Source organism: Psammomys obesus, unplaced genomic scaffold (assembly GCF_907164565.1).
Source record: "Psammomys obesus unplaced genomic scaffold, mPsaObe1.curated_primary_1811, whole genome shotgun sequence".
In the NCBI taxonomy this organism is placed as follows: Eukaryota; Metazoa; Chordata; class Mammalia; order Rodentia; family Muridae; genus Psammomys; species Psammomys obesus.
Genome location: NW_026590663.1, coordinates 8,281,819 through 8,344,937, shown reverse-complemented (window position 1 = coordinate 8,344,937; position 63,119 = coordinate 8,281,819). Strand labels below are relative to the sequence as shown.

Here is a 63,119-nt window from a genome sequence, read left to right as displayed (position 1 = left end):
CCGATGGACACGAGCTTGATGTGCTCGCGCTCCAGGAACTCCAGGGCCACCGACACGTTCTCCAGCTTCATCTGGCGGAAGTTGGGGCGCGGGTGGAACTTGCGGTACATGCGCTTCTGGCTGAGCACCTCGAGCAGCGCGATGAGGCGCAGCCCGTCGCTCAGGTCGCGCTGCAGGTCGCCCAGGCGCTTGCCCACGCACTTGAGGTGCTCGTTGCACCACCGCGTGAACGTGTTCTGCTGGATCTTCTTCCACGGCGCGTCCTCCGCCAGGTCCTTCTCGGTGGACGGCATGTCGTCCGCCTCGTCCGCCAGGCCGAAGCCGGCGGCGTCGGGGTAGCTGCCGTTGTTCATCATGCCGGGGCGGCGGGGTCGGGGCGGCGGGGTCGGCGCTGGCGGGGCGGGGCGGGCACCGCGCTCGCTCTCGGAACCGTCTCTAGGCTCCGGCTGGCGGGGCCGGCGGCTCGGGCTCCGTCCCGGGGCGGAGCGGGGCTCGGGAAGTGCCGGCCCGGCCCGGGCAGGGGGTTTAAGAAGCCCCCGGGCCCCCCCGCCGCCCGCGGCCCGGGTCCACGTCAGAGCGCCGGCCTCCCAGGAATGCCGCCGCCCGCGCCCACGGCCCCGCCCCCGCCCGCCCCTCCCCCACGCGCAGGCCGCGCGAGCGGGACGGGGTGGGGGCGCGGCCCGCGCCGCCCCTCGCACACCGCGCCCCAGGTCCCGTCCCAGGCGCTGAGGGGTGGAGGACACACCTCCCGCACCCAGACCGGATTAAAGAAATTAATGGGGAAACTGAGGCAGGGGTTAGGGCTTAAACATACTGATCTGGTGCTGACAGAATTTTCTGGAGTTGGTGACCAGGCTGTTGACACAGCCTAGGAGTTCTGAGTTCTGGCGTCTAGCCTGGTGTATTGTCCACCTGTGAGCTCAGGAAGTGTGTGTGTGTGCGCGCGCAGAGACAACCCCAGGGGAAGCAGGAACGCTGACCAGGAGACAGTGGGTTCAAGGGGGCTCCCCTAATTTTGCCACTTTACAAGTTGAAAACCCTTAAGGCCTTATTTGGAACCCAAACCCAGGGCCACAGGGGTGGGAGTGGGGTGGAAGGTTCGAGACCCTGACTCAGTGATCCTGTCACTAGCCCGTTTAGACTCACTGGCTCAGAATGAAGCTGAGCTCAGGAACAGGGTACCGAGTGAGTCACTGTGCGCCCCCCCCAGTCTGACTCAACAAGTTGGTGAGGGGAGGGAAGGCTGCCCAGGTAGTGCTTGGGAGCCCCCTGGGCAGTCTGCCCGTATGGACCACGGGGCAGATCCTCCCAGGGAAAGCAGGAGCGTGCCAGGCAGCAGGAAGAGCCCTAGCAGAGCAGCCAAGGGAAATGTGACAGGGGCAAGTGGGCCGGGCCAGGGGCAAGTGGGCAGGAAGGGAGAGGTGGCCAGGAGCCTAGGCACCATTGGGCTGAGTGTGAGGCCCAGTAAGACGAGGTGTGGGGAATGCTGACAGGAGAAACTGAGGCACCCACAGGAACCAGGGCGACAAGGTGCACTCGTGTGTCAGGGAGAGGACACGACCTGAACTCTTCCTGGGTGTGTGTGCTCTGCTCTCCCACCCCGAACCGAGTTTGGCTGTGAATTCAAAGCATGTGGCAGCCGAGGCTTGGGATGGCTCTCTGACAGTATTCCTGCCCTCCCAGTCAGAGTGAAGAGGAAGGGGGTAGTAGATGTCTTTCCCCAAGGGCAGAGTGAAAGCAGTGCCCATTATGGACTTAAAAGGAGTTTCGGGGCTTTGAGGGAGGCGGGGCTTGCGGTGACATTTCTGTCAATCACTTCTTTTTCTTCTCACCTATTGAGAAGGCCTGGTCCTTAGACAGGAAGAGGGAAGGAGAGAAGGGGCCAGGAACAGCACACGGTGTGTGTAGCACGGGTGCCTCCAGGGGCCCTGACAGTGACAGGAGAGGTATAAATAGCTCGGGCCCTGCAGCTCCTGTTCTGTCGGCTGCCTGTGACGAGGTGCTCAGGAATTCCACTCTCCTGCGGCAACCCCCATCCTTCTCCCAAACTGCCATTCTCCCCACGCCACCTTCATCCCCCAGCACTGTCAACTGAAAAACCGAGATCTCCTGTGGGGGATGCCTAGCCCTCACAAGGGCAGCTGTGTGTGTTTGTGTGTGTGTGTGTGTGCGCGCGCGCGCGCCAACCTGACAGACAACCTGATTAGGCTTTGCAGTGTTGTCTTTGTTGAAGAAACCAAAATGTAGATCTGAAAAAGAACAGACTACTCTCTGAGCTACTGGAGAGGGGGAAGGGGGGCCCGGTAGAGTGGCGGGATCCGAGGCCAGGCCAGGGACTCTGGGGTGGGAATGTGCAGAGGGAAGCTTGCTCGGGGAGAGAGACCTCCCAGGGACAGCTTTCCTTACAGTCTCTTCAACTCATGACCTCACTCTGGGAGATCAGTGTGCAGGCCCCACAGGAGGGTGGGACGGTCAGCAGAGCAGGGCCCCGAGTGCCAATAAATGGTTCCCGTCACCCTCCTCCCCAGAAACCTGAGCCTGTTGCTCTCCAGGATAAATCGGGGCCTGACTCAGGCCCCAGCAGCCTGCCACAGTCTGCCTCCCCGGGCGCAGGCTGGTGACTCAGCCCTCAATATAGCCCATGAGTGCAGGCCCTAGCCTCAGCCATGCCGGCAGAACAGACCGTGCGCAATGCTGTCCCAGGGCCTGCCAGGAGGGCCCCCACCCCGACAGGAGGAGTATGTTCCTCCCTCCAGCCAGGCAGAGGTCCCAAGAGGGGCTTTACAAGTGCTTTCATCAGCTGAGGAAGCTTGAGAAGTGTTGGCCGGGGCCACAGGCTGTTTATAGCCCCCTGACTCTCTGCAGACCTGTCTCAGGAGACCAAGTTGCCTGGCTTGCCTCTCACTTGGGCCTGCCTTTCCATCCAGGGACACTGCCTATAAGCCACCATCAGCAGCCATTTAGGACTGCAGCTGAATGGACCGTGGTTGAATTGTTTTGGTTTTGGAAGCAGGGACATTCCAACAGTCACCTGTGTTCTAGGACCCCAGAACAGGGATTCTAACTGGCAGCAGACTGTGGCCTGCTCTCGGTGTCAGGCAGGGTGGCAGAGGGGAGATAGGTGCTGAGTCCCAGTCTCTCCTCTTCTAGCTCTGTAAACTTCAGTAGGTTATACAACTCTTTTGAGCCTCTCTTTTCTCATCTGTAAAATGGAGTCAATAGCATCCTGAAAGAATGTGAAATACGAGAAGCAAAACAAAACACAGATGATCACTAGCATGGTACCTGGCACTTATCAGGGGACTGACAGGTCTCATCTGCTGCTAAGACAACAGATTCCTTCTGGGGAGCAGAGCCCTTCCTCACAGCTGAGCACCCACAGTCCAGGTCTCCACGCTGTTCCATCACCTCTTCCTTCCATCCTATTACTTAACCTGCCAAAACCAACAGCATTGCACTCTTTAAAGACATCTGTGTCCGCAGCAGCAGCTGGTCCTTGGCAGGAGCTGCAAGGCTACTCTGCATGGGCACTGCAGGGGAGCCGGCCGCAGGGCAGAGGGTGGACAGCAAGCAGCCATGCGGAGGACAGGGTTCCACTCCACCTGGACCCGATGGGCACCTGCCTGCGGACTGTGGTGTTAAAGACACACTCCTCTAGACTTAGAAAGTCAGCGCTTCTCTCTTTTTAAGCTAAGTCCGTGAATGTTTCACACCTAACAAAAAGAGACCTGTTTCGTGTGCTCTGGGACACGGGGTCAACAAGGCCCCAAAGTACAAGCCCAAGCCAAATGAAGAAAGTGTTCTGTTTTGTTTTGAATCTGTGTGTGTGTGTGTGTGTGTGTGTGCGCGCGCGCTGAGGTGGCTAAAGAGACTGGAAGGAGGAGTTGGACCTCCTGGAGCTGGAGTTACAGGCAGTTGTGAGTGCCGGGAACTAAACTCAGGTTTAGTTCCTGAAGGAGCAAGAAGCACTCTTAAATGCTGAGCCATCTCTAGGGCAAGGTTCCATGTTGGAGGTCAGTTTAATGCTAAATACACCCATCCTTGTATGTGCCTCAAACATTCTACCTGATTGGTTCAGTAAAGGCCTATACCTGGGCAGCGCAGAATGGGGTAGGCGTGGCTAAGGCTCCCAGGCTTTCTAGGACTGAATCACTGGCAGACAGATGGGAGAGAGGAAGGAGGATGACACGTGAGTTAGTGTGGAGAAAAAAAAACACATGGGACTGGAGAAAGGACTCCAATAATGGCGTGGAAAGGCCCAGATAAAAAATATAAGCAGGGGCTGGAGAGGTGGCTCAGAGCTTAAGAGCACTGGCTGCTCCTCCAAAGGTTCTGAGTTTAGTTCCCAGCAACCACATGGTGGCTCACAACCGCCTATAATGAGATCTGGTGCCCCCTTCTGGTGTGCAGGTGCACATTCAGACAGAAGATTGTGTACATAATGAATACATCTTTAAAAATACATATACAAGCAAGTACCATGGGCTTATGGATGGAAGGTAGTCCAGTTGGGAGGGGGGGATTAAGGTGGGTGGCATTGGATGGGGGCTGGGAGATGGATGGCGAGGATACTGAGCCAGAGTAGGTGAAATATGTGCCCGGCCCAAGGTAAATAAGGCAATGATAAATCCAACAGGTGTCTGTGTCTTGTCATTTGTGACAGTGGGTTAGATACCGCCGTGATAACCTCAGGGCTAATAATAAACATTATATAGCCCTACGGCCATTGAAATCACAGTTCTACACTGAGGAGCGGGCCGGGCGCCCTAAAGGGAACAACTGTTTGTGGGAAAGGCAGGACGCATTCTGCCATTATTCCTGCTTCTGGTCAGGTCTCCTGAGCGGATGGGCCGGCTTCAGTTCCAAACGGTATGGGCAGGGCCGCCTGAGCGGCCATCTGCTGCGGCTGCAGGGTGAAGCCAGGCTGTGAGGAGGGGGAGTGGAGCTTCCGGGAAGACCCCAGCCAAGCTGCCTGGAAGAGGCTTAGAGCAACCCTGGAAAGGAGCTCTCCACCCTGTGGGGCGGCCTGCACCTGCGCAGTGCTCCGGGTCCCCAGCCTAGCAGGCCGTCACCGTGCTGGTGGGCTTCGGTGATCAGCAGCTGTCGTTTCCGCTCCTGTAAGGGCCCCATTACGCTCACTGGAGTATGTGCTCGGTCTGCTGAGGGGCCCACACCTGACCTGTGTGGTGAGTACAGGTGTGTTGCGCCCCCCAGGAACTCTGTCACACAGCAGAGGCAGAGGAGAGGGCCTCTCAAGGTTGGAGGGCCATTTTGTTCACTGTGACTTAAGGGAACAGTTGGGGGTCTTGCATGCGAAGGGTAATCTTGAGAACCAGCCATAAAGGTCGCCTCGGAGGGGTGGAAGGAAAGGAAGCTGCCTGAGTTATCCTCCCGCCTCCTTTAGGGCACCCTTACTCTTCTACCCCACATTAAGGTTCAGGAGGATGACCTTAAAAGACTGCATCACGTTGGCCTATCTGCTTTTGGTTCGCTCATCGTTTCAGCCATGAGATGCTCTGGGATACAGGCTGAAGGGGAACTAAACTCCCCACATCCTCACAGGTCTGGTATAGCACTCCTGTCAGGGCTCCAGCCTTTTAAAGGACTCAATGTGTGTCAGGTGAGTGAAGGAACACCCCACGGTGCACACGTGGAGGTGAGAGGGGTCCGTTCATTCCACTGCGGATTGCTTCAGAGAACTGGCCTCAGCTCATCAGGCTGGCTCCGTATCCCAGTTAACGCCACTGTCAACTTGACAGCCTGAAGCCATCCGAACCAGGATTTCCCCAGGTTCCAGGAGGCCTCTGACCATGCCTGTGAGGTATCGTCTTGACCGCTGATTGATGTGAGAGGGCCCAGGCCACTTGGGTGGCACCATGCCCGGACAGTTGGGTCTGGCTGCATAAGAAGCTAGTTGAGTGAGTCGGGGAAGCCAGTCAGCAACATGGGTTCTGATTTCCCTCGTGCCCTGCCTCCCTTCGATTGTGACCTCAAGTGCTAAGTGCCCTCTTCCTCCTCCATCCTAGGGTGGTATCCACTTTGCTGTTAGTTTCCCCTTGGTTCTCCTGTCTTCCATGAATAACCATCCCATGAGATTCTCTTCAGTCCAGCATCAAGTGTCTTGTTGCCAGGTTCCTGACTGATTAAAATGTCTCCAAACATGAATCTCGAGTTGTAAGGCCAAGCCATGGAGGTCCCCCTGCAGATCTTCTCAGGGCACAGAAACTAGGTCTCTTGTTTGCCCACTGCCACCTGCCCCATGCAGGGTCCCCGTTCAGGCCACTTTTCTGTGTTCCTAACAGGTCCTCGAGAAAGGGTAAGTAGGTACAGACCAGTCTCTGTGGCTCAGCTGGCAGCAGAGGGAGCCAACCTCGTCTCCGAAGAATCACACAGAGGAGGCAGACGCTCAGTAGACTGCTTGGTTGAAGGGGAGCTGCTCTGTTGAGCGTTATGTGGAATGTTTATCGAAGACAAAGCCACACAATACCTCATGTAATTAGGCTGACATTTAATTACAAGGAACCCAGGTTCTTACACAAGGCAGGAGGTTGAGAGCCAGCAACTCCCATAAGCCTTGCCAGTCTGAGTGGCTGAGGCAAAGGAGAAGGGGACACATGGGCGGGGTAGGGACTCTGGTACCGTGTGTTCTGCCCACAGGTGAGGGTGGAGCCTCCGGGGACCTGCCCTCTGGGCTGGCCCGTGTCTGCCTTCACTTCATGTCATGTACTCTGTCTCCTGTGGTCGTATGTTGGGCAGCACATACAGCGCCACTGCTGCGATAGCCAAGAATACCATAGGCTTCCACATCCCAAACATGTTCTGTAGGGACCAAGAAACACAGTGAGTTCCCAGCCTTCTGCGCCCTTCCTTACGCCAGAGACCACCTGCCTGCTGGAGGGCCTGCCTCGGGGACATTGTTGCGACTTGGCCTCCCTCGCCTCCTGGGCCATCATGGAGACAGCCTGCTCTTCTTCATTTTGGCACCACTAGGTTTATGGCAGGATGCTGCATGCATCACTTGGGCTATTCCTCAATCTGTACTTGATTTGTCCCCATGGGATGAGGACACTGGTGTTCCTGGATGTCCAGGCCAGTCTTCAGAGCCTCTCCGTGTAGGTGTGTGAGAAGAGGTGGGGTGATCTGGGCCTTTGGAGAAGGCACACACCTCTTTATGGAGAGTGAGAGCTCAGTTAAGATGGAGAGGGCAAGGTGCCAGAGAGGAAGTAGCCAGAATGCACAGTAGGATGAACTAAGTAGGATGCTCATTGGTCGCCAAAGACTGTGTGTCAGAGGGTGTTATTTCAAAGAAACTCAGGGAACCTGCTGCTGCTCCTGAGAGCCAGTGTCAAAAGCTGACAAACATGCTCCTGTCCCCAGCTGACCTCCCGAGGCCTCTAAACACTGTGACTGCTGGTGAGCCCTCTGACCAAGGCTCAGCTAATGACACCCTAAGAAAACATGCAGGAAACACCAAGACTTAGATACAAAAATGAGGAATAGTTCGTAGTTTTACTACTCTTTTTACTGTATTGCTTGAAGTTTAGAATTAGACTTTTTGAATCATAAGTTATGGCATAAGAGGAAAGAAAGATGGCTTGAGGAAAAAAATGGAGCCCATTAAAGCTAACAATATATTTGCTTAGAGAGTAACTGATCTAAAAGAAAAAATTAAGCTAATCACAAGGAGCAAAGATAACCCCCCAATTTTATAGAAATTGTTGCTATTTCTATAAAAAAGTTGCTAAGAACAGAATAGGTAAAACTAAAAATTAATGTTAGACATGGATATACAGACTAATCCCCAACAGAAACTCAGGAGAGAACCAGGAGGACATGCGGATGCTGCTGCCTGGCCTACATGTCGGGCCCTCGCAAGACAATCCAGAGAATATTTACTCTAGCTGTGGTAACACATACGTGATCCCAGCACTTAGCTCTATGGCCGGTGTGAAGCCAGTGTGGGCTACCAGAGAGCCTACCCCTGCCCTCTCCCCAAAGCCCCCAGATGCCAGCTCCAGCGGAGGGGAACTAGCGATGCTGATGGATTCTGGGAGAGGGGAGCCGCTACTGTTGCTGCTGGAGATAAAGCCACTGGGAAAGGCTCCACATGCGGCCATGCTCACCCACACTGGGCTGAGTTACTCGGGGCCCAAAGAGCCTCTGGGGCCTCGGGAGGTCGAAGGCGTCCAGACGTGTCAGCCAAGAGACTAAGGGAGTCATGGGTGGGCTTAGGCAAAGTCTGTCCAGACTGCCTTCAAGTTCCTGCAGACAACAGCTAGAGAGAAGTGCAGGAATCGGTGTCATCTGTCGTGTGACATTTAAGTAGCCAAACTGCTGAACAAGGAGAACCCGGAAGATAAGCCCCCGGAGGCCTTGCCTTCCTTGCAATCTGGCTCAACAGAAGGGTGAGGTGGCCTTGTCACCCCTGATGATGGGAATGAAACTAGCAGGAGAAAAGAATATCGTGGTGCTGGGTGTGGTGGCACGCCTGTAATCCCAGCACTCGGAGGCAGAGGCAGGCGGATCTCTGTGAGTTTGAGGCCAGCCTGGTCTACAGAGAGTGTCCTGGACAGTCAAGGCTACACAGAGAAACCCTGTCTCAAAAAACAAACAAAAAAGAGGAATATTGTGAAAACACAGGGTCAAGATAAACGATCAAACAAACAAAACCCCACAAAAATGCATAGGCTACAACAGTGAACTACAGTTAATAGAGAAGAATGGACTTTGAACTCTAAAAAAACCACGTGTTAGCACAGAATAGGGAAAGGACACTTACTGTGCACAGTATACAAGAGTTTTAGAAACAAGACATGAATAAATAAATGCTACTAGTTACCAAGAGAGCTACTGAGGTTGGCGGTCCCAAAGCAGAACAAAATAACAGTCTACCCTGCTGTACGGTGTCTCCCCAGTTACCTGGGGCCAACCGAGGAAGGGGCTAAGAACGAGAAGAGGCAGTAAATAATGGCTGGGGAGAGAGTCCAGTGGAAGAACACTTGCCTGGCTAGCAGGTGGGAAGCCCTGGACTTGACCGCCAGAACCCCCGACACTCAGTGTTGTGACACATACATACGGTCCCAGTGACCAAGAGCTGGCAGCAGGAGGACCAGGAGTTTAAGGCCTCCTCCCCACAGCACTAGAGGGAAGCGTGGGCTACAGGGAGGAACACAGGGGACGTGGTTTTACTTTCTCTCTGAGACAGGAGTCAGCCCAGGCTGGTGCTAACGTCCCATCGCCCTGCCGCCCTGACCGAAGGGACACATTACAGGCATATGTCATCCAGCTCTGCCCACGGTTGACAGTTTTTCACGTGTAAACTGGCACATTAGCGCTTCCTCAGAGGCCTGCTGCAGGGACTAAATTTGTGCATATATGTAGTGTGACTAGAGACGCATCTGGCGCGCAGCCCACGCTATTTAAGAGAGAGAGAGTGTGTGTTTGTGTGTGTGAGTTTAGTACTCACATGGCTTTCCGAAATCTGTTTTTTAACTTTTTAAGATTTTACTGAACCCTTTGTTTCTTTACAGGAGGGGGTTGTGCATGTAGGGGTCAGAGGACTTGTAGAAACAGGCTCTCTGTGTCTACCACGTGGGCGCAGGGAACTAGCTGGGTCAAGCACTCTTGCTGACATGCTGCCTGGTGCTAACCTCTGTTAACCTGCCTGACCTCACCAAACACTGAGAAAGGCGGGGCGCGGTCGCGCTCTGTTCACCCTCGAAGGCGCTGAGGTTGGAACATTTTGCTCCCTGGGACAGAGCTAAAAGGAAGAGACAGACTCGGGCAAGCGCTTTTCACCTGTCGGTGCCTCGAGATGCGGGCAGAGCGCAGGGGACAGAAGGCCCCAAGAGAGCCCGGACCCACATCCCTGCATCTCACGGCACGGCAGAGCCTGGCAAAGGCTGTGGCTGCCTCCCTGGGTCATTTCACAGGGACTCAAGCAACTTCTGGAAGCTCAGGTAGATGCAGGCACAAGGAGAGGCCCCATCATGAAAGGAGCTAAAGACTGTCAGGGAAGTAATGGAAAGGCCCAGAAGAAAGAAAAGCTGAAGGTTTCGAGAAGATTAGAGAGAAAGAGGAAGCTGGGAGGAGGCAGGGTGCTCAGCAGCTGCCGTCCCTTGCTGCTAAGCTGGGTGACCTGAGTTCTATCCCTGGGACAGACAAGATGGAAGGAAAGAAGACAACAAAACAGAAAACAGACTCCCGAGAGTTGTCCTCTCGCCTTCATACACCAGCTCCCCAAATAAATGCAAGATCAAAAAAAAGGAAATGGCGAGCAGAGCCAGCAACAAAAACTACACTCTGAAATGTGAATTCAGCCACTAAACCTCACTGAAAGAGCAAGGAAGAGGGAGGACACCTGGCAGAGAGGGTCTGCGGAGGAAATCAAGACAGAAGAACTTACAGGCTTCCGGAGGCAGGAGGCGCCTCAGGTTCCTACCTTAGACCATCAGACACCCTTCATCCTGAAGCAGCAATTCTGTCAACAGACCAGATTACGTGAACTGGGCCAACAGAGAAGGGCCCAGAACACATCACTCGACTCCCTGTGAACATTCCCTCTAACGTTTGGGAATGTTTCATCACCGTAGCATCCTCTCCAGAAGCCTGGCTGGAGAAGCCAATTACAATGGAATCTGGTCCCCAAGGAGCAAACACAACTGTACATGACTCCCTGGGATTTTGTTGTCATTTGCCTGGTAACCAGAAGTTCCAAACGTCTGAGAACTGTTAAGGTGAGCATACATAGTACCGCAGGGATTCAGTTCTGCCTCCATCGAGGTGGAAGAAAAATTTAGGGAGCCCTCAACCAAACGCCCCTGAGAACGAGAAGGGCCACAGCTCTTTGGGCCTCCCCTCTCACCCTTGCACACACAGTAATTCCTTCTGGGTTGGAACGTGGCAAAAGCTTGGCTCTGGGGTTATGCACAGACCAGGCTCAGGTCTGCCTTGCAAACGTCAGCTCAGCACACGGAGCTGGGCAGCTTGGTCAGCAGCAACAAAGACTTGCTTGTCCAAGTTACCCGGCCAACCACAGAAACGCAGACTCTCCACGCACTCCTACTGCCTGTCCCTTGCACACGTCACTCAGACCTGAGTCTCTAACGGAGAAGCAAGGAGCCGAGGGAGGAGAGGGCGGGGCCAGTACCTGGTTAGGACGAAGTCTCGGCCCACCAGCACCAGAGCAGAGCTGATATGACCACCAGGCCTACAAGAGGCAAGGAGAATATGGGGGGGTCGGGGGCAGGGGATGGCTGCACATGTCAAATGAGAAGCACAGGAGACCGGGAGACGCGTGGTTGGATGAAGACACAAACACACAATCCAACAGATAATGAGGGTGAGAAAACAAAGGGGAGAGAGAAAAGAATCAAGGTTAAAACAACGCAGGCCGGAGCAGAAGCATCTCTTCTCTGCACCAGAGCCTTGAGAAGCCAGGAGTCCTCACGAGGCCTGCAAGTCACAAAACTGAGTTAGGCAGATAGGTCAGGTTAGGTATGCAGACCGGCTCTCTCTGGTCGCGTACAGCTCGTGTCCTGCCAAGCACAATGGCCCGCACCTGGACCCTCGAGTCAGACACCCTGGAGCAGGGAAGCTTCCGGAGCCCTCTAGGGCTTCCCAGCAGGCGCTGAGCTGATGCTTCCCCTGGACCGCTCCAGGAAGAGCCAGAGCTCAGCCGGGCCGCCTACCAGCCTCACTCCCGCCAGTGTGAGTGGTGTGCGGAGCTCTGGTTCCTGTGATCCCCTAGGAATCTAGCATTCTGTGAGGCAAAACTACTACAGTAAGCTAACAATGGAGAAGGTTAGTTCTTTGGCTACAACAACTTACAGAGAAAAACTGAGTTTGTGTGCAGTAACACAATGTAACAGTTGAGCTGTTTCAAGATTGGAGACCCACGGAGGCAAAGGGCTCCCACATTCGTGGATGACCACGAAAGTCGAGCTTAGATTTAGAACAGTGGCCTCTGAAGGCACTATGAGCTGAGCCAGCATGACAGAATGAACTCAAACGAAACACTGGCCTGAGAAAGGGCTGCGGTCCCTCCTGTTGACACCCCAAGCAACAATCTTCCACCTCACCTTTACCAGGGAAGTGTACATGGGACCGAGAACCAGCAGTGCAGACGAGCTGCTGGAAAATTCCAGACGTCGATAAAGTGAGTGGGGTCAGCCACCGCATGATACTCTTTTCTGTACTGTAAACTGGGGACTCAGAGCAGCAATCGGCTGATACACACTAATGGAAACGCATCAGTTGTTAAAAGATGAGAACACTCCTGGACGCAGCTAGCGTACCCGTCGTCCGCGTCCGCCCTCAGTCTCTCCGAGACCCAGGAACTGCAGGGCTAGAGCAGTGACTGCTCGTGGCAGACTGGCCAGTGTCCCTGCAACTCTGAACATCACCCTGCTCACGCCCTCCTCCTCCGACGTGAGGTGCAAAACAAGCCCACAGCGCCCACAGGAAGGGTCACCTCTCACGGGCTATCCTGGGAAAACAAGGTGAAGTGACCTGCGAGGCTGGCAGGCGCGCACTGAGTAAGGGCTCTGTGTCGGGGGCAGGATGAGGGACCCTGCTAATACGGGAGGTGCCTACGTGCTGTGTAAGAAGACGCGCGACCCCCACCTGGGTTCTGAGAAAGACAGTACGATGGCTCCATAGCAGTTAGTCCAAGACTGACATTTTCCTCAGAAAGACTGCCCTCTCCAGCCCTTTCCCCTCCCCATGCCCTGAGACACTCACTGGCCTCTACTCTGGTAGAAGCGCACCTTGTAGGGCCACTCCTGAACCCCAGGGCGCCCTAGCCCCAGGCTTCTTCCCACTTGATCCAGCCTTTGGCTGTGGTTACCTTTTTGCTCTCAGAAAGCGTTAGGGGGTTACTTTCCTCGGCAGTCTCGGCAGTCTCCTCATCTTCACATTCTTTCTTAGCCTCCGCTTCTTTGTACTCTTCATAGCCTCCCTCCTCATCGTCTGGTGACTTAGTCTCTTTCCTAGAACATGCTGCCTCAGCAGCTAGTTTGTTTGATTCTTCCTTGGCTTGTTTCTCTTTTTCTTTCTTTTCTGTCTCTTCCATCTCTTTCTCCTTTTTCTCTAGCTGATCTAACTCCCTCTGGCTGGCCTTGTAGTACAGCATCACCTCCAGGCTCTGTGGAGCAGGGCAGGGCAGGGCAGGGCAGGGCTGCTGTCACCTCAGGGCAGGGCTGTGCTGCCACCAGAGAGCTTGCACTGCCCAGCAGTCCACTGAAAAACTGTATTCTGGAACTACAAGCTAAGCTTTCATATGGAGGACAGTCACATTTAGTTTGCTGAGCCAACACTTGACCATTAGGCCATTTCAGCAGACAACCGTAACTCAAGATTCTTGGGCTCTGCTCAGCTGTTGCTTCCTCCCCTCCCAGTAAGTCCTGCCCCAGCCAACCCTCTTGAATAAATTCCTTTCTGTCCATCTAGTTGGTCCTTCTCTTGATCATGTAACCCAGAAACAAGAGGAGTCCCAGAGATGGGCATAGGCTAGTGAAAGGAATTGTTCACATTCCCCCCCCTCCCCCCCCGTGACAGTTTGGACACCCAGGCAAGTTCCAAACTCTTAGAAAGACGGAACTCATGGAGACATTAACGATGCCAAAAGCAAACTTCCTCAGAGTACCTTACTGGCAGGACTTGTTGGTGAGAGCGGCATTTCCTCCCAGGGCCTTCTCACCCACCTGCCTCTCTGGCTACTAAGGCCACAGCTCACCTTCTCATTCTCAAAGCTGCTTTCCGAACTCTCTGAGCACGCCTTGTTGGCCTTCTTAGTGTTAGCTCCATTGGCGTTCTTGTTCATGTTCTTATTGCCATTCTTGCCCCTGACTTCTGCGCTAACGGAAGGCCTGTGCTCTCTGAGCTCTCTGAGCTCTCTGAGCTGGCGGAGCTCTTCCTGGCAGCACTGCAGCTGGCCCTCCAGCTGCTCCTGCACGGCCAGAAGCCGCCCCTGCTCATCCATGCTAGCCTGGTACTGCAGCTGCAGCTCCCGCAGCTTCGTCTGCAGCTCTTTGATCTGTCGGCAGTGGACTCCGGTTACCCAAGGCGGTCCACCCAGGCAGCCCAGGCCCTGCTGAAGTCGCTGCCTCACCAATGTCCCCGCTAAAGCTCATGAGGAAGCGGACTATAAGAAGTTCAAGCAGGCAATGAAGCCTAACTGGTTCTCAGATAGCTTTCCCCTAAGTCAAGCAATCTGAAGATCTGCATCTAGCATGATAAAAAACATGAAATCAATAAATATTATTACTTTGGTTTTGATCATGACCTGTGTGGGGACAACTAGGAAACTGCCACCACTCTGAACCTCAGGCATTTGTTAGCATCCAGTTCTCTTTCGAGGAACTCCGGCTGCACCCAGTCCCTTCCCCTGACACCTAGGGAACGGCTGCATATGCCTGACACCAGACGGGCACCGAGTTAGAGCCCTGGCCCTAATCTCAGGATGGCAGCACATGCTCTGCTCAGTAGGTCCTAACCATCAGGCCATGTGGCCATCACTCCCTGGGTCTGTCCCATCTCTCCAGGCACAGAGGCAGTGACTCTCCCACTGGGCAGGGAACCATGACTGCTCAGAGCCCTGTCCTCAAAGTGCATATAATCTAGCTGGGGGAGGAATAAAAAGACAATGCTCTCAAAATGATAAAAAAATATTGGCAAGTCAAAAAACAAACAACACAACCTGAACCATTCAAGTGCCCATGAGGCACAGAGCAGAAGAGGGAAAAGCAGCAGCAGAGGGGAGAAAGTAATGCCGAGAATGTAGACTGGTTGGCCAGAAGGTCACAGCGCAATGAACACTGGAGCGGCCTTCACCTGAGCAATGCCCGCCAGGTGCAGCGGACTGCCTGGCCTCCTGGCCCGCACCCCACTCCCTGCCTCAGTCCCTAACTCCGCCCTGGCTGCAGTTACCTCACACCTGTCGCTCTGGGGGCCCGCAGGCTTCCCCAGGCTCTCCATGCACTCTCTTAGCTCCTTCTCACAGCACTCCAGCTCGCACTTCAGCTCTCTCTGCTTGGCCAGCAGCTTGTTCATCCGCTCCTGCAGGTGGCCGTGCTCCTCCTGGCTCACCTGGTACAGGGCCTTCACTGCCTGCAACTTGGTCAGCACCTTGGCCACTGTTTCCTCAAAGCGCTGCAGAGAGTTGGGGGGCAATGACGGAACTCCAAGAAACCCGTGATGGCTGTCCTACCTACACTGAGCGGGGCCCTTTCCTGGAACTGCTAGGGAGGCTGTGCTTCTTCCCAGAAAGAACAGCCTGACTCTTCAGAGTCCTGAGCCGCCTCTGTCAGGAGGGTGGGGAGGCAGGGGGGTCTTCCGGCCAGCTTTGACCCCACCCCTGTCTCCTAGTATGCCCTTCCCCTGGCGATGCTTCTCTCAGAGACAGCAGCCCATCCTCCCTGTCTGGCCAATCATCTGGCAATGGTTACCTCCAAGTCTTGAGGCTCGGCTGGCTCCTCGTCAGCATTGCTGCTGACGTAACTCTTGTGGAGTGTTTCAGAACTGGCCGCACTGCCGTAGCTCGTCTTATAGACAACACTCGTGTTGCTGGACCGGTAGCTCTGCTGATAGGGCTCGTTAAAAGTGCTGTTGCTCTCGTAGCTCCTGAGGAAGACTTCGTCGCTGGGCCGGGAGCTGACGTAACTCCTCTCGTAGCCTCCGCTGTTGTCCTCCAGGGTGCTGTCATAGCTCCTGTGGAAGCTCTCGTTGCTCTGGGCCGTGCTGCCCGAGTTCTTCCTGTACGCCTCAAGACTCATTTTTATGGTGGGGGACTGAACTTGGAGCAGCTGTATCTCCTCCATGCAGAGCTGCAGCTCAGCCTGCAGCCTCTTCCGCTCCTCCAGGAGCCGCCCGTGCTCCCGCTGCAGTAGCTCCTGCTGCCTCTGACTGGTGTCATAGAGCACCTGCAGAGCCTGCAGCTGTTCCATGAGCACCTTGAACTAGGGGGGAGGCGGGGGAGTAGGAGACATCACTGTTACTCTGAGACACTCCGGTCCTTTCAGCTGCCCCTCCCCCAGGGCAGACACTCGTGCTCACCTGAGGAAGCGTGCACACACCTGAACCTCACAAGGCCTGTGTCTCTGGTCTAACCCACAGTGACGCCTATGCCAGCTTTCTGCTCCTTTGGAAAAATGTCCTCAGAGCAGATACTAGGTGGTTTGGGGGTTTCTGCTTCTGCTGGTTGTTGTACCCCGGCGTAGCTTCCTCCTCGAAGCTGCGGAGGTGGGTCTGAGGACACCCTGGCTCCCTACCACAGCGTCCTCTTCAATCACGCACACTCACTAACCGGATCTTTAGGTTCGTCCTCTCCCCACCCCTCACGGTAAAGCTAGCCCAGCTGCTAACATGTGATGTGAAGTCTTGCCTTGGAAGATGCAGCAGGCTTTGAATCAGGGTCCCTGTGCCTTCCGCCTGACTCTGTATCTGGCCTTGAGGTTTTCGCAGTCTCTATGTTAACCAGGTTTCAGCCTGGAGATCTGACATCCCTGGACTGACCAGGAAGTCCAACAGCTTAGATTCCTGCTATTTCCTTATTCTCCTTGTTCATGGTAATCCTGGTAGTCTCAGCCTGAACTAAGATGGTCTATGTGCTCTTGCTGACACTGGGGCCTCGGGTCAAACTTACTCTCCAGCTCTGAACAGAGTTGTATAGAAATTTCTGCCTATCTTACCTCATGGGCATGAGCGCATGGCAGTGCTGGTGAATCCAGGATTGTCTGTTCAGCGCTTGTGACCTGGCCCTGACAGCAGCACCAAGGTTCAATAAAATAGTGCGGTCAGGGCCACACAGCTGCCTGCTGCTGCTGCCTTCTTCAGAGATGACTGGGGCCAGATTTGTTCATGGGGACTCAAAAGGTTATAAACACTGAAAAGGGAGAAGTAAACTTTCCAGCTCACACAGAGAAAAGTGACGCACGCAGGGCCAGTCCAAAGGGATCAAACCCTGGATTAGCCGCGTGCCTGGAGAACGCCATGTTGACAGGACAGGACAGAGTCCCGAGGTCAGACAGACTTCTGCGTCACCTGCACTGTGTCAGCTCTTACAACTCAACCATCCGTAATTCCAAACAGCACCTGAAGCGTGGGCCTGAGGTCCTCGGGGCTCCCTGGGGCCCATGGAGGACCCTGATTAGCGCAGGGCAGGGCTTCAGCCTCTCCTCCTGCTTCCTATCTCGCAGGCCTTCCTCACTCTCTCTCACAGAGCCCCCATTCCCGGCCACACAGCTGGATTCATGAGAACCACATCCCTTCCTTCTGCTGCGGTTACCTTAGACTCACAACCAGAGGACTTAGGCCCTTTGGCATCATGAGGTTTTGCCAACACTTCCTGGAAATTGTTCTCTTTGAAACCTCGAAGTTCTCTGTGCGCCTCTAACTGTTCCTTTAGCATGCTCTCTTGGTTCTGTATCAGTTTCCTCTGTTCTTCCTGCATGCTTTGGTAGAGCAGCTGCATTTCACAGAGGTCTTGCAACTTTGAGAGCAGCTCCTGACTCTGAGTAGAGCAGAGGAAGGAAAGTGACGATTACTAGGAAAACGTCCCTCCTGTGCCCCAGGGGTCCGGCTCTTTCTTGCTTCACAGCCCTTCTGGGAAAGGGGCTCTTTCTATGGAGCTTTGCTAACTAAATGAAAGAGATTCTTATGTATGGATATATTTTACAGTTCACAAAGTGATTTCAGGTGCCCTTCCTCCAGATGGTCCAAACATCTAAATACGTAACGTTGCACAGATTTCAGAATATAGTGTATTTTAAGGTTTAAAGCCCTCATGAAGAAAAAACCCAAATCAGCTCTGTGGGGAAAAGAGAGAAAGGAAGAGGCGGCTGGCCAAGAAGGGAAAATGCTCACTTCCTCCCTTTTACTTTCCTCACGGGCAGCTGTACCCGGAAGCTTGTCAGAGCAGCTAGCCCTGACCAATGGCCTCGCCCTGGCAACAAGTACCTTCTGCAGGAGGCCACACTTGGGCTGCGGGAACGTGAGCCTGTGCAGCTCTTCCTGCAGCTGGCTCTGCTCCTCCTGCAGCCTCCTCTGGTCTTCCAGGAGCTCACACTGCTCCATCTGCAAGTGCCCCATCTCCTGCTGGCTGGCTTTGAACTTGTCCTGCAACTCTGTCAGCCTGGACAGCAGAGCATCACACTGTGGGGGAGGGTGTGGGCACGGTTATTGTGGAGGGTGTGTTCCGGGGCCTCCCGTGTCTTAGCAGGGTCTTTGGCTTCCCCGTTCAGTCGGCCTGACCTCCCCGCTAAGGGGTGACCCCGTCGGCACTCTTGAGCAGTCTGTTGTGAACTCTCAATGCCCATGTTCTAAGTCTCATGTGCCAGTCCCCTCAGAAGGTGGTCTGGGAACCCATGATCTCTCCACCCTTCCCTGCGGACAGCAGCTCCATCTCCCCGCACTGCAGGGAGCTCCAGATCAAGCCTCTCTGTCAACTATGTTTTAACTGTCCATTGTTTTAGGCTCAATTTTTTATCCCCACTCATACTGGAGGCTGAACCTCGGGCCTAATGAATCCTAGGTCAGTGCTCTATCACTGAGCTGCATCCCTGGTCTTTTTTTTAATGATTTTACATTTTTACATGCTTTGGCATTTTGCCTGTGTATATGTCTGTCTGAGGGTGTCAGATCCGCTGGAACTGGAGTTGCAGACAGTTGGGAGCTGCCAATTCCCAGTGGGTGCTGGGAATTGAACCCAGGTCCTCTGGAAGAGAAGCCAAGTGCTCTTAACCGCTGAGTCATCTCTCCAGCCCTACATTCCTAGTCTTAATAATACTGTGAAACCTTTAGAAAAATCTGAGTTACTGCTGAACTTGGATTAAAACTATATTATCCTATGACTCTCAAAACCAGGTCTTTAAAACCATGGAAGATTTCAAAGGCTTTTCCAGCACTGTGCCCTTCACTTCTCACAAGCTTTCCCACTGAAAGAGGTACTGAGCAAATCGAGGGTCCAGGCATCTCTCTACTGAGTGAGGAAAGCAGGCAAAGGGCAAGCCCTGGGAGCACCACAGCAACCAGACTGTGGCCTTCCCAATCCTCTCAGGCATGAGCCTGACCCTAGGGACACAGTCTGCTGTTGGGAAAGGCAGGAGCCAGAGCGGCCCAGGTGCATGGGGGACCAGCCTCACCATCTCCAGGACTCTTCTGCCTTTTCTCCCAGGGGCCACGCCCTTCCAGTTCCTATCAGAAATCGGGAGCTGACAGTGCTCTGCAAGGTGCCTGACAATGGCTGGCTGACATTTTATACATCACAGATAAAGTAATTAAACCCACAGTTATCACTGCCACCATTTATTTGTTTTTTTAAAGTGAGACAAAAATATCGCTCTGTACCAAGCCCAGTACATGGCTGTAACCTGAGCAATAGCGGTGGAAGCAGGAGGCCGCCCCAAGTTCAGGGGTAACCTAGTCCACACAATGAGCTGTCTCGGCGCCTCTCTCCACAGCCTCCCCCCACATTTTGTTCAGTTTGAAGAAAGTAAAATTCAAGATTTGAGAATCTACTCCAAGTCTGATTACATCACAAAGGAGCACTGGTTCTTCGAATACTCAATCCATGCTCTGGGTGCAGACCCCACCCCTAAGGAGCTCGAGTGCAGTCTGCTTCTGAAATCTGGCCCCACCCTTTCACATTAGTTGGGCACAGAGGGGCCTATGTGTGTGCTCCTCCCTGCAAATGCTGAGACATCAGCACAGTTACAATCCAGGGTGGAAATGCATGTGTGCACGGGTCACGTGGAAAACGGGTGCTCTTACCCATGAGCGCTCCGGCTCTTACTCAGGTCAAGCTCAAGATCAAGTGTTTTAAAGACACCGGACACGGTCTGCCTGTCTTCTGCCGTCTGCTGGGTGGCCTCCTCCCTTGCCTGTGTGCACCCTCTGTCCCCAGCTGGTGCAGCAGCACTCAGCTCTCTGCATTCAAGTACCTTGCTTCCCTCGTCTTCACAGGAGGACTGGCTGCACTTGAGGTCGCTCAGCTCCTGCTGGCAGAGCAGCAGGTCCTGCTCCAGCTGGTCATACATGTGCTTCTGCCGCTCCAGCTCCTCCTTGCTGCACTGATACAGCCCCTTCATCTCCTGGAGCTGGGCGTGCATCCCTGTGTTCTGGAGGGAGGCTGGCGTCACCCCACGTACCCTCCTATGCCTACTGCCTCACTCTGCACCTGTCTGCCCTGAGCTTCCCAACCCTGACTCCGTCCCAGCCAGGGAGACCTGGACAGGCTTGACACCCTGTCTCACGCTGTGAGACTTCCTCAGGAAGGAAGGAGGCTACAGGACTCCTTTCTGCAGACCGACTTCCAGTTTAAAACAAGAGGAAGTGTGGAGAGCTCGAAAGCAGCAGCCTACACTGTTTGGTCCACCTCAGCACTTCCTGCACACAGCTCCTGCAGCCCCATGCTGAGCTCACCCTCACGGAAGGCCCTGCCCAGCTGCCGGCTCCTGGCCCGGCCCTCCTTTTACCTTCTCGTTTTTTTCTCGCAAGCAGTCCACCAAGCCTCGGAGGTGCTGCAGCTCTGACTCATGGCAACGGAGCTTGTCCTGCAGGTGATGCTGCGCCTCCAGCAGCTTCTCCTTCTCACAAATGCTGCTCTGGTGTTGGGCCTGCAGCTTCTGGAGCCGGCACATTAACTCCTGCATGCAGGAGGCTCTGGGTAGTGGCACTGGGTTTCAGGACCTTGCTCTTCTCCTGACTCAGCCACTGACCACCTGAGAATCTACTTCCTCCTCTCGCCTGCCAGTCATCCTCCACCTATGCAGTACTTGAAGGAGCCAGCTTCCCACTGGCTTGTTTGTTTACAAGCACATGTAAGCCAGGCTATGTAGCTGGCACTGGCCTTGAACCCCTGAGTCTCCCTTCTTGGTTCTGTCATTACAGATATGTTCCACCACAGTAGGCTCCAAAACAAAAATAAATAAATAATAATAATAAAAAATCTCTTTTTGTTTTGTTCCAGTGGTAGGGGTTAACTCTAGGAGCCCACGGACAGAAGAGTCAGTCTACCAAAAGCCATCTCCCCAGCTCTGGAGCTACTGTTATTTACATTGCCCCCAAAACCTCAGCCCGCTGCTCTTGGCCCCTTCGCTGCCCCTTCGCCTTTGGCGCTGCTACCTTCTCGCTCTGGCTTTCTACGGCGCAGGCTCTGGTGACTTTGAGCTCCCGGAGCTCATTCTGAAGCTGCAGCTGCACCTTCAGAAGCTCACAGTGTTCATCCTGGCTAGCATCATACTTTTGCTGCAGGGCACAGAGCCTGCTCTTCAGCTCCTCGTTCTGCAGTGGGGAGGCGGGTAGAGCGGTTACTCTCTGGCAGCAGCATGCCCTGTCCAGGCCTCTGGGGCACTTTCTGGTACAGAGACCTTGGATCTACGGCTGGATTTCTTCCACGATGAAGACAATAGCGACACCTTTCTACATGCTATGTGGCTGCTATAAGCAGGGGCTTGGGACCTCGGTTGGGTTCTGGTCACAGGACAGGCGTCAGTGGAGGCCGGCCTCACTCCTAACGGCCAGCCTTCCCAGAGGCGGTGACTCTGGGCCTGCGGCCCTTCCCTAGCAGGCTTACCTGGGCTACGCTGTGGGAGGTCTGGCACCGAAGCACCTCGTTCTGGGCACACTTGAGCTCCCGCTGTAGCCGCTTGTGCTCCTCCTCGCTGACCCGGCGGTGGTGCTGCAGCTCCTCCAGCTCAGAGCACAGGCTTTTACACTGTGGGAAACAGAACAGGCTGACTTCTGCTCCACGACACACACACACTAGGAGCAGGGAAATACGGCACTCCTTCACTAGACATAGTCAGGTCTCCCTAACAACAGACTCACGCCCAGAACCTTGTCGTTCGGCTGCTGGATCACCGTGTGGCCACAACAGAGTACACTTACACAAATTTACTTAAGTGTGCCATGTGTGTCTGTGAGCATGCTGCATTGCTCCTACGGTGCTAACATACACCCTGAGAATGAACCACGCATGAAAGGAGATGATGCCATTAATAGAGGTGATGCATAGGAGGTATTTGAAGATGCTGTCACCATAATATGGCATCCTGGTTTGTTTGTTTTTCGAGACAGGGTTTCTCTGTGTAGCCTTAGCTGTCCTGGACTTGTTTTGTAGACCAGGCTGGACTCGAACTCAGAGATCTGCCTGCCTCTGCCTCCCGAGTGCTGGGATAACAGCTATGTGCCAACCACACCTGGCATCCTGTTTTTTTGTTTTGTTTTGTTTCTAAAGATTTATTGATTTATACAGTATTCTGCCTGCATGGACACTGCGTGGACACCTGCAAGCCAGAAGAGGGCACCGGATCTCATTACAGATGGTCATGAGCCACCATGTGGGTGCTGGGAACTGAACTCAGGACCTCTGGAAGAGCAGCCAGTACTCTTAACCTCTGAGCCGTCTCTGCAGCCCGTACATCCTGTTTTATAATGCACATTTTTTTTGCTTTTGTTTTTCTGGAGAAATACTTCTTAAATAAAAATAAAAGTACAGTGCAGTAGAAACACAAAATCTTAGCAGCCACTTTTCACCAACTCGTTGTGCTGTGTAACTATAGGCGGTACACCTTCGCACAGCTGGCCGCTTCTCACTCAGAAGGCTTCTTTGCACGAGCACCACCACACACATTCAGTGACATGCCACAACACTGGCAGGGGGAGAACTTTTCAGCATCCATACAACTGCATGGGCCACTGCCAAACAGCTGGCCATTGTTCTGATGGAAATGCCATCTCATGCTACATAGCTAGCAGTCAGGCAAGACCTCAGGACAGCAGCCCCGCCACAGTGCGCGGCTCCTTTGCTTGCCGGGACCCTCCTGCAGGCCAGGAGAGAGTGGATGACGTGGTGGCAGAAGCCTGCCCCCCAGCCTCTGCGGCCTACCTTGTTCTGCATGTCCTGCATTTGTTCCTCAGCTCCCAGCAGTTGCTGGCGCAAAAGCTGCATGTGCGGGTCAGGCTCTGGGAAATCCAGCTCTGACGTCTGCGACTCTGCTGACACCACATTCCTTAGAATCTGGGATTCCAACCATCGTTCTGTTGCTCTCCGTGTCCTGTAAGCCAGAGCCCAGGCTATATTGGGAGCAGCTCTGCCCAGTGTTTCCAGGCTAGACCAAAGTCACTAGAGAGCCTCTGCTGTGCGTTGCCTCTCAGACAACGCGTCAGAAGAGCATACAAACCTCACTGCGGGCATTCTAGCTTTGGGACATCTGAGGATGACTGACCTCGCTGGTTTCAAGGCTGGTTCAGGTGTCACGACACCTCCAACCTGGTGCCTATGCCAGTGGTTCTCAACCTGCAGGTCTCGAACCCTTGGGGGTCACATTCCAGACAGCCTGCAATGTCATGTGTTTCCATGCGGTTCACGGCAGCAGCAGAGCCGCGGTTATGAGGCGTCGCCACACTGTGAGGAGCCGTGCTAATGGCCGCAGCGTAGGAAGGCTGAGAACCAGTGCCCTTGCCAGCAGACTGAATCCAGCTGGGCTAGCGTTATCACTGTAACACAAAGCCGAGCTGGGGCTGCAGAGATGGCCCAGTGGGTGAGAGCACTGGCTGCCCTTCCAGAGCTCCTGAGTTCAGTTCCCAGCACCCACACGAAGTGTGACCACCTACAATTCGATCTGATGCCGGCTTCTGGAATGGCGGTGTGCATGCAGATTCAGCAGTCTTATACGTAAAATAAAGAAATCAATACTACTTTTTTAAAAAGCGAGCCAGCTGGACTCTAAGAACGGAGGAGAACTGCACTGTAGAGCTCACGTAACTAGCTGACACTGCTTGCTGGCGCTGTGCGCCTGCTCCTGGGAGGGCCGCACACCGGGCGCGCCTCTGCCTCTGGAAGGGCTCTGCACGGTTACCTGTCACTCTCCAGCTCGGCAAGCTGCCCCGTCAGGCTGCTGTTACTCTCCTGCAAGGCCTGGTACTCCTCGTTCAGGAAGTGGTAGCGCTCCCGAAGCTGCTGCAGCTCTTCTGCAGGAAGAAGCAGAAGAGAGGAGAGTGGTGAGCGTGTCCTCAGTGGACGGAACCAGGCAGCCTCGGCTGCTCTGTGACTTTAAACTTCACATCTTCCCGCTCCCACCTTGAGTGCTGGGATTACAAGTCTGAGCCACCAAGCCTGTCTTTTTATGTGGTACTGGGGATCAGACAGAGCTTCACGCCACTAGCAAGCACTCTCCCCCTGAGGCAGAGCTGTATCTTCACGACGCCTTCAGTACAAAACCCTGCGAGATGTGACCGGCCGGCTGCCCCTGCCCAGACCTGCCTTTCAGAGAAAACCTGCTCACACATTCTGAGTTTCCTTTACTTCCTTTATCTTCACGCTGAACACAATGTCCTGGACACACAGAAATAGTCTTTGTGAGGTTTTTGTTTGTTTTGGTGGGAAGGAATGGTGCTTAGGATAAAATCTAGGGCCTCCCTATGCCTGCCAGCTAGCACACGACCATGAAATCCATTTCCCCTCATTTGCTGAAAGAGAAGGCTATCCCAACCTAAACTTGTCTTCTCAAGCATTAGATCAGAGAGGAGGTCTGGCTGAAATTCCCCAGTTGTTACAAATACCCAAGTTTTATCTCTTTATGAATAAGAACCAACAGGGCTGGCAAGATGGTTCAGCTTTTAGGAGAGCTGCTGCTCTCACACCCTCGGGGCTGGCTCACGCCCTCGGCATCAAGGCCAGCTCCACTGTGTTGCCCAGGTGAGGTGCTGGGCGAGCTCTCCCAAGTTCTATCGCCAGTGAACGGGCAGGCAGGGCTAGCTCTCCCACTCCCAGGCCCTTAGAGCTAGCTCTCCTGACTGGCACAGGTGGTGAGGGGGAAAGGTGAGAGCCCCACACGCACACCCACACCATCTCACAGCAGAAAAGTGGTGGGGACAGCTCTCCTGTGCTCTCGTCCTCAGGGCTGGCTCAACCCCCTCAACCAGGGCCAGCCCTGTGCTGTCCAGGGGAGGTGTGGGGCCCTGCTGGGAGAGCTGGCCCTGCCCCTCACAGGCTGCAGCACGTGGCAGAGTGGGCCCCACGTCTTGACTGGGCAGCACAGTGGAGCTGGCTCTGGAGGCATGGGTCCATGTGAGTCAGCCCAGGGCATATGTGAGCTGGAGAGCTGGCCCTGCCTCCTCCTGATGGCCGCACTGGGTAGCCTGTCCAGAGCAATGATGGAGAGCTTGCCCTGGTGGTGTGGGGAAGGGACAGCTGGCGGCTGACCAGCTCTGCTACCACCCAGGCCCAGACCCAGGGCTCTGAATTGGCCCACCCTAAAATGTGTATCATATGAAAACAGTTGGGACATGTCCTAGTGTCCCAGCTGCAGGATCTCCATGACACAGAGCAACAACAGGACAACTGGGAGGAGTCCCGGTGCGGATCCAATATTGGTGTCACAAAAGCCACAGATCTTGACCCAGACCAATGATTCACTGCAATGAACATCTGCAATGGAAGACGTGTGGACAGAGGGATGTTCTGTGGGCCACACTGTGACACACTACAGCTTCCACAATGAGATATTTTCTTGCTTTGTGGTTGGTTGGCCATGTGCTTTTAATTTGGGGAAGGAGGTTGCGAAGGCAGAGGGTGGGTACGAGGGGATGGGAATGAGTGGGACTGGGGTGCATGGCATGGAACTTGCAAAGAATCAATAAAAAGGTCCCAGCGCCCACAACTCTGGCTCATAAGCGCCTGTAACTGTAGCTCTAGAGGATCCAGGGCCCTTTTCTAGACTCAGCAGTTACCCAAACATGTGGCAGACACACAGACACAGACACATGTGCCTATAAATAAAAGCAAATAAATATTTAAAGAAAATAATAATAATATCCTGAGGCTGGGAAGGTTGCTGAACGGGTCAAGTGCTTGCCTGTGTAGACGTGAGGACCAGAGTTCAGATTCCCAGGAGCTCTATAAGAAGTCAGAAACGGCGGCTTAGACCTATAACCCCAGCTCTGAGGTGGAGACCAGAGGACTGCGGGGCTCCCTAGTGAGCCGGAGTAGCCAAGGTGGTAAGCTTCGGGTTCAAATGACAGAGCCTGTCCCAAAAAAGGTAAGACAGACGCTGACAGAGGCGGACAGCACGTTGCCCCAGGCTGCTACTGCGCACACACCAGCACACACTGCACCGACAGGTAAGCGACACTAGCTGGCCTCAGGAGAAGACACGCTGCTTGCCAGGAGAGCCACATCCCTGAACATCACTTCTAACGTCAGGTTCTTAACATGGGCCCAGGCACCGAGGCACATGTACATCTGCGCATGTGGGAGGCAGAAGCAGACAGGCCTCTGCGAGTGTAAGGCCAGCCTGGTCTACAGGACAAATTCTAGAACAGCGAGGGCTATGTAGAGAGACTTGTCTCAAATAATTAAATAACTAAATTTTAAAAAGATGTTCTTATACTACTGAAGATTACCAAAGGAAAGAGTGAGAACTAACTGTCCACGAAGTATTGGACTTGATGGTTTTGACCTTCATTAAATCCTTGAAATAGCCCTGCATAAGATCTCCTGCTTAAATAAACCTCTAATTTATTTTAGAATAGTTTTAGATTAACTTACAAAAAAAAAAAAAAAAAAAAAAAAAAAAAAAAAAAAAAAAAAAAAAAACAACAACAAAAAAAAAACACAATCTTTTATTTATAAGCCAGTACAACATTCCCTGGGAGAATTCTCGCCCAGGGTCGTCAGCTGTGAAGCGTCTTATGCGACCATCACCTCCTTGTCATGACCAGCAACGACACATTACAATTAACTCCATGTAGCAGCCAGGTTTCTCTGTTTCCCTCAGGCCCCTCTTCTGTTCCAGTGTCCCACCCTGCTGTAAGGCTGTATTAGCCACGTGGGTTCCATGTTCCAGATATAGAAATGAGGCTTGGAGGGGCTGCAGAGACGGCTCAGCAGCTAAGAGCACTGGCTGCTCTTCCAGAGGTCCTGAGTTCAATTCCCAGCAACCACATGGTGGCTCCCAACCTTCTATACTGGGATCCGATGCCCTCTTCTGGTGTGTAGGTGTACATGCAGATACGCTACTCATATATATGTAAAATAAATGTTTTTTTAAAAAAAGAAATGCAGCTTGGAGTTAGATTATAACTTCACTAAGACAGGCCTGCTACCCCAGTGAGCCTCAGGTTAGGTCTACTCTAGCTGTGCCATTTCCCCCTGCCGTCTGAGCACCGCTAGTCCACAGGCACTTCTGAAGAGCATAAAGCAGCTGGGAAAACTTGCAGTTCTTTGATTTCCTTGTTGACTGTCTCCGCTTGACCTGGACAAATATAGGGCCTCCATTGTACCCAGATCATAAATCCAGGCTAGAATAAAAGGCAACCCCTCTGATGTCACGAATCCTAGCAACTAGCTGGGAGATGGTCCGAACACAGGGCTGGGAGCTTTTGAGTACCACGTGCATTACCAGAAATAAGCTTTCTTCCTCGCCAGCTGCCCTGTGCTCTGATTTGTCGCCTCCCAAAGTTCCTACTCTGGGGAGGGCTAAATGCACCCAAGAATTGGCATTCTGGGTCTAAGCAGGTTCAGGCAAATAGCCCTGATGCCACGGGAGCAGGAAGGGTTTCCGAAGGTGGCAGGTCCTTCTGTGTCCACCCCAGACCTGGACAGTCTCCTCCAGAGGACCTTCCCATCGTCAAATCAACAAGTACCCAACAGCTCTCTGTTAAGAATCTCCAGGAAACACCTTCCCGGCACGAATTCTTACAGCGCCGTGGACTGGTTACGTAATGGCTGAGTTTTTCTCTCAGTCTGGAAGCAAGCCCGAGGGGTTTTTCCTAGAGGTTTCTAATGCATGATCCATGATCCACAATATTCCTCCACCACCTTCCTCTCTGTGGCGCCCTCTCCTTCGCGGACCCTGTGAAGACCCTGGGATCACATACCTTGTATCCCAGAGAAGTCCGAAACGCTCAATTCAGATGGCTCAGAAGTCTTCAGTTCCATTTCTGCCCGGAGTGAGGCAATTTCCAGCTCGTAATCCCCCCGGATGCGCTCCATGTCGTCCAGCTCATTCTGCAGACGGCAGAGGTCTTCCTGCAGGGACGCCACATCGCTCTCGTGCTCCGTGGCGGAGTCGGCCGCCGCCTGGCGCAGGCTCTGGATCTCCGCCTGGGCCAGGTGCAGCTCCTGCTCGATCTCCTTCAGCTCAGTCTCCTTCTCGCGCTCCAGCAGGGAGATCTCCTCCCGCAGATGTTGCAGCTCGCCTGCAAACCAAAGCCTGGCGGTCAGGGAGACAGGTGGGAGACAGGTGGGAGACCCGAGCCTCGACCCCAGCCTCGACCCCAGCACATTCTAGAAGCGGAGCGTTCAACAGAGACTCACTACGGATCGGACGGGAGAAGCTGGGTGTCCTACCGCACAGAACCAAAGGATGCCCGACTCGGAAACAGAGTAAGTCTTTGGAGGAGAATGTGGCAGAAAGGCAGACTTTGAGGCCTCACACATCACTAGCATGTGGGCTAGTGTGAAAAAAAAAAAAAGTATGAAATGCTATGAAAACAAGTACAGTGCCATATGCATGGAAATGCTATAAGGAAACCTATTTGTATGCATATATATGTATGCATGTATTAAAAGTGCTAAAGAATCACTCGACAGTTTAAAACCCAACCCAACCCACTATGTGTGGCAACTCACACCTGTCGTTCCAGACTTGAGAGCTGGAAACAGGAAGATCAGAAATTCAAGGTCATTCTCAGCTGTGTTGTGAATCTGTGTCTAGCCTGAGCTAGATATTCTATCTCAACAAAACAACACAAAATACCTACCTAATAGGTAGTATGTTAGCTACCTGTCATGTTTTTGTTATCTACCTATTATTTTTTTCCATAGCTAAAAACCTTGCAGAGGGTTTTCACTTATCTGTCCTGGGAGCTTAGGAAATACAGGGCCTCAGAGGTCCCCCTTACCCCAAATTCCCCATAAGCACAGGTTACAAGACAGCACTTGTAAGCCAAGGTCAAATTTAAAAAGAAATCTATCATAAGATAATAAAACATGGAAAACCTACATGGTGACTGATAGCTTTAACTGTCTGAATCAAAGGGCCTTAGCACAAGCCAATTGTTAGTTAGATCTCCAAAAACATTATGTCCACATAAACCTTTTTACTAACTGGAAAGATATGAAAGTGTTTCCATAATATATTATCTAGAAAGAAAAACAAGTCAGTTACTATACAACATAAACACTGAAAGATACAGCAGAAAGGTCTAAAAAGACCTATGCCCAAAGCCATAAAGAGCAGTTGCTTCAAGGCTGGGAAAAGCGCTTGCCGGTAAGCATAAGGGCCAGACTTCTGATCCCCAGCACCCATAGAAAAACCCACACATGGACTGGAGAGGTGGCTCAGCCATTAGGAGCACTGACTGCTTTTCCAGAGGTTCAGAGTTCAATTCCCAGCACCCACAGAGTGGCTAACAACCTTCTATAATGCTGGTGCCCTCTTCTGGTGTGCAAGTGTGCGTGCAGACAAAGCACCCATATACATAGATAGATAAATGCAGGCGCCAGGCGCGGTGGAGCACGCCTGTGATCCCAGCACTCAGGAGGCAGAGGCAGGCGGATCTCTGTGAGTCTGAGGCCAGCCTGGTCTACAAAGTGAGTCCAGGATGGTCAGGGCTACACAGAGAAACCCTGTCTTAACCTCCCCACCTTAAAAAACAAAAACACAACCCAGACATGGTGGTGTGAGTCAGTAACCCTAGCTAGCCCTTGGGACTGCGGAGTGGGGGTAGGAGGCACACAGAGATCAGCTTGCCAGTTTAGCTGTATCGGCGAGGTCTTGGCTCAATGAGACTGAACCAAAAATAAGGGGAAGAATGACTGAGGAAGACACTGACCTTGACCCCTCCCTCCCGTCTGCACACTCACGTTCACACATGTGCATTTACACATTCACAGAAAATACATTAAAAAAAACAGCAATGGCCTTAGAGCAGAGGGACAACCTGTGACGGGCATCTTTACCTCATAGTGGCATTGCTCCGTTTCTACAATTTCTACGTTTTGCACGTGGATCACGCACAGATTTTAATTTGCAAAGCTAATGTGTCACAACTCTGTGGAGTATCTGAGGTTTTGTTGTTTTTAAGACAGGGAGGGGTCTCATTCTGCGGCACAGGCTGGTCTCAAACTCACTCGGTGTCAGCCTCCCAAAGGACGGGATTACCGCCTGGAGTCACCACATCCAGTTTTGCGTCTCAGATTTCTGGATGCAGTACCCACTTGGAATGGGTGAAAACAACTCAAAAGCGGACAGTTAAAGGCATTCCAGTGAGAACTCAGAAGCAGGCCTAAGGGGTTAAAGGGAACTGGACTTTATGCCGCCCTGACGCCCTCTCCTCTGCTCATTCTACCAAACATCCACATTTTCCCTTTTCCTAGCCTCTCCCCCACCTCCTCCAAATTCAAGGGCGCAGTTGTGCATGCCTGTAGCGGCAGCCCTCTAGAGCCTGAGGAAGAGGATTTCTGGAGCCTAGGAGTTTGAGACCGGCCTGTGTCAAGCTGTACGGGGAGGAGGAACGCAGGGAGAAAGGACCCATTCGGATAGGTGGCAGATACCAATGGTAGGTGGACAGGGCACCTCAGGAAGCGTCAGGCACTGCACTGTGTCTCTAGGCACGGCTTCCCCTCTCAAAGGACGGAAGCAAAACCAGCACGTTGCCCCATTTCAGAAACTTCATGGCCAAGAGACGAGGAGCCTGTCTACGCCACCCCACAACACGAATACCCTCCACAGTATGAGAGGCTGGCTGAGCGCTAGACGAGCTCGGTCCAGTTGGAGGGAGGCCTGGGGGGAGGTGTCAACTGGTCACTGTGACGAGGTGAAGGCCCGGGGGCCTGGGCGGCGCGTCCTCAAACCTCGCTCGGGACCGCGGGAGCGGGGGGAGTGACGGCCCAGGCCCCCCCCCGGGCGCTGGATGGGGCGGCCCGGGCAGGGGTTGGAGAGGCAGGGAGGGACCAGGTTCCAAAGAGCTGGCGCCGGTTGGGACGCCCGGGTCCTCGGGTTCCCCCGGGGCGGCGGAGGGCTCGGGAGCCGGCCGGCGGGGCGCAGAAGGCAGCTCCCACTTACTGGTTATGGCCTGCATCTCGGCGGCCCCCCACCAAGCAGTCTCCCAGGGGGGCCTCCCGCCTCCGGGCCGGTGCCGCCCCGGGGGGCCTGTCGCGGCCGGAACCGCCTCTGAACACCAGGTACCTCTGAGGCCGCGAGCGCCCCCGCTTGGCGGAAACGGGCAACGCGCGTGCGCACGGACAGGTCTCGCTCTGGCTCCCCCGGGGGCGGGGCCCGCAGCCCCTCACCCCGGGACCGCAGAAATGCAGCCACGACTCTGCTTTCCTGGTCTTCCATGTTTTCAGCCTTCTCCGCACCGGGAAGACAGGAACTTGACTAGGCTCAACTGGACCCTTTCCTTCACAGTATAAACAAGATCAAGGCGGCCTTACAAACCTTCTCCCTTGACCTCACTTCGCCTTCCCTTATTTCTCTTTATGAACATCACCGTGATCTGCCCTCAGTTCTCCACCCGACCTCCTGTTCTCTCTCCATTCCCAATCCAGTCTGCTATGTCTCCTGGTTCTCCATCTTGCCTTGAAGATCCTGCCGCCACCCCTCTTGCCTTGAAGCCTTTTTTGCTCTTGGTTTCGGGACAGAATGAAGTTAGGTGTTCCTCCTATCACGTCTCTTTTCCCATTCCTCCTACTATCTTGGGCCTCTGGTTAGGTCGGCGTCTCTGTGGACCCTTTCTCTCCCCTCTGTTATCTCTTTTTGTCACTGAATGTCCACACACCACAGACTATAATACTGTCTGCATGCTATTAATTACCGAATCTCACTTCCAGCCCTTGCTTCTCCCCCAGTTCCGGATTCATACATCCAAATGCCTCCTTCACATACTCACTTGAACATCAAACTCATCCAGCAAAAAAAACTTAAATGGCTTCCCTAGTCCCCCAAGCAAATTTCTTACCAAGCTCTCCATGCCGATTAGGTATCAGTATTTACCCAGTTTCTCCCGGCAAGGCCGTGCGTGAAGGCTCCACCTTCAAAATACATTCTGAACCATCTCCATTTCTACCGCCCTAATTAAAGAAAACAATCAGGCCAGGCCGGTGGCAAAGGCCTGTAATCCCAGCACTCAGGAGGCAGAGGCAGGCAGATCTCTGAGTTTGAGGCCACCCTACAAAGTAAGTCCAGGACAGCCAAGGCTACACAGGGAAACCCTGTGTAGAAAACCAAAAGGAAAAAAGAAAAAAATCAGTTAAACGGACCACGAGCATGCCTCACCCCCTCCTCCTGGATTCTAAAGAACTCTTTTGAAAATGTAAAAAGTTTAGGGCTGTTGCTCCGTGGGAAGCATTTGACAAAAATCTTGGATTCAAGTCCCATGACAAAGCAAAGGCAAAGCTAAGCTAAAAATATAAAACATATCAGTCCCCCCAGCCTTGGAAAACACCTCCCACAGAGGCCACTTCACTTACAATGAAAGCTAGCTCAGTCAGCTGACCTAAAAGGCCTGCTGTAGCCAGACCTTGGCCTTCTTGGAAACTTCTCTTTCCTTCACATGAACTTCAGAATGACCCTGGCTGTGCCCCCAACACAACAGTTGCTGCTCCTTCTGCTTCTCAGATCCATGGCTAGATCTTTCCCATGACTCAAGCCAAGCACCATCATCTTGAGGGCTTTCACTACCTAACACCTACTTTATCCCCGTCCACATACCACACGTCTATATTGAGTTCATGCATGTATTGCCTGTTTTGCCACATGAACTTAGATTGTTTATGTTTTCCTTTAGGATTTATTTATTTCTCTTCCCTTTTCTTTTTGTTTTGTTGTTTTGAAGACAGGGTTTCTCTGTGTAGCCTTGGCTGTCCTGGACTCAATTTATAGACCAGGCTGGCCTCGAACTCTTAGAGATCTTCTTGCCTCTGCCTCCTGAGTGCTGGGATTACAGTTGTGTGCCTCCTCGCCTGGCTTCGGTTACTTGGTTGGTTAGGTTTTAATACATCAGGGTCTCATGAAGCTCAGATAGCCTTGAACTCACCTTGTAGTCAAGGCTGGCATCAAAATCCTGATTTTCCTGCCTTTACTTCCCACATACTTTGGTTACAAATGAGCCTGTACCACCCCGCCTGGCTGTGGAACATACTCTTCAGGGATTCAGTCAGCTGGGTTCTTTGTTGGTCCTTTAAATATAAAGGTTCTCAACAAAGAGTCGACAGACAAATGAGTTAGCCCTGTTTTACAGACAAGAAGCTGAGACTCTGACTAAGATTCTCTTAGATTCTCTAAGACAAGAAAATCTGTACATGGTAAAGCTAAACCCAGGAGTTTAGATGATGTGAACCCCCCCCCAAGCCCTCCCTGTGCTAGGCGTCTCTGCCATTTTTCTTCTCTCTGCCACCTTCCCTGCTTCTCCCTTTGCTTACATCTTATACTCTGCTCTTCTGCTCCTCCTCTTACATATTCGCTTGTTCTCTCCAGGAAGGCTTCCAGACGTTTTTTCCCCTCCATTTATGCTGTTCATTTGGCTTGATCTCAGCTCTCCCCACAGAGGCCCTGCTGTTTTCTGGGGCAGATCCTCCAAGCCTTCCGGAAGCCCTCAGAAGCATCAGAAGCTCCCTCTTTATTTGGTATGAGTGCAATGGAATGTGGGACGCCTGCCTCACCGCCTGGGCTCTGGGGCCATGGACTCAGGTTCTCATGTTGCCTTCAAAGACACGTGGCATGTCCTCCAGTCCTGCCCCTAACCGTTGGAGGGACCAGAAAGAGAAACACAGCCTGGACCTCGGCCTTGATCACAGCCCTGGCCCTGGGCAGAGAACAAAGCAAACAGGGATGCATGCAGGGTGAAGGAGGAGGCCAGGAAGAGAAAAGGGAAAGAAGGAACCCCAGCAAGAAGATGAAAGATAGGCAGGCAGGAGACAGGAGGTCAGGCTCACCATGGAGAAATGTTAAGACAGGAAATTAAGGGAAGAAGAGAACAATGGGCAAGGAGGAAGGAGTGAGAAAAGACAGAGAGGAGAGAGGTGGCTGAGTTAGGCTTGTTGGAGCAGGGTGGCCAATGCCCCTCTGTCTAGACCCGAGGGCTGTACCTTGGAGCTGCTGAATCTGCTTGGTGAACACTTCTGCCTGCTGGGCGCTGGCCAGGCGTTCATCCTCCAGGAGCCCTGTAGTCAGAGAGACACCTGCTTTGGAACCAGGGAGCCGCAGAGCCTCGGGGCAGGCACCCTGCCCCGCCCCAGGCGCTCACCTTGAAGCTCCAGGGAGTCATCTGCGTGCTGCCCAGCAAGCTCCCGGGTCTCTTCCAGCTCTGCCACCAGCTGCAGCACCTGAGCCCTCAGCTCCTCCAGCTCTGTCTCTGTGAGGCTCAGGCCCCGGTGCTTGCCCACAGACAGGGAGCCTAAACTGACTCCTTTCTCTACTTGATCTTCTTCGACCTCTTCCTCTTCCTCCTCCTCTTCCTCCTCATACAGAGCTGGAAGTAACACCTCCCCTAGGAGAGACAGCACCCATTCCCATCAGCAGTCTTTCCTGCATTTAGCACCCCAGGCCTGGACAGTAGTGCCATCTGGTGTCCCCTGGGGCACCCCAGCAGGACCTAACTCATGGGGAGGCTCTGGTGGGTCAAGTCTGGAAGCACCCTCTGACACTTCCAAGCGCCAAATATTAGACATCTATTGCCTTTACAGCTACAAGAGGCTTGCACGACCACACCTGGCACTTCTAGTCTGATGGCTGGGGACAAGGAGTCAAGCAAGGGTCCAGACATTCCAGACATTCAGACACAAGCTCTGTGTTTAGGCCAAATGAGGCAACACTGGGACCAAAAACAAAGAAACAAACAAAAAAAAAAAAAAAAAAAAAAACCATCCAGGTTGCTTGCAAGATACTAGCCTTTTAATAATAATAAACACTGGCTTGGTCTGTAGCTGGAGAAGGAAATCATTAAAAGAAAATGACTTGGAGTTGTTTACTGGATAAATTTGGGAGTCTTTTCAAATGTATGCTATCAAATACATTTTTGGAATTTGAATTTTCACCTCTCATTTCCCTGTTGGGTGCCATGAGGCCCAACTTTTTCCTGCTGACTCGAGTTGGTTTTCAGGGTCAGTCTGTGGCTGAACTCATGTATAAAAGATAGTCTACCATCTTAATAAAGTCTTTAAAATTACTTATTTAATGCACACATGTGTTTTCTCTGTATGTGTGTCTGTCCACCACGTGTGCACAGTGCCCTTGGAGGTCAGAAGGGGGTATTCGATCCTCTGGAACTGGAGTTCCGGACAGTTGTGAGGTGCCATGTGGGTGCTGGGAACCAAACTCGGGGCAACTGCTAAGCCACTCTCCAATCCTGTTAACACCTCTGCAGACTCAGTCGGTCTGGTCCTCATTTTCGGGTTGGTGCACACTCCTCCTTTTACTGCAGTGCAGTTCCTGAAAATAGCAAAATCTGGTCTTGGTAGAGATTGTTGGTCTTCCCTTTTCTAACCCCAGCAGCACATGCTCAGCTGAGACCCCTATGTCATCCAGTCCCGGGGGTGGGGCTGTGCTGAGCCTCAGAGGGGCCTGGGGACGCTCCCACAGTGTGTCGGCGACACCGCCCTGTCACGGCCTGTCACGTGGGTGTGGTGTTGGGAAACGGGCTTCACCTAGTTCTAAGCCTCTCACTAAAGCCGAGAGGCTCTATTAGAGCTGACAGTGGTGGCACAAGGAAGACAGTTCCATGCCCACGTCCTGGTCCTGGCTTTTTCTTTAAGTTAGTTTGTTTATTTATTTATTACAATTTATTCACTTCCTATCCCAGCTGTAGTCCCCTCCTCTCAGTCCCGCCCCGCCCTTCTCCCCCTAGGTCCCTCCTCTAGCCCACTGAAAAGGGAGGTCTTCCTCCCCTTCTATCTGACCCTAGCCTATCCATCAGGTGGCATCATCTTCCTCTGTGGCCTGGTAAGGCTGTGCCTCCCAGGGAGGGTTACATCTGACAGAGGGCTAATATCCAGAATATATAAAGAAGTCAAGAAGTTAAACACCAACAAACCAAGTAATCCAATTAAAAAAATGGGGTTCAGAGCTAAACAAAGAATTCTCAACAGAGGAGTATCGAATGGCAGAGAAACACTCAACTTCCTTAGTCATCTGGGAAACACAAATCAAAACGACCCTGAGATTCCACCTCACACCCATCAGAATGGCTAAGATCAAAAACTCAAGGGATGACACATGCTGGAGAGGACGTGGAGAAAGGGGAACCCTCTTCCGTCGCTGGTGGGAATGTAACTTGTACAACCGCTTTGGAAATCAGTGTCCTGGCTTTTAGCGTGAGAGACAGCTTGGGATCTGGGTCAGCAGGCAGTGAGAACAAGCCCCCTGCCGAAAGGCTGCTTCCAGGCTCTGCTCAGCAGGACCTCTTTCTGTCTGGCAGCTCCCCCAGGACAGCTGGTTAGCTGGGTGATTGGGGCCCCAAAGGGCCGTGCCTGAACTTCCATCAGTGCCTGAGCCCAGGGGAGGCTTGGAGCTCAGCCACCAGGGAGGAGGGGCCTGAGAAGAAGTGAGAGAAGGGCCAGGGTGGCTCAGAGCTCTGGGGTCAGAGACTGGAGGAGGAAGGGAGTTAGGGAGGAAGGTGATGGAAAGCCTTTGCAGAAAACTCACCCTCCATAGCTTGCATCCCGCGGCGCTCCAGGGACGCCCAGCGTTGGCCTTTCTTCCTCTCACAACCCTCAGACACCTCACAGGAGCCTACAGTGGTTACTGTGGGTCCTGTGAGCAGGAGAAAGAAGACTCTGAAGGAGTCGGGAGAGCCTGGGGCTGAGGGGATGGCGAGGGACGTGCGCTCTGGCAGGGGAGCCCGCCGGAGGAGCCTGACTCACTCTGCCCGGCTCTGACTCTACTCCTTCCGCTACCTCTCAGGCTCCGCCTACGGAGAGGACCCCAGCCCGGCGCTGCCCCACCTCGGCACCCCTGTTCCCCTCTCGCGCCGAGAGAGAGGGTGAGTGTTTAGCCTGGGGCACAAGGAGAAGAGGGGTAGGATGGGAGCGAGCAGAGAAGGGTCTGGGAGGATGCGATGGAGCGAGGCAGGGGAAGGGAGGGGCGGCCGGACTAGGAGGGAAGGGCTCCATCCCAGACCGGTCCTCCCTCTCGCCCCTCTCCTCCGCCCCCAGACCTCGCCTCACCCACCCGCGCCCCGTGGCCGAGAGCTTTTGCGAACTGGAAGGGTGCAGGCTCTCGAGCCTCCCCCTTCCCCCTCGCGAGCTGGAAGCGCTGTGGGGCCGGAGAGACCAGGTTGGGAGCGCTTGGGGAGTGACCGCCAGGGAGGGGACGGAAGATGGAGAGCGGCGGTGGAGGCCGGGGTGGAGGGGGCCCCGAGGGTCCGCAGGAGGGACAGGCGCGGGAGAAGGAGCGTGGGGAGAGGCGGCTCTGACCTGGGCCGGGGCAGCTCCAGCCCGCGGCTCCCGCGCCGGCCCCGCCGCCTGCCTCCATGGCCGCCGCCGCCGCCGCCCGAGCAGAAGCCGCAGCCGCGGGGCCGGGGACCCGGAGCCCGGTGCGCAGGGAGGGGGAGGCGGGCCGAGGGGGCGGGGCCTCCACCTGACGCCGGAGCCCGCCCGGAAGCCCTCCCGCCCCCGCTCCGGCCCGGGTGGGGACCCGCGGAGGAGGCCACCCCTGCCCCCGGCTCGCCCGGCTGCAAGCCCCACCCGGGGTCAGTCGCGCGTGGGGACCTCGGTGCGCTGGGTTTCAGGGCCTGGTCCTGCGCGGTGGCTGAGGCCGAGGAAACAGGAATGAGCTGTTTCCTGCAGATGCGCAGCCACGCGCGGCGCACCTCCGGGCCCACGCAGGGCCAGCGTCCCCATCCCCTCAGCTGCCCGAGCCCGTCCCCTCCTCGTGGCCTCGCGCGGCCAGGGCCACTGCAGGGCTGGCAGGTGGGAAGTTGAGATGTGCCAACGGCAAGGCTTTTCCCGATTTCCCACTGAGCCGGAGCCAAGGGTCCACGCAGGCTGTCCTGACCTCTCCCGCGTCCTTTGAGCCCCTCCCCCGCCCCGTGACCTGCAGTGTGGGCACCACGAACGGACGCCCAGCAGTCTTTCTCTGGTGTTCTCACGCCTGAGGCCTGGGCATGGATGGCCCTGTCCCCCCCCAGGCGGCCCGGTCTCAAACTCCCCCCAGGAACGAAGCACTTCTTGCTTGCTCATCCTCCGCTACTCAGTAACTTCAGTCCCTCAGCCCCGGTGAGAGTCACTTCCCACACACCCCTTCCCTTCCCTATTAGATACCTCTGCTGAGCTCTTCGGACCCTCTGGAGAGCACCAGAGTACTTCCTGCTAAGGTTGGGGAGAATCCTACTCATCTTTGTAACTTCTGCTTCCGACAGAGTAACTGACCCATGGAATAAACGAGGAAACATCAATTTTCTAACTGCACTAGTAATGCCCTCATCATTTATCACGGATTTTTAACTCGTGCGCTTAAAGTCACGTTCCCTAGTAACAATAATGTCCACCAGGCAGTAGTGGTCTATGCCTTTAATCCCAGCACCTGGGAGGCAGAGGCAGGCAGATCTCTGTGAGTTCGAGGCCAGCCTGGTCTACAGAGTGAGTTCCAGGACAGCCAGGGCTACACAGAGAAACCCTGTCTTGAAAAACAAAAAGTCCAAAAGTCAGTAGTTAGTGCCATCTCCCCGTCCCCCAGCTGGTGATTGGTGGGATGAAGGAAGATCAATTCACCTTCTCCCCAGAGGACACGCTCCCACGCTGGAGGCCACACAGGAGAGCTGCTGGGCAAGCCTGTTGTGTAGACCCAGACTTGGGCAGCAAGGTGACAGTGGTAGAGATGGTGGGGGAGCTAAAGGAGAGTAACCCCAGAGACTCAGCAGCTCCGCCCTGCGCATTTCCTTCTGGTTCTGTCTCTCCCCGAGGGCAGGCTAGCCCTGGGTAAATGGAAAGAGAAAAGTGGTCAGTTGTGACATCCTTCAGAGAGCCTGGGTCTCGAGCCTTAGGACTGCCTTCCTGGTTCCATCGCTCACTGTTGATCTGGGGGGAACGCCCTAGTCAGATCAGTGGGGGGGGGGGGGGAGATGAGGGTGAAGCCACAGAAGGAGCTTAGCAGGTATGAGGAGGGGGTCGGGGGTCTGTTTCTGAAAGGCCAGGCCGGCTGTGCCAGCCCGGTGATCAGCTTAGAATGATGATCCGGATTCACCCTCTTAATCCCAGGGTTTAGGACTCAGCCTCACCCCCAATCCCATCCCAGGAGATCATCCCCTCTGAGGGCTGATGCAGCCATTTATCCCCCTCATTTTTAAGTGCTCAGAGTACCCATCAAAGCATTTTAAAAATGAGTGTTTGCTACATGCAGAGAGTAAAGCTCAAGTCTGTGCACACCAGGCTATTTGTATCTTCTCATTGTCCTTGCGGTACGGGGGATTGAACTGAGGGCCTTGTGCATGGTAGGCAAGCGCTCTACTACCTAGCTACATCCCTAGCCATCTTCAAATTTTACTTTGAAACAAATTATGTATATACTATTTATATGTAAAATATTTCAATACAAAATATTATATGTTATATATTTTTGGTTTTTTGAGACAGGGTTTCTCTGTGTAGCCTTGGCTGCCCTGGACTCTCTTTGTAGAGCAGGCTGGCCTCGAACTCACAGAGATCGGCCTGCCTCTGCCTCCCGAGTGCTGGGATTATAGGCATGCTCCACCACACCTGGCTCAAATGTTATATTTTTTATTAATTCTTTGAGAATTTCGTACAATGCACGTTGAGTCTTTTCACCTTTGCCAACTCTCCCACATCTACCCTCTTCACCCTGTCCTCACTAAGCACGACCCCCAGCTTTGAGTTGTCTTCCTGTATTTCTTTTCTTTTTCAGTTGTGCTTCTGCCCTGGGGAGCAGCGTCTGCAGCGTCAGCGTCTACTGTAGGGTGGCCCGCTGACCAGGGGGTATGATCACTCCGGAAATCAGCAGAAATTTTTAAATTGACTTATTTGATTGTGTGTGGGCATTTTTACCTGCATTCGTGTCTGTGCACCACATGTGTGGAGTGGCCATGGAGGCTGGAAGAGGGCATTGGACCCCTGGAAGGAGAGTTGCAGATGGTGGTGAGCTGCCCTGGGTTCTGAGTTTGAATCCAGGTCCTCTGGAGAGCACACACTCCCTCCCTCTTGTACAAGGCACGTAGCCACCCAGTTCCTTACCTTGGACACATACACACCCTCCTTACACACTGCACCTCACGTCCGTGGGCCTCAGCCAGGCTGCACGCGCACCGCCACTCTTTGAACAATGCCCTAAGTTTCTTCACCTCTAACAACTATCAGGTAGTTTATTCAAATGTATTCCCAAAGGGACTGCAGAGCTGCCTCAGCTGTTAAAGGCCAGGCTTATGATAATAAGAGTTTTTCAAAAAGACAAGTATATTCCCAACACATCTGAGTAGAAAAAGAGAAAGGCGGATCCAACCTGGAATGGTCTGGGGGTGTGCCACACTCAGGTAAAACTGTATCCCTGAGTAGTTTTCACAGAGAACCCCTTATCTGTTAGCTTCTGTACAACTGATTAAAATCAAGTGAATTATGGGAAGGGGTTTGTGAAAAATAATAATGTGACCCAATCTGTTAATCAAAACAGAGAGCTGCTCTTAATTGTGCACTTCAGTGACCAAGCTCCTTCCTTGAACCCCATATGAGGAAGCCTCAAGTCATAATTGGGGCCTTGGACAGTTTCTCCCTCCTGTGGACCACTGATCCCTTATGGTGTATTTCTTTCTGCTCTATACCGTTGGCTTTGCTTTTGAATAACGTTCCCTTGCTACTTTGCAAATCTGTGCCAGCCCTTATTTGAATTAGAAGCCTGGAACCTGGAAAAACCCAACCCAACCCGGACCACCAGGAACAATCCCATGGTTTGAAGCTTGTACTCTTTATGTATATATTCACAAAAGTATGTAATTTTTACAAAATTATTTATTATGTATACAGTGTCCTGCTTGCACACCAGAAGAGGGCACCAGATCTCATTATAGATTGTTGTGAGCCACCATGTGGTTGCTGGGAATTGAACTCAGGACCTCTGGAAGAGCAAGCAGTGCTCTTAACCTCTGAGCCATCTCTCCAGCCCAAAATTATGTGATTTTAATGTGTGTGCTTTAGACATCTAAATAACGTTTCTTATCCCCCTTTGTGTGCAAGCCTTAAAGTTTTAGGTATCCATGGTTTTACATAGCTCTGTTTTCCTCTAGTGGGCGTCTGGGCTGCTTGCAGTTTTCTGTGATAAAGTAAAAGCTGCAACTGGCCATTCTATAAATTTCTTCTTGGCACGCATGTGGCTGGGTCCCAAGAGCAGATAACTAGAAGGGAATTGCTGGGTCATGAAATAGGTGCTTCTAGATTTTACTAATTGTTGCCAAAATGAGTTGTGCCAATTGAAATGCCATTCTTTTCGGATTTATTTACCTTCTTTATTTCCCAGCCACCACTGATGTGGACGCTGCTCCTGCTGGTCTTCTTGGACACCCTTCTTCAGCTCTCTCCCCCTCCCTTTCTTGAGACAGGGTCTCACTGTGTAGCTCTGCGCCTGTGCAGCTCATTGGCTGGCCCAGAGCCTGCTGTGCAGACCAAGCTGGCCTCAAATTTACCAACATCTGTCTGCCGCTGCCACCCACGTGCTGGGATTAGAGAATGGGCCGCCACACCCAGCCGTTTTTTGCGATCTTCGAATCTTCAGTCAGCATGATTTTCTAGCAAACAGAAGTGGCTAGACCACGCCAACGCTTTCAACATGGCACTTTGGCTTCACCTTGTTTCTAACACACTAACATTAATCCCAACATCACGTGTCCTCACCATCAGCACGGTTTAGAGTTTTGTCTGTTTTCTTTGAGATAGGGTCTTATGTATCTCACACTGGACTGGAGCCCTAAGAATGACCTTGAGCTTCTCCATCTCCACGTGCTGGGGTTACAGGTGTGTGCTGCTACCCTTCCTTTATGGGAGCAGAGCCCGGACTTCCTGCAACTAGGTCCTGTAACCTTTTTCCTCTCAGTCTCTACCAACTGAACTACATTGCCAGAGCTGACCAACGTATTTATAAATGTCTCTGTTCACTGTTTCTGCTGGCATTACACTCTTTCCTTTTTATGAAATGTGTCTATTTGTAGCATGTCAGTGAAAGTCGTCGGTTGGTGATTATTCCTGGTCTTTCTTAAAATGCTGTATTTTATTTTATACTCCTTAAATGGACATCAGGTGGTGTCTTGGGGTTTCACTGCTGTGGAGAGACACCAGGTAGTCCTTAGTAGGCAGCCCTTCTAAGGCTAACATTTACTTGAGGCTGGCTTACAGTTCAGAGGTGTAGTCCATGATCCTCATGGCGGAAAGCATGGCAGCACACAGGCCGACGTGGTGCTGGAGCAGTAGCCGAGAGTTCTACATCTGGGTCAGCAAGCGCAGGAAGCCAGGAACAGGCTCTCCTTCCACACTGGAGGGAGCATGAGCATGGAGACCTCCAAGCCCACCCCCACAGTGACACACTTCCTGTAAGAAGGCCACACCCACTCCAGCTAGGCCACACCTCCTAAGAGTGGGCATAAATTTTTTTCTTGGACTTTTTGTTTTGCTGTTTGTTTTGTCTTGAAACAAAGTCTCCCTTTGTAGGTCACATTGTCCTGGAGTGGGCCCTGTAGTCCAGGCTGGCCGTAAACTCTGGAGCTGGCTCTGCCGGTAGAGTACACTGCAAGCGTGAGCTCTGCCTTTGGATGCCCCCACCCTCGTCCACTTAAAAAGCCACGCATGGCAGCCTATAGCCATAACTCCAGCCCTGGGAGACGGAGGCAGCAGAACCCTGGGTGCTACCCGGCCAGTCGAGCCAAAATTGCAAGCTCTGGGCTCAGTGAAAGGCCCTGTCTTTAAAAAACAAGATACTGAGCGTAGAGGAAAACACCTAACAAACACCGCCTCGTTTACACACACACACACCGCTACCTACAACTGGAACAACCAGGCACTTTTCCTTCTGGCTGACTAAGATCTTTCTCTCAGAGCTGGAGAAATGGCTCAGAGGTTAAGAGCACCGGCTGCTCCTCTGAGTTCAGTTCCCAGCACAACACGGGATCTCAAAGCAGGCAGAACACTGTCTACATAGTAAATAAATCTGAAAAAAGGAAGAAATAAGGTCTTTCTTTCTCTTCGTTTCCATAGTTTTACCACCCAAGTGAGTTCAGGATTTTTCAACCTGAGGACTTACCTTTACCTTTGAGTCTGAAAAATTGTCAGGATCTTTTTTTTTTTTTTTTTTTTTTTTAGATATTACATTTCTCTTACCTCTTACTTGCTCAACCGTTTAGCAGGTCTCATTCTCCCTTAAGTCTTCTTCATTTATTTGTATTTATTATTATTATTTATGCAGTGTTCTGCCTGCATGTGAGCCTGCAGGCCAGAAGAGGACACCAGCTCTCACTATAGATGATTGTGAGCCACCAAGTGGTTGCTGGGAGTTGAACTCAGGGCCTTTGGAAGCGCAGTCAGTGCTCTTAACCTCTGAGCTGTCTCTCCAGTCCCATCCCTTGAGTTTTTTAACTATCCTTTCATAGTTCCTCATATTATTTCCCTACTTGCTCACATTTCTGAATGATTTTTATTAACTCTGTCTTCCAGTTCACAGATTCTCTCTAACCTGTTTGGCGCATTGTTTCATGCCCCACCCCATTTTTTGACAGGCCTGAAGCGCCTCCTGTAGCTGCTGTGACCTTGAATGTCCCTTGTTTCCACTTCCTGATGCGGCCTCCGTGGCTCCACGTGTGCCAGGCAAGCACTCTAGCTGAGCTTCAGTCCTGGCCCTCTTCCAGACGGGTAGAGGGACACACACAGAGGGTGAGGGTACTCTGCCTGGGCGGTCCCCAGCAGGCAGGCGGCACACAGAGGTTACGGCGAAGGACGGGCTGTAGGTGCTGCGAGGTGTCGGGTTGTCTGACAGCTTTTCTGTTATTTCTAATTTATTACTTGACATTTCTCTACATGAATCAAATATGTCTGGATCATATACTCCCCCACACATCCCCACAACATGCCCCCGCCTTCGTGTCTTTTACATTTTTTTATACCTCACCGTGTTGAATTAGTGTTGCCGGTGTGTGCTCGGGTGTGAGCCTGCACTGGTGAATGGGAAGCCCCCCAGGGGCTCCCGGCCAGACTCCCCTTCCCCAGGAGCCGGCCGCTCCTCAGCTAGGTATGGGGCCGGGTGAGCAACCACCCAAAGGCCTGTGTCCGTGCCTGGGGTAGTCCGTGCCTGGGGTAGTCCAGTCTGTAGGGAAAGAGGCAGCTGGCTGCATCCTAGCGTGACCAGTGTGTTCTGTACTTGTTTAGAAAAAGTAGGAGAGACTGGGAAATACTACACAAATCACCGTATTTTGTTGACTTCTTCAGTAGGTTTCTCTCTCCTCTTCACCCTCTCCATCCTCCTCTCTTTTTCCCTCTTTTATTTCTCTTTCTTTTTAGTGAAATCCACCCCCCCCCACACACACCCTGGTTTACTGACACATTGCTATAGGCTCTTTCTTGCTTCTGTGTAGTTAGGTGGCATTTGTAGGAATTTCAAGATTTAGGAACCAGGTTCTCATGTTGTTCTTTTGAGAGGTTCCAGCACCAGCAGGCTTCCCTCATCCACCCTGAAGGACGCCCAGAGACCATGCCTGTCCAGCTGGACCATTCGGAAACAACAGGATATACAGAGTAAGGTATATGTAGGCTGAGAGACAGCTGGCCATCAGAGCCTTTACCCAGACCTCTGGCAAGAACAGAAAGTGTATGTGGCAGCTAGCCAAGGGGAAAACAGAAAAGGACAAATGGGGCTCGTCCGGGATTTGAACCCGGGACCTCTCGCACCCTAAGCGAGAATCATACCCCTAGACCAACGAGCCACTGGTAGTTTCCCCTGGCCAGATGTGTCCTGCCTGCCACATCATTAGCTGCAGTTGTGGTTCCTAGGAACTGCTTTTCTGCTATTCCTCTCAGGCTGGCTCCCGGCCCAGGCAGGCAGCTCTCCAGCAGGCCTGGTTCCTGGGCTCTCTCCTGCCCTCCTCAGCCACTAGGCCACTCCTCCACACAGGGCTCATCCTTCCAAATGCATGGTGGAAGACGGGCCTTAGCAGGCACCTCCGCTCCGGTGGCCCCGGGGATGAGTGGGCCTGTCTAGGAGTTCTTGGCATCAATTCCAATTCTTCCTCAGCTCCCGGTCAGGCCAACAGGAAGAGGTTCTTCACACCTGGTAAATTTTGGGTGGCATCCCGGGTGCTGGACCCAGCTCCCCCTTGCCTTGTTAACTTACCGTTTCTCCTTACAAGAGCAGGTCCCAGTGGTGCCCTGAGGGTGGGGAGTACCCCGCAGAAGAGTGGCCACTTACCGCCGCAGGCCAGGCCTGCGCTCTCTGCTTCACCAAACCTTGGGACAGCCAGAGCCCTCACTGCGCCTGGTTCAGGAATGCTGCCTCTCACCTGGCGTCAGCTTTTGCCACCATCTTTAAAGGCAAGCCACACAGCTTCCCAGACTTTAGAAAACTGGAGACAGGAACACAGCCTCACCTACCTAAACTGCTTTCCTCACACCAGCCAGCCCTGCCCTGAGATCCGGGGAAGCTGCCCAGGGTCAACCCTGACACAGGTTCTCACCTCAGAGAGAGCAGGAGAGATTCTGAGGCCAGGCTGTGGCACAGCCTTCAATCGAGGCTCCGGAGGCTGATGCCATCATGGACTACACAGCAAGGTTCAGGCCATGTGGGCCTACACAGTGAGACCCTGTCTCAGGGAGAAGAGGAGGAGGAAATAGTTAATAAATACTAGAATACTAGAGCCAACATCTGAGTGACTATAACCCTAAGACGTAGAATCAGGTTACCCCAAATATTTTCCAGAGTGGTGACAGTTTCATGGTTATAGAACAAGAGTGCCATAATCAGAGTCCTTTTCAAGGCTGGACTGTCAGGTAGGGGGGTCAGAACAAGCGGGGATCTCTGCTGCGGTTCCAGCTGCTGTCTGACAACATAGTTTCTGGATGGGGGAGCTGGTGGTCAGCTAATACACCCCAAAATGTTCCTCAGGAGAGCCACAAAGACACCAGGAACCACACAGAGGTGGGCAACGAATGGCTATTCCTGTGGACGAAGACAGTCCAAGATGGCTTCGCTCCAGATCTTCAGCTCTCACAATGACTAAATTCTTAGTCCAATGCTCTCCCAGCTGAGCTGCTGTGGCATGCAGTTAGGGAATTCTGTGCGGCTGACCAGACTCAGAACCTTTCACATAGGCGTAGGGTGTTTCTGAGAACACGGACGTGAAGACAGTCCATAGCGGTCTTTACAGATGGGCCCGAGGGTGGTGTGGACAGGCCGATAGGTGGGAAGGACCCCCAAAGAGTGTGAGGGGTGAGGTCGTGGCTCAGATGGCCGGGTAGGAGACTCAGTGGTGTCAGCCGGGCCTATGCCACACCCAGCACACATGGAACCCTTGCTTGCCCCTGGCAGGGGCTTCTGCGAGCAAGGCACTGCATGGGAGCAGAGACCTGCTTTACTGGTCCTTGAAACTACTCCCATGCCTCATGGCATCAATGGCTCTCGGCAGATCTGTACGCCTGGTAAGGACGGCTGAATTCTCACGCAATTGTGCCTGTAGTGGCCACACAGCAGAGGCCTATGGGGGAATGAATGAATGTCTCAGGCCTCTGCACACCCAAAAGAGATGACAAGGAAACAGGTTCGGAGGAGTCCTGAGAAGAACCCCAGCCTGTGAAGAACCGGTACCGGCCTCCCTTCTGGGACCTGACTAGCCAGCGTCCCTTTACTCCGGGCCTGTAAAGTCTTATTGCCACTCAGGAGCGTCTGTGCCATGCAGGTGACGCTGCCGATTAGTCATGGCCGGGGGAAGGGCTCGTCTGTCCTCAAACTAGAGAGGCTTTTCCTGTAGCTTCCAACCGCCTTATAAATAAATAAAGTACACTCGGCACGTCCGTCCGTGGCCTCGGCGCACGTTTGCTAAACTGTGCTCCCTGGTGGGTGGGTCAGGGGCGGCCGTGCTCCTGTGCTTTGAGGCGAGAGAGGGCTCCGAACTGGGAGCAGGCTTGCGCTTCTCCGCGTGGCCTCTCTGGAGCACCGTTCTGGACACCGAATGCAGTCCGTCTCTCCGCTGAGGTCTCGGCAGTCACCAGCAGCCTCCCAGGTTTTCCAACGCTTCCTGCAGGCTGGAGGGCGGGAGTGGGGGTGGGGGGGAGGAGGGGGTGGGGGATGGAGGGCGGGGGTGGGGTGTGGGGGATGGAGGGCGGGGGTGGGGTGTGGGGGATGGAGGGCGGGGATGGGGACAGGGGTGTGGCGGGGAGGATGGGGAGAGACGGGGGACGGGCAGAGGGGCGCGGGAGCTCGGAGGTTGAGGGTAGAGACCCGTCAACGCCTGCCGTCGGTTTAGCGCCAGGATACGCCGGCTACGACCTCAAGCCACGCCGTAGGATTCCAGGCCCATCACTGTTCACGCGTTCCTACGCCAAAGAAGCCACAGCCAGAACTTTCTCGAGCCTCGTGGGTTTCGGGAGTTGCGCCTCACGGGGCCTCTGGCTTCTGCGCCGAGTCCTCGGTGTGAGCAGAGATGCAGTTGTGTCTGCCGTTGAGGACTGTTTACCGGGCCCTGCCGGCGCCGTGGCTGTGAAGGCCCCAGAGAGGCTGTCTTCTCCGTCACCAGCCCGAGATGGTGGTTTCGCCCCGGTTTACCCTGCGCACTTGGCTGTGCAAATGAGCGGCTTCTAGGCCCCTGGACAGCGAGTTCACGGGGATGGGATTGCGCTTTCAGACTCTACGCCTGGTTTTCTTTTGTCCCTGCTTTTGATTCATGGCTTCTTGCCGGTGCCCACATTCCTCCAAGTCTCCTGCAATCTATTTCGGAGCAAGAGTCTGTGAACCGGGGCCGGAGACATGTCTCAGAGGTTAAGAGCAGTCCTGCTGGCTGCTCTTCCCGAGGTCCCGAGTTCAATTCCCAGCAACCCGTGGTGCTCACAACCATCTATAATGAGATCTGGTGCCCTCTTCTCGCTGTATACATAATAAATTAATAAAAAAAAATCTTTAAAAAAATAGTCTTTGGGCCCTTAATGAGAAAAGAAGAAAAATACCGAAATGGTTAAGAAAACATCCCCCTTTCCTGGGATGCAGAACATTTAGGATGTACACCTAAATCAGTTGTTAGCAAGCAGAGGGGAGGAGGTTTTTTTTTTTAGGGAAGAGGAGTCCCATGGAGGTCAGAGAAACTGAGAAAGCTCGGAGGGTCAGGGAAAGCATATAACAAGTAGAAATGAAGGCAGCTTTTAAGGAAGGAAGCAGGGATTCAGCAGTTAAAAGCTTGCTGCTCTGGTAGTGGCTCAGAGTTCCATTCCTAGCACCCACACTGGGTGGCTCACAACCAGCTCTCTGCAGCTCCGTCTGACATACTCTTCCAGCCTCTGCTGGCACCCAAATGCACATGTGCACACTAATCTTTAAAGAAAGGAAAAGCGTTCCCAAGAATGAGGGTGGGCTGGGGAGCCAAGGAAGAAGCCAAAGCCAGGGCCTCCAATTCTACCACGGTCTGGTCTTCCTCCTTTGTCTCAGGTCCTCTCCTCAGACTCTGTCCCCTGCTGCATGGCCTCAGGGTCTCCAGAGGTGTCTCTGCCTGATGACAGTGAAAATGTGTGCTTTGCTGAAGTCTCATTGGGTCATCTGTCCTAACTGGGTCTGGGTTCCTCCCAATTTGGGTCCTTCTCTCCTCCCAACCCCTCTGACGTTGACAGGAACTGCCCGAGAAGGTATCTGGATGTCAGAGAGGCTAAGGAGGTGCCTATTAGCCTTACTTTAGGAGTAAGAAGCCTAGGTGTCTTGAATCCATGACAGAGCCACGTACAGCCGCGTACAGTCAGTGAGACTGACTTGCAGAATGCTGGTTGAGTTGTGACATGCTGTGTGGCCTTTGGCTCTGTCCTCAGGCCCTGCCAAGGGTTTCTGGACCCTCAGGTGGATCTTTCTAGTAATCTCTGTGCGCGAGCACCTGGGTGGGAATGTCAGTCTTCCCAAAATGGCTGGCTAGTCTCCTCCGTTGCTTTTGACTTAGGGTTGATGTAAATATCCTGGTCAGGCTAGGTTATGGCTTTGTGGTTTTGTTTGTTTGTTTTAATGATTTGTTTATTTTTATTTTATGTGCACCAGTGTTTTGCCCAAATGTGTGTCTGTGTGAGAGTGCCAGGTCCCCTGAAACGGCAGTTAAATACGGTTGTGAGCTGTCATGTGGGTGCTGGGACTTGAACCAGGGTCCTCTGGAAGAGCAAACAGTGCTCTACACTACTGAGCCATCTCTCCAGCCCCTGGGTTTTGTCTTTTGTTTAAAGAGGTTTTTTTAACTGTATTTTTGTTTATGTTTCTGGCTGTGTGTGTGCTCTCAGGCTAACGCTGAGAGCAGCACAGTCTGTGCATGTAAGTATTGAAAAGGCGGTCTGACAACATTTGGTACATTCAGTGAAACAACAGCAGTTTGGGCTAGGGCCCATGACCTCCCATGGCTTTTAGAAAGCAATCTTGTAAAGACTCTCGGTGCCGGGTGAATCCCCTCCGGTGGACCAGGCCTTAAATCTGAGGGAGAAGTTTGTGGTTACTCCTGTAACCCTTGCGCCGTTATTGCACCGGTGGGCACATCCGGCACGCGGGTATTACAGCTTCTAGGGTTCACTACTGGATAAAATTGACTCCCCCCCACCCCCCGCCAGAGCCTGTGTAGCACCTGCTGGCACTATAAAAGCTAGCAGAGACGTTTTCAGGGAGGTTTCAGCTCCAGTTCTCTTACGACACAAGCGTTCAGCAATAGTGTCTTCCATCTAGTCATGGCGGCAACCGAGAGCAATGGCGGCAGCTTACATTATTTCAGGGACCCCGGGGCCTCCCTGGCCAGTGACTTGTATGAAGGTATCTCATATAATCATACAGTTCATTTAATAATCATAAAGTCTGGTGGCAGAATCGTTCACTGTGCAGAATGTCTGTGTTCAAACTCCCTCTAAAAAGTCCTATTTTTAAGTTTAAAAAAAAATACATATGTGAGTGTTTTGTATGTACGGGCACTGTGCGCTTGCCCTGTGCCTGCGGGGGCCAGAAAAGATCTCCTTGGAACTGGAGTTCGTCAGTTGTAAGCCACCATGTGGGTGCTGGGAACCAAACCTGGGTCCCCTGTAAGGGCAGCCAGAGCTTGCTGGGGGAAGCATGTCTAAGCTTCTGCCTTAGAGCCTTACCGTCTGCCATCCCTCTCTGTTTTCTGTGAGGCTGGGTGAGGCTAGCAGGAAACTGACTCTTAGGGTCCGTTACCTAACGGTGAACCATTTATTCAGAACAGTTTTTTCCTTCTGTTCTGGTAGAAAAGAAGTCTAGCCAAGAAGCAGCTTCGAGGAGCCTGAAGCTGAAGGAGGAGGTGCGGAAGGTGTGGCAGCATCTCCAACAAATATGGGTCAGGCTCCTCCAGGCCACAGGAAGCACGCTGATCCCACAGCACGCAGCCACGCTCCCCAGGTTTCTGACCCCAATCTCTTACCCTCAGAAGAACGCCATCAGCTTTGGGATTACGGAAGGTTTAGGTGGCCTGAGATCTCTAATCCTGACTTTGTCCTTGGGCGGCTTAGGATCATGCAGAGTCCTAACCTGTTCTTTAAAGAAGGGCGCAGTGGGAGGAGCAACAGGAGAAGAACCTGTGAGAGGGACGGGGTGGGCATCCCAAGATGTCAGGAGAGGACGACTTTTACCTGTTCCAGAACATCTCCTCGGTGGGGCCCTGGGACGGGCCTCAGTACCACATCGCTCCTGCCTGGGCCTTCCACCTCCAGGCAGCCTTCATGGGCCTAGTCTTCTTCGTGGGGACCCCACTCAACGCCATGGTGCTGGTGGCCACGCTGCGCTACAAAAAGCTGCGGCAGCCCCTCAACTACATCCTGGTCAATATCTCCCTCGGGGGCTTCCTCTTCTGCACCTTCTCCGTCTTCACCGTCTTCATCGCCAGCTGTCACGGGTACTTCCTCTTTGGTCGCCATGTGTGTGCTGTGGAGGCCTTCTTGGGCTCCGTGGCAGGTACTGCAGGCGACCGGGGCTAGGGAGAGGGCCCTTGGTGACGCTGAGTAGTTTGACCAAAATGGGATGCGTGAGCATCAAGCTCCACGGCAGCTCTCTGGACTTGCTCAGTTATGTCTGTGTTGCACCGCAAGCCAGGGGAGGCTGTCTACCCTGTCCTTCTCACGTTTGCCACAGGTCTAGTGACAGGATGGTCACTGGCTTTCTTGGCTTTTGAGCGCTACATCGTCATCTGTAAGCCCTTCGGCAACATCCGCTTCAACTCCCAGCACGCACTGGTAGTCGTCCTAATGACTTGGACCATTGGTATCGGGGTGTCCATCCCACCCTTCTTTGGCTGGAGCAGGTGAGAGCGTGGTCTGGAGTGGGGAGAGATTGGGCATGACCTTGTACTCGGACCTGAGCTGGGGTGAGGAAAAGGCACCCGAGCCAGCAATGTTTACCCTGCGGTTGGAATGTCTGCCGTCTCTCCCGGCATTCTCCTAACGGGGGAAGCTCCTCCAGGAACCCCAGTCCCCACTCTGCTGGCTCTCAGCGAGAACCCAGACTGAGCGCGCGGGCCTTTCCAGGTTCATCCCTGAGGGCCTGCAGTGCTCCTGTGGCCCGGACTGGTACACTGTGGGCACCAAGTACCGAAGCGAGTACTACACCTGGTTCCTCTTCCTCTTCTGCTTCGTCGTACCCCTCTCCCTCATCTGCTTCTCCTACTCGCAGCTGCTGAGGACCCTCAGAGCTGTGAGTAGCTTCTGACAGGGTCAGGTAGGAGTAAGCGAGGAGGCTCCAGGGGATGGGGTGTGTGTCCACTCTAGGGTATCTATGGTCAAATCAGCAAATAAGGAGAGAGGAGCGAGAGGGGAAGGGGCGCATGAAACAGAATGAAACACTGCGGTTACAACTCAGTGGTGAAGGACTGGGCCATTCCCAGCACAGGAGGCCGTGGGGGAAGGAGTGAAAAGGCCAGGAGAGAAGCAAAGCTCAAGGACTGGGCCATTCCCAGCACAAGAGGCCGTGGGGGAAGGAGTGAAAATGCCAGGAGAGAAGCAAAGCTCAGGCAGCAGGGCGAGCGAGTCTCCCAGAGGGTCCAGGCTGAGGCCAGGAGAGGAACTTCACCCTCGTGCTCAACTCCAGGTGGCGGCTCAGCAGCAAGAGTCAGCTTCCACCCAGAAGGCTGAGCGGGAGGTCAGCCACATGGTGGTGGTGATGGTGGGGTCCTTCTGTCTGTGCTACATGCCCTACGCCGCCCTGGCCATGTACATGGTCAACAACCGGAACCACGGGCTGGACTTGCGGCTCGTCACCATCCCTGCCTTCTTCTCCAAGAGTTCATGTGTCTACAATCCCATCATCTACTGCTTCATGAATAAGCAGGTAAAGCTGTCTACATTCCCATGAGGTCCTAGACTATTAGAGCCTGGCTCTTCCTCTGCTGGCAACTTCTAACTCAGAACCCTGGACTCCACACAGGGCTTCTAGAGGAGGCAAACCACAGAAACAGCCAAGCACGCCAGGATGCCCTTAGTGGGCACACGAGGGCAGAGTGCAGCTCCTAGAACACTAGAACAGGGGAGGCCAGAGATCCATTGTTCTAAGGTGGGCTGGAATGGGAAACTGGGGACTGAACACGAGCCTTTCACAGGCCAGGCAGACTCTGAGTTATACACCCCTACCCTTAGGTTCTCTGTCTTGCTGGAAAGTAGTTAACATCAACATGAACTAAAGCCAGAAAACTATTTTTTTTTTTAAAGGAGGGTTAAACTATGTAGCCCTAGGTATCCTGAAACACTTACAGAAACTAGGCTGGCCTTGAACTCAGAGTCAGCCTGCCTCTGCCCCGAACTGCTGGAGTTAAAAGGTGTACAGCACTATGCATGTCCAGCCTTCTGCAAATTCTTAATGCAAGGTGGGGTGTAAGGGGTTTTCAGAGCAAGGATGACACCAACTCTTCCTTCCAGTTCCGGGCTTGCATTCTGGAGATGGTGTGCAGGAAGCCCATGGCAGATGATGCGGACACGGCTGGCTCCCAGAGAACTGAAGTTTCTGCCGTCTCTTCTAGCAGAGTTGGCCCGCACTAAGGACCCCCAATCAGCCTCTTGCCAGCAAACAGAACTGCAGGTTTAAATTTCCGCATTCTCCAGTAAGATCCTAACCATTAACAATGCAGGGAAGATGGGAAGGGGACCGATGGAATTCTGGGGCGTCGTAAGTTTCATCTTCCTGTTACTCTCTTCCTGTCAGCAAGGCCAGAAAAGGCCATTTCAACAGTCCCAGCTTCTACTAGGTGGCACCTTCTCCCCTGGAGGGCTGAAAGAGAAGGCTGTTTTCCCAGAATGTGAGCGACACTTTCCTGTCCTTTTTTCTTCCCTCGCTGGGGAGCCAAGATGACAGACCCTGTGACAGAATATGGCTGACACAGGGGCAGTGGGAAGAAAGGGCTGCAGACACCAAATAGCCACAGTGAACTCAAAACAAGTCTCTCAGTTGCTGCAGCCTGGGCACTGGCTGCCACAGCCAGAGCAGCCCCAGCTCCCTCAACCAGCAAGCACCATTCCGGGTGTTCTCCCCTCCGCTTGGCTGTTCTAGGTATAGGTCTCCCCTCCGCTTGGCTGAACGGATGTATCCATTTAAAGCTATGCACTGATTAAAGTTAGCGGTTTAATCCCCGATGTCCTCAAAATGGATTTGCATGTTTCAGTACCATTTATAAATCAAACCCAAGTGCTAAAAACATAATTATTCCACTCTCCCTACACCTGCTGCTCCTGGAAAAGGAGCAGAGCGCCTTTGAAATGAAAACCAAGATCCATGTGTGTTCAGTTATAGCCAAGAAAGGCTGGGTCAGTATCAGGCACTGGAAAGCAGGAAAGTCATAGCTGCGAGAAGAAACCAGAAACCTCAGGATCAGAAAAGGACTGAGCGCGAGGGAGAAGGCAACGCTTCCTCTCAGGCTGGGGGGCCTGGTAGGCCTTCTGCAAAAACCCTTTTCTGTGACACTTTACAACACAGAATGCCAAGCTACAATCCCATTTCTTCCTTTCTTTTTGGTTTCTAACGACTTATTTTTACTTCATGTGCACTGGTGCCCCGCCTGTATGGGTGTCTTTGTGAGGTGTGAGAAACTGACCCCAGGCCTTCTGGAAGAGCAGTGCTCTTAACTGCTGAGCCATCTCTCCAGCCCCTTCCTGGTTTCTTGAGACAGGGTCTAACTACATAGCCTTGGCTGGCCGTGAACACAATCACATTTCTAAGAGAATGAAGACACACACACCTCTGATGAATGTAAACAGTTTTATTCAGAAACAGATAGGCACCTGTTTGCATTACAGAATATGAAACTTGGTTTACACTCTATAAAGAAAGAACCAATACTCAAATTCAAGAGAGCTTAACATTCACAGAGCATACCCTATGGACGTGCAGCCATTGCTCACTGCCTCAGACTCGATTTAAACCAGAAACCCAAACCCCAACACTGTGTGGGGCTCGTGGAGATGAGAGCCTGTCCAGAATATGCCATCCTAGCACCCTTGGCCTGCTGCTTGAGTGTGTGACTTTCTGCCAGTCAGGCTCTGTGCACCTGATGAGCTGGCTGGAAGGCCCTCTTGCCACACAGGGTATGGCGCAGCCGTCCTCAGCCAGGGTTGGTGGCAGTAACACCTCTGGTCTCCTTAGCAACAGAGTCGAGGCTCTGGAAGGCAGAGGATGGTCACTGCTCCTTCACTGGGGTTAAAACGGCTGGGTGAAAACTACCCCACACCGGGCTCTTCACCACACCAAGCAGCCCACTCAGCGGGACTGTGGAAGACCAGAGGGTAGGTCCAGGTTCAGATGTGACCATCACCCAGCACCGCCTGAATGTATTATTCAGAGATACAGGAAATAATACAGATTATACAGACATATATTTATCTTAGTAACCTGAGGGTTAAAGACTTGGAGTATAATAATTCTTAGGAGGCCCATCAGCAAGAGTCTAAAATGTGGGTAAATGGAGCTAGCAACAGATTATTATTTTTTTTTTTTTATAAGGATGGCAACCTGATGACCCATGACCCTCCTACCCACCTTTTATGTCAGAGAGAAAAGGGGATAGATGATAAAATGGGTTAAAGACAGGAAGGGTGAGCAGTGGTCCTCAAACCAAAGCGCCCCTGTAGGTCCTTCTGTCCTTGAGTCACAGCTCAAGCTCTGGTAAACAGAGGCCTGGTGAAGAGTGGTCTGCATTCTGAGGTATGAGGATCCCTGGTCAATCAGCAGCAAGGAGGCTTTTAGAAACCAGCCCACAGGGTAAGAACACTGCGACCAAGCTTGTAACTAACACTGCGATGTATCTGCTGTCCACCAGAGAAAAGGAAGGGAGGAATCCCCCTGGATCAGGGTAAATGCTTCCATGTGAGGTGCCCAAATCATTGACCTTATGGTTTCATAATCGAATCTCCATTCAGTGGTCAATTTTCCTGTTCAAGGCACTTTCAATGGCATGACTGGAAAAAGTCAATTTTAACAGCAGTAAAAGCCAAGATTAATTCTTCGGAAGGCGTGGCCGGGACTACAGTGACTTCAAAAGGCGCACAATAGGAGTAAAATGCGTGCCCTGCACACAGTTTTTCCTTTCGATTCCCAGCTGTTTCTAGATGGAAAAGCTCTGCGAAGAGCTGGAAATGGCCCTCAGAAGAAGTCACATGCATCTTGACTGACTTTAGCACAGTGGCCCTAATTCTCCCACCGCAGCTGTGCTTGACAGAATTAGCAAACTGCCAGTCCTAAAGGGGGAAGGGGGAAGTCAGGCTGCGTCAGGCCTCGTTACAGCACAGGGTCCACCCTTTGCCTGGTTGATGGCAGGCGCGGGGGCTGGGCCTGTGGCAGCCGAACAGCTACATCAGATAAGAAAAAGCACTATCTCTAAACATAAATCATGGAGTTCATGATTTTCCTTTCTTTCCTCTTCTGAACATTTATTACCTCAGGCTTTTAAAAAAATTAGTTAAGTGAGAATTATAAAAATATGTGGTAAGGGGTTGAGAAAGAGTCAAGGCTGATGTCTGCCTACAGGTGTGGGCGGAGGATCTTTATCCTTCATATTACACTCCCAACTAGAGAGCAATATAAACTAAGCACACCATGTTATGCACCAGACAAAGTGTAACCTACACACACGGGCGTCCTACTCAGGTGTTCTTTAGAGGCGCGGGTCCCTCCGGTCCTCAGAGGGGACAGGAATGGGGACGGGGTGATTTTCATTATCTCAATACGCCTTTTCACGTCTTAAAAAGTTTGTGATAACAGTCTTAGTAGCGCAAACAATTTCTGTGAACCAGAGCTGTAAAAATAAATTATTTGGAAGAAAGGCAGGCCCCTCTGTCTGCAGCTCAGAACTCATCGTGCCGTACTAGGGCCTCCCCGAAATCTGTGGCCTGGCTGCCCACAAATAAATCATACTTGTCGACAATCTCCTCCTTGGTGAGCTTGCCATCCTGGAAACAGAGCGGACAACAGTGACACATCTCCTTGCCACTCCACATTCAAAAAGACTGCCCTAGTTCCCTCTACATGCGAACACATTATCCACTATCCCTCCTTCATACACACACACACACACACTGGCATCTTTTCTCAGCAGTCAAGTCACTAGTGAGTAGGACTACAGTTCAGCGGTAAGGTGCTTGCCTAGCATCGAGGTCCTGGGTTTCAGCCCTGTACTAGGAAAGCTGGACAGAAAGGTTGTTCAAGGCTAGTCTGGGCTACAGGAGATTCTATCTCAAGGGAGAAAGTCAGAAGTCCCTAGAAAGACTTTGAGCATCGCCAGACTGCTCGAGCCTGGAGTGACGTACCTTGTTCTGGTCTGACTCATAGACCAGATGCCTGGCTTCTGCCTCTGCGTGGTCATAGTCGGAAGGGAGGATCCAGTCCTTGGTCTCCTCCTTGTCCATCTTCCCATCGCGGTTCTTATCTCGAAACTCAACAAACTGCTCTCGCTCTGTCTTCACCCACTCTGGCTCATCAGCATTTCCATCATGGCTGTACATATCACCTGTGTGCAGACGTGTGACAACAGAAGAATCAGCCTGTTCCCACGGCTGCCTTGGCTGGCCTGCCTTGGCCCTTCTCGGCAGCCAGCAGCAGCCACACAGCTTAGGCTGGAGAGACATTAGGAAGCACGGTGTTTGTCTTGTGGATTAACTGCTGATCTTTCAACAACTGCATTTCCAGCTGCTGACTGAGCAGCAGGAAAGTGAAGAGTTTGTATTTTTTCAAGCAAAAATAAGGAGGTGACGTGGAAATGGGTGCTGCATGTATATTAAGCTCAGCACGTGGGAAGGCTGAGGTGGGAGTTCAAGGCTACCTTGGGCTACATGAGAACTTGTCTCAAAATAAAAAATAAGCAAGCTAATACCAACTGAGACCCCCTTGCTTACTGCACTGCATTTCACCCCAAGTGGTTAATCATACTGGACCACTGTTTAAGGAGGTAAAGTCCTAAATTCTCAAGGAAACTTCCTGACTGGCTAACACCTACATAAGTGCACTGTGCCAGTGGTCTTTGGTCACAACAAGCAAAGATAGACACTCTCAAGAGTACACTGAGAAAGGACAGGCATGAGAGAATCAAATTCCCAATTCTTAACTGCACATATATATTTTTAAAAACGTAACTGTCTAAGAATGTGGCATGGCTCTTAAGGCCTCTGCCTAGCGTCCGTCCCCCTTTCCTCTTTCCTCGCCTGTAATGAAACGTAATCAAGTGTACGAAGCTCTAGAGATAGATGAGTTACAAACACTGGTGTTGGTCTTGAGAAAGCAGATGACCAGGAAAATAATAAATGCTTTCACATGGCAAGAGGTTTCTAATTTTTTATGTGTAAAACAAAACAAAACAAAAAACCCACCAAAACCAAAACTGAGACTCAGAATTTGAGCCACAAGATCATTAAAAACAATTCTGATGATGAATCATACCACAAATTTTGGCATGTAACTAAAAAGCTGGGAGAACAAAGGAGCATGGCTGTCACAAAGGCTTCAGGTACTTCCTCTTCTTAAAAAAAAAAAAAAAAAGATTCTATTTGAAATTATGTGTGTACGTGTGTGTGAGTCTGTGCAGCCTACAGACTTCAGTATCAGGTTCTCTGGAGCTAAGTGGTGAGCTGTCCTAAGTGGGTTCTGGGAGCAAATTTGGGTCCTCTGCAAGAGCAGCTTTAACCACTGAGCCATCTACTCAGGGTAGTGACATACAACTGTCATTTACAAATAGAAAGATACTTGAAAAATTTAAGATAAATTTGTTTTACATGAAAGCAACACGCATATAGTAGGTGCCATTTTGTTCCTGGTTTTGAGACAGGTTCTTAGTCCAGACAGGCCTCAAACTAGAGTTTCCTGCTTCAGTCTTCCAGGGCTGTGATCACCTGTCCAACTATTCAGCTCTGTCTTTACATTTTAAGAGTAATTTCATCTGTGAGACACTTAAGACTAAGTTTTACTCTGGAAAACAAGCCTTCTGATATTTCAATCTAAATACATAATACACTTGAAAGTAATTATGTCAAGATAATTAAAACACTCAAGATAAAATGAATAAAGGAAAAACACAAGTTTGCAAAAAGTAAAAATAAATAAAATCCAAATAGTGGAGAATGGCTTCTATTTTTATTTTCAAGACAGCACTATTTCTTGTCCATTTTGTGACCAAGTCCCCCTGCCTCAGCCTCCTAAGTGCTGGATAACGGGCAGGGGCCACCACGCCCAGTTTATTATGTTAAGATGTCTCATCGAGTATTACAGGACAACTGTGTGCACACCTACAATCCCAGTCCTCTGAAGGCAGAGCCAGGAGAATCACAAGTGTGAGGCCTTGATACACAGCAAGGCCCTGTTTCCAAGAACAAAAACAAAAACAGAAGCTAAACTATACCATATAAGCACAGTGTAAAGATATATGAGTAAAGATGAGGAAAGTATTTTACTTCATTTAAAAAGTGTTCAATCCACCAGTAAGACTAAGGAATTAAGGTTTTGGTTCAGACTATCTTTAAAAAGTTTAGAAGTATAAATGCATCATGCAGATACTTAAGGAAGTGCTGACAGACAGAAAGGAAAAATGATTAGGATCTGGGCCAGATTAGACAGGGAGTAAGGGTTGGACAGAAGCTCCATCACCTTTCTTTAGGTCTTTCCTAGCCAGCAGAAACTGGTACATGCCTACAAACTGGACACTACTGTTGGAGACAGAATATGAGGTCCATCAATCCCAGCACTCCAGTTGCAAAAGCCTGCACTAGTTACTGACTTGCAAAAGAAAATGACACATGCTCTCTTGTTTTGCAGCTTCAAAATGGGTTTGCTCTGCTCCTGGATCTGCAGGACATAGGAAACCTCCATCTCCTTATCTGGCCTCAGTGCTTGCAAGTGATATTACTTATTGGAAGAAGCCTCAATTTCTCTGCTTCAGAAGTTTTAAATGGGGAACTCAATTTTTACTGTAGTAACAAAAGGCCAAAACCAAGAATACTTAAAATTTAAATGTAGAAAACCTGGCAAACATCAATTTGTATTAAGAAAACAAGATATCATCATGATGAAACTCAATCATTTCACAAAAAACTGTCACTGTTCATCCTTTCTGTAGCAGCGGTGATAAAAGAATATCCAAGTAAAGGAGCAACATGGCCAGCTCAGCTTAGTGACAGCAACAGGCAAGCCTTAAGACACCCCTTCAGGTGTAATACTTTAATACCTGAGGTGATAATCAGAGACTGAAAAACAAAACAGAAACTCACTAGAGAAGATGCTACCAGCAAGTACAAATGTAGAGGACAACAGAACTGAGAAACCAGCCAGGCCAGGTGGCACACCCCTGTGATCCCAGCACTTAGGCAGGCAGATCTCTGTGAGTTCAAGGTCAGCCTTGAAATTCTACAAAGTGAGTGCAGGACAGGCGAGGCTACACAGAGAAACAAATAAACAAACAAGCCCTGTCTCGGAAAACCAACCCAACCCAACCCCCCCCCCCCCCCCCAAAAAAAAATAAGAACTGAGAACCCAAAATAAATCTATGTATCTATGGCCACAAGTTTCTCAATAAAGAAAGAATAACGTCTTCAAGAAATGGTACTTGGAAATCTGGATGTCCCTCTATACAAGACTGACAAAATCAAACCTAAACACAAAACTCTAACTGTAGGATCAGGAGAAGTACATAGGCGCGAGACCTGTACATGCAAGGATGCCTTGTCTAAGACTCCAAAACACAGACACCACATGAAGTCATGCACAACGACAAAGCTTCTGCACAGCAAGGCAAGAGACAGAGGAAAGAGACAACTCTGCAGAGAGGGAGAAAATAGCCACAAACTATTCATTTGATAAGGTATTAGTAACAGGAACAGATACAGAACAACTGAAATGGTTACAAACTCAAGGCGGTAAGACCCTGTTCTCAATATAACAAAAGATGTGTATTAGGAAAAAAAAAAATAAGTACGTTTCAAAACAGAATGCCATTTGTAACAGACATCGGTTAATTATAAAGCAATTAGCAAAATTATTCTCAGGATGATAAAAACAAGTCACAGAGAAGCAGGGAGCAGATGTGCTTAGGATACAGCATTACATACATACAAACTTCAAATAAAAAATCTTTCCAATCCCCTCAAGTTTCATTTGTAGCATCCCTGCTGCTCCCCCAGAGACAACTGAAATAAACTCCCTAACTGAAATGGGAACCTCTGAGGGAACTGAGACAGAAGACGTGCGCAGCACGGACAGGGAATCGCTGCCTGGCCGCCCATGCCCTGGTCCTTCCTGCTCCACCTACTCCAGACTGGCCAAGGCCTCCTCTTCTTGTTCTTACAGCTTCCTGCCTAGTGCTGAGATCCCAGGACTGCATTACCACGCCTGGCTTTTCCGTCAGTTTTTTTGATATGCTTTCTTTTTTATGTGTGTATGCATGTATGTGTGTGTCTTTGTGAAGGTCTGTGCATGCATGAGTACAGGTGGCTACGGAGGGCAAACGAGGGCATCAGGTTCTCTGAAGTGAGAGTTATGGGCAGTTTTGAGACATAACCCAGCGTGGGTGCCGGGAACCAAACTGAGGTCCCTGCAGCTCAGGTTCCACTAGTCATCCCGTCACTCTGGCTTCACAGCGTATTGAGTTAACCCGTGAGATAAACTGTTTCCAGGCATGATTACAAGGACACTGTGAACAGGAGTCTTACCAATATATTCTTCTAGATCAATGAAGCCATCACCATTCTTGTCTATATCCTCCATGGTTTCCTGAGTAGGAAAGAGTAGAAGGAGTGTTAGTTTCTCACTGAACTGTCTAGAAGACAGTATGTGTGTATGGAAGACAACACACAGCTGTAATCGCAGACGCCTGGGAGGTCAGAGACAGGAGGATCAGAGGAGCAATGCTCATTCCCAAGTAGAAGGTCACGCCAGCCCACACTGCAAATCCAGGCCAGAGACATGGAGTGATAGCCCAACTCCAAGCCAGCCAGCCAGCCAGCCACAAAGGCACACAAAACAAAAGCAAGCCAGGCGCAGCAGCGCACACCTGTAATCCCAGCACTCAGGGAGCCAGGTGGAGCTATATTGAGTTCGAGACCAGCCTTTTCTACAAAGCGAGTCTAGGACAGCCAAGGCTACACAGAGAAACCCTGTCTCGAAAAACAAACCCAAACTAAAAACCCCAAACCCAAACAAAACAAAGGAAGAAAGAAAGAAAAGGAAACTCATATTCTTCTAGTTAGAAAACTTAAACCTTAGCAATTTTCCTGCTTCTGTCTATCCTAACTATGAGTCCTTTGGTTAATTAGGGAGAGGCCTCTACACTGTCAGTAAACTGCCTTCTGTGAGAACTTTCGAGGATCACGTCATTACTCGACTTCTGAACATCAATCATAGGATACTTGAAAGAAAATGGTTTCCTTTGATTCTTAACTTCATGAAACCCCAATGAAATGGAAAAGTACATTTCTGACGGACAGTGCTATGATAAGCGTAAAGCACTCAGCCATGATGCTGCTTAGCGTCTGCATCCAGGCTTGGGCACAGCAGGCCACTGCTCCACCACAGAGCAGAGTAAGCAGCAGGAGAGGCTGGGCTGCTGTGGGGACGCCTCGTCTTGCCCACCTGCACAACTATGTCTTTCATGTAGTCATACTCCTCCGGGTGCAGGAAGGCTGTAAACTCCTCCTTTGTGGCAATGAGGTCTCCATCCTGGTCTGCCATCTTAAACCTCCGCTCATCTCTAACCATCATCTGTTTGTAATTAAATCCGTCATCAGGGTCAGGATCATCTAGAAAACACAAATGTAAGGAAAGTCTTAAAAGGCTTCCAGAAAATACAAGTGGATAAAGCAAACAATGAACACCCAGGCGACGTTGAGCCAAGCACGAGGGAATGGCTTTTGAATGTAGAAGCAGCAGAAGAAAGGCACTTGGTTTGGATTAAAGCCGCAGTGGCACACCTCATTAGTGCAGGCTGAAGGTAAGGGCTGCCGGTTGACACGGAGCAACTTGACTGCGGGCCGTTTAATCACTGCTGGTGGCGATCAGGTAATAGAAGGCTTGAAGTTCCTAGCTCTATCTGGGAGGCAGTGGGGACCTAAACACTGCCTAGGCGCGAGATTACCACCTCTGGCTACGCGGCCTCGGTAAGCAACACCTTTCTTTATTGTTTATGTGCAGGGAGTGTTTTCCTGCACGTGTGCGTGTGCACCACGTATGTGCCTGGCGCTTGCAGAAGTCGGAAGAGAACAGCGGATCTCTCGGGGCTGGAGGTACAGATGGCCGTGAGGCACCACGTGGGTGCTGGGACTCAAACCCAGGTCCTCTTCAAGAACAAGGGCTCTTCAGTGCACAGCCAACTCTCCAGGTCTTGGGCAAGAAACTTAACTGTACCTCAGTCTCCTCGTCTGTAACATAAGATTGTGCCTGCCTTATAGGTGGTTATAAAAACTTTAAACAAGAAACACACACACACACACACACACACACACACACACACACACACACACA

General features: G+C 52.1%; 4 protein-coding genes and 1 non-coding gene across 16 annotated transcripts in view; 1 reads left to right on the top strand and 4 right to left on the bottom strand.

The window, feature by feature from the left end:
- Positions 1–356, bottom strand: part of Flnc (filamin C) — a 25,650-nt gene extending 25,294 nt beyond the window's left edge. For both annotated transcript variants that reach the window (XM_055608173.1, XM_055608174.1), the window contains exon 1: positions 4–356. In XM_055608173.1, coding sequence (XP_055464148.1) covers positions 4–356 — 353 coding nt within the window. The remainder of the gene's footprint in view (positions 1–3) is intronic.
- A 6,136-nt stretch (positions 357–6,492) lies between these two features.
- Ccdc136 (coiled-coil domain containing 136) lies at positions 6,493–37,481 on the bottom strand. Of its 9 annotated transcripts, XM_055608117.1 has the most exons (18): positions 37,418–37,481; positions 36,648–36,755; positions 34,252–34,494; positions 34,094–34,168; positions 27,880–28,200; positions 23,859–23,970; positions 22,886–23,054; positions 21,572–21,712; positions 21,121–21,279; positions 20,472–20,642; positions 19,938–20,114; positions 17,956–18,150; positions 17,285–17,509; positions 15,447–15,956; positions 14,929–15,150; positions 13,736–14,035; positions 12,848–13,144; positions 6,493–6,819 (listed from the first exon to the last, which is right to left on the bottom strand). In XM_055608117.1, exons 1-18 carry the CDS (start codon positions 37,473–37,475, stop codon positions 6,715–6,717), a joined length of 3,588 nt encoding a protein of 1,195 aa, XP_055464092.1. In that variant the 5' UTR covers positions 37,476–37,481; the 3' UTR covers positions 6,493–6,714. The 9 variants fall into 9 exon arrangements, with proteins under 9 accessions (XP_055464092.1, XP_055464084.1, XP_055464085.1 ...); XM_055608109.1 differs by lacking the exons at positions 12,848–13,144; positions 13,736–14,035; XM_055608110.1 differs by lacking the exons at positions 12,848–13,144; positions 13,736–14,035; positions 37,418–37,481 and adding an exon at positions 36,866–36,951.
- Positions 37,482–44,835: 7,354 nt separating this feature from the next.
- On the bottom strand, positions 44,836–44,907 carry Trnap-agg (transfer RNA proline (anticodon AGG)). The gene has a single exon. It is a non-coding gene; the product is annotated as a tRNA-Pro (tRNA).
- Positions 44,908–50,755: 5,848 nt separating this feature from the next.
- Opn1sw (opsin 1, short wave sensitive) lies at positions 50,756–53,173 on the top strand. The gene is made up of 5 exons (XM_055608236.1): positions 50,756–51,101; positions 51,279–51,447; positions 51,671–51,836; positions 52,230–52,469; positions 53,054–53,173. Exons 1-5 carry the CDS (start codon positions 50,756–50,758, stop codon positions 53,171–53,173), a joined length of 1,041 nt encoding a protein of 346 aa, XP_055464211.1.
- Positions 53,174–54,367: 1,194 nt separating this feature from the next.
- Positions 54,368–63,119, bottom strand: part of Calu (calumenin) — a 26,088-nt gene continuing 17,336 nt past the window's right edge. For all 3 annotated transcript variants that reach the window (XM_055608159.1, XM_055608160.1, XM_055608161.1), the window contains exons 4-7: positions 62,232–62,398; positions 61,313–61,373; positions 56,930–57,129; positions 54,368–56,572 (exon numbers count right to left, since the gene is read on the bottom strand). In XM_055608159.1, the coding sequence (XP_055464134.1) occupies positions 56,468–56,572; positions 56,930–57,129; positions 61,313–61,373; positions 62,232–62,398 (533 nt within the window). In that variant the 3' untranslated portion in view covers positions 54,368–56,467. The remainder of the gene's footprint in view (positions 56,573–56,929; positions 57,130–61,312; positions 61,374–62,231; positions 62,399–63,119) is intronic.

Excerpts from the sequence above, each read along its gene's own strand:
- Ccdc136 (XM_055608117.1), bottom strand. The coding sequence starts at position 37,475 with ATGGAGGCAGGCGGCGGGGCCGGCGCGGGAGCCGCGGGCTGGAGCTGC. Across the intron at positions 34,495-36,647 it reads CGGGATGCAAGCTATGGAGG|GGGAGGTGTTACTTCCAGCT; the intron begins GTGAGTTTTCTG and ends TGTCTCTCCTAG. Across the intron at positions 18,151-19,937 it reads GTGAAGACGAGGGAAGCAAG|TGTGATGCTCTGCTGTCCAG; the intron begins GTACTTGAATGC and ends CCTCCCCCACAG.
- Opn1sw (XM_055608236.1), top strand. The coding sequence starts at position 50,756 with ATGTCAGGAGAGGACGACTTTTACCTGTTCCAGAACATCTCCTCGGTG. Across the intron at positions 51,102-51,278 it reads CTTCTTGGGCTCCGTGGCAG|GTCTAGTGACAGGATGGTCA; the intron begins GTACTGCAGGCG and ends CGTTTGCCACAG. Across the intron at positions 51,448-51,670 it reads CCCTTCTTTGGCTGGAGCAG|GTTCATCCCTGAGGGCCTGC; the intron begins GTGAGAGCGTGG and ends GGGCCTTTCCAG.